This window comes from Triticum urartu, chromosome 4 (assembly GCF_003073215.2).
Source record: "Triticum urartu cultivar G1812 chromosome 4, Tu2.1, whole genome shotgun sequence".
NCBI lineage: Eukaryota > Viridiplantae > Streptophyta > Magnoliopsida > Poales > Poaceae > Triticum > Triticum urartu.
In genome coordinates, this window is record NC_053025.1 from 355,723,993 (window position 1) to 355,796,081 (window position 72,089).

The following is a 72,089-nucleotide window of genomic DNA, read 5'->3' on the forward strand; positions in this document are numbered from 1 at the left end:
CTCCTTCTATGTATAAATAGACATCTCCCCCAAAAAATCCCGGAGGAAACCCTAGCAAACTCTTCCCCGTGCCGCCGGACACGTCCGCTCGCCGCCACGTCGCCTCTTCCAATAACGCGCTGCCACGTCACCACCGCCGCCGAGCCAGCCAATCCTCGGCCGCCACGCGTCCCCGAGCCTGCGCCCACTTCCCCGCAAATCGCGCTGGCCAGCCGGGGCCCGAGGGAAGCCTTCTCCGGCCCGAGCCGCCGCGCCTCCCGGCTCGCGCCTGCTCACTGCCTGGCCCGCACGTGCACCTCCCGCGCCGCCTCGCTGTCTCCCTCGCCGCCGGCGCGCCTTCACCGTCGCTCCGGCGAGACGCCACACAGGTGCGCCGCCTGAGCTTCTTCGGCGACCTCGCCCACGCCACCTCGCCGGTCTTCGCCGCCGTACACTGCCGGTGCCGCCCTCCGACGATCCGGATCCGGCAAGTACCGCAATGCCAGCGAGCTTCTCCAACTCCGGCCACCCCACCTCCATTTCCGGTGAACCTCCCAGTCAACCTCGATCCACGTGCGATCTGGATCTGGCTACAGTAAACCCTAGGGTTGACCTCGTTTCTCCCCTAAGTCCCTAGTATTTTTAGCATTTTTCATTGCATCATAACTTTGCATCTGTGGCTCCGTTTTGGGCGTGTAGCATATCAAATTGTTCGTCTGGATGTGTACTTCATTTCATTCCATTGCACCATGTTCACTTGAGTTCATATTGATGCCCTAAATGTTGTTGCAAAAGTGCTATGTAATGTTAGTGTCTACCTCTTATCAGAATATGGACATTTGTCATTTTTGACATGTTTAATGTGTGTCTGCTATGAACTTGAGCCCTACATGTGTTTTGAGCCCTACATATGTTTTGGGCTATGCCATGCCAGGTCAAAGAACTCGCAAGTTGATCACCAAAACATACATCAAGTGGATCACGTGAATATCCCATTCTCACCACAGTTAAGCACATGCAAGACATACATCAAGTGTTCTCAAATCCTTAAAGACTCAATCCGATAAGATAACATCAAAGGGAAAACTCAATTCATCACAAGGAGATAGAGGGGGAGAGACATCATAAGATCCAACTATAATAGAAAAGCCTACGGTACATCAAGATCATGCCATATCAAGAACACGAGAGAGAGAGAAAGAGATCAAACACATAGCTACGGGTACATACCCTCAGCCCCGAGGGTGAACTACTCCCTCCTCGTCATGGAGAGCGTCGGGATGATGAAGATGGCCATGGATCCCCCTCCGGCAGGGTGCCGGAACAAGGTCCCAAATGGTTTTTGGTGGCTACAGAGGCTTGTGGCGGCGGAACTCATGATCTAGGTTATTTTCTGGAGGTTTCTGTATTTATAGGAATTTTTCGCATCGGTCTCACGTCAGGGGGGTCTCCGAGTCGTCCACGAGGGTGTAGGGCGCGCCCTACCCCCTGGGCTCGCCCTCCTATCTCATGGACGGCTCGGGACTCTTCTGGCCCAACTATTTTACTCCGAGGGCTTCTTTTGGTCCATAAAAAATTATCAAAAATTGGCACGTCAATTGGACTCCATTTGGTATTCCTTTTCTATAAAACTCAAAAACTAAGAAAAAATAGAAACTGGCACTGGGTTCTAGGTTAATAGGTTAGTCCCAAAAATCATATAAAATAGCATATAAAACATCCTAGATGGATAATATAATAGCATGGAATAATCAAAAATTATAGATACGTTGGAGTCGTATCAGTGGGCACGGGTTGAGAGTGCTCTGAGCCTCCTTCCTCGGCACGTGCTGGGAGGGGTGCTTCCATTCCACCCCAGCACCTTCGGAGAGCGCTGCTAGACAGTATGCAGACACCACCGGCGGGCGCTTCTTCTTCGGCTGGGAGAGGTCGGGGGAGGACGAAGAGGGGTGCTAGAGGTGGATGTGGCGGCGGGAGAGGTAGGAAGGCTGCTACGCCTTCCTCGCCGCCACCCCCAGCTGATTCACTCGACCACAGGACTGCTTCATCTGAGGTGGACCTGTGTGACGTGGACCCGTCTCGGACTCCGGTCCATAAGCCTCGGGCCGACGAGCCTCGGGTCGCCGAGCCTTCGTCCCACAAGACTTCGATGTTGGAGTGTTCGTCCCACGTGACTCCAGAGGCTAGTGGCCATGCTGATGGTGGCGAGGACAACTTTTCTGAGGATAGCTATAGCGAGGGCGAGCTAGTTGAGGGGGTTGATTGCGCCTGTGCCGACGACCCGCGATCCGAGGTGGTTGATTGCGCCTAATGCGGAGAAGTGCATTTACTCTTTTTTAACCTTTTGCCTTCAGGTTTCTTCAAATTAATCTCTAATGTTTTGGCCTTTTCATACTGCAGGGGTTGGAAACATGCCCCTAGTGTCCGCTGGCCCAACTAGGTCCTTGGTGTGCTTTGCCAGCAAAATTTCCCGGGGTGGGTCACATTGCCCAGTGAGGGTCAGTTTCCACAACTAGCACTGAGCTGGGAGTTGTACTTGGCTGCCGCAGCCCCGCCGGAGGAGAGGGTCGACGGTGTCTTGTGCGAGACGGTGGCCGCCATTGTGATCCGGATGTTTTGGTAATTTCTCCTTTACATAATTAAAAATCAACAATACCTAGTGATTGTACTAATCAGTGTTGTCTTGTTTGGTTAAAGACCTTCTACAGGTGTCTTGAGGAACAGGAGGAGGCCGCGGCTATGGTTGTCGAAGGCGAGTGCAAGCGCCTACTTCAAAACTTATGGCACAAGGCTCGGGTGCAGGTTGTTTGAGACTACTACGCCTCGACTGGTATAAGAGGTCCAAGAAAAAGTGTCGCGTCAAGTTTCTGAGCAAGGAGAAGTACATGAATGTAATTATCTATTCTTAAGGCTGTGTACTTAGTTTTCTTGATTTGATTCATAGGCGGGATTCGGAGTCGGATCGATTTTCCTCAGACGGAATCGAGTCATAAGATCAAGTCATGGAATCGAGGATTCTACTAGATTTACTCAAATAAGATATTTTGTATGCACACAAGAAATTTATATTGCTTCTATAGAGTTTTGAAAATAAATATGGAGTAAAGAACATACACATCAATGCTAGTTGTATTCCACTTCTTTTTATGGCTAACCTACCATCTAGCTCGCTTGTATGGAACATATATGAGAGGGAAATATATATAACATTTAAACCTTCAATGCACTAAATTTACTTAGGTTCTTTTTAGAGTGCCTGAATAGTAGATCACTTGTCTATCTGACCTGCAGTGCTAAACCTTGAAGGGTCTTGCTCTCCTTCTCTGATCAATCTTGAAGCATCCTCCTTTTCACGCCAATTCCATCTGTTGAAAAGCTTGATCCTCAGTTTTGATCTAGGGTTTCTAAGAGCTAGATCAAAGGTGTCGGTGGCTGTGTGTTTGGGCTTGAGAGGGGAATAAAGGTCCATGAGGTATATTAAAAGGGGTTTGGATGATGGCATACTATTCTGCTACAACTAAATAAATTGCTTAGATAAATTAGTAGAATCAGATATAGTCCATAGCATAGTCGGGATTGTATAGTTTTGTACAGGATTCTATGATTTGGATCGCGACTCAACACGGATCCTACCTGATCTGGATTCATAGTGGGATTTGGATCGACATGCTTCCGTAGGGTCGTGAAGTCGTAGGATTCTAGCAGTCGAGTCAGTATTCTGACTACCTTGCTGAGATGGTGTGCGGATAGGATGGACTGTTGGGAGGCGTTGGTGGATGAGTGGTGCTCTCCCCAATGGCTAGTCGTCCACAACAAGGCCAAGGATAAGAGTACCCAAATGCAAGGTGTGCCACACCATCAAGGGAGCTCCAACCTGTTTGAGTACGGGGATAACTGGGTATGTGGTTTGCTTCATGATTCATGCAATTTCATTCTTGATGCTAGCTTGAGCCATTAACTAATATTTTGTTCCTCTCTTTTAGGCGTGACACAACATGAAGGAGGTGCCATGGGTGTTCGACCTCTATGCCATGGCACATACTGCCTCGTACAAGAAGTCCAAGGCATTCTCCGAGTCTGACCTCGATCATCTAGAGAGCTTCACCAAAATCTCCTCCCACCACAAGCTCATGAGGTACAAAGATGAGGGGAAGAGGAGGAAAGGGGAGGACTTTAACCTGAACCAGAGTTCTTTTGATCCAGAGCTGGTGATGATATCTGGTGGCGGGAGGTCCCATGGCTTAGTAGCCATTGGGGATGGACTGATACGTTGTCCTAGAACTCTCCCGAAGATCAAGAAGCGCCAGACAAGGTCCGATCCTGAGTTAAGGCCTCGTGCATGGCCAATGGAGCTCGCCATTGAGGCTAGGGCCAAGGAGCTTCTGGCGGAGGCAAATAGGCAATCGGCAGAGAGGGAGAGGGACATGGAGGAGAGGACGGCTAGGCTGTTGGAGGAGGAGAGGAACCGGAACGACGCGTCTCACCGGGCCCTATACGAGCTCCTCATGGTAAGTTTCTCCTGCATAATAGCCAAATCATGCATGTAATGTTTGTTTCATTACTAACTAATATGACTGACTCGTGAAAACAAAATGTGCAGTCTGTGTGCCAGAGCAACGGTCAGACCCCTCTGCCGATGCCCCAGATTTGTATAACACCCACAGTGAGTTTCATTTGAATGGTCAATAGTTACTAGTACTCACATTTGAGTTGCATCATGCTAACGAGACATTGCAAATGATCTTTGGTACAGCATGCCTCCCGACAAGCGTCGACCGATCCTTCTCCGTCTGCCACTAGCGCAACCTCAACCGGTCCTTCACCTCCGTGATGATGGTAAGTTTTCCCATGTGTTTTGCTTAAAAAGTGCATACTTAGCATAAGAAATGACCTATTTAGCTCCAAAATGACCTATACTTAGCTTATTTTTCCGAGAAAATGGCATAATAACCTTACTTAGCTCCAAAATGGCGTATTTTACCTAGGATAGCTATAAAATGACCTATACTTAGCATTTTTTCCTCCAAAATGACTTAATATGCTTAGATAGCTAAAAATGGCATAACTAACTAGGATAGCTCAATAATAATCTATACTTAGCTTAGCTAGTTCATTTATGACATAATTAGCTTACTTGGGTAAAAAATGGCATAATAACCTTGGTTTAGCTCCAAACTCTCATATAATTAGTTTATTTTCCTCCAAAATGATAAAATGACCTTACCAAGCTCCAAAATGACCGATTTTAACTAGGATAGCTCTAAAATGACCTACACTTATCATTTTGTCCTCCAAAATGAATAAGTATGCTCAGTTAGCTCAAAAATGGCATAACTACCTAGGTTAGCTCAAAAAAGACCTATACATAGCTTCTTTAGTTCATTTATGACATACTTAGCATACTTAGGTAAAAAATGGCATAATAACCTTGGTTTAGCTCCAAACTATCATATCATTAGTTTATTTTCCTCCAAAATGACAAAATAACCTTACCTAGCTCCAAAATGACCAATTTTAACTAGGATAGCTCTAAAATGACCTACACTTACCATTTTGTCCTCCAAAATGAATAAATATGCTTAGTTAGCTCAAAATGGCATAACTACCTAGGTTAGCTCAAAAATGACCTACACTTAGCTTCTTTAGTTCATTTATGACATGCTTAGCATACTTAGGTAAAAAATGGCATAATAACCTTGGTTTAGCTCCAAACTATCATATCATTAATTTATTATCCTCCAAAATGACAAAATAACCTTACCTAGCTCCAAAATGACCAATTTTAACTAGGATAGCTCTAAAATGACCTACACTTACCATTTTGTCCTCCAAAATGAATAAATATGCTTAGTTAGCTCAAAAATGGCATAACTACCTAGGTTAGCTCAAAAATGACCTATACTTAGCTTCCTTAGTTCATTTATGACATACTTAGCATACTTAGGTCAAAAATGGCATAATAATCTTGGTTGCCTCCAAAATGACATACACTTAGCTTATTTTCCTCGAAAATGACATAATAACCTTACTTAGCTCCAAAATGGCATATTTACCTAGGTTAGCTCTAAAATGACCTACACTTAGCATTTTTTTCCTCCAAAATGACTAAATATGCTTAGTTAGCTAAAATGGCATAATTACCTAGGTTACCTTAGTTAGAAGAATAAGAAGAAGATAAAGAAGAGGAGAAAAAGAAAGAGAAGAAAAATTCTTCTTCCTCTTCTTCTTCTTCTTCTTCTTCTGGTCTTCTTCTTCTTCTAACTTTCTTCTTTACCAATTTGCAGATTTGCTTTAGATCATGGAAGCTTGCGTTGATGGAGTCTACTCTTCTCCTTGTCCTTCCTTTTTGTTTTGACTTTGTAGGAAGAACAATGTGAAACTTGCTACCTATATATGTATGTATGGATGAAACCATTGTATGCTTGTTGTTGGATATATGTTGCCTATATATATATATATATGTTCGGTATGGACTTTTGAGTTGGTATGTATATGTGTTGGATGATCATATCCATATGGAAGGGATATGTATGCTTGTTGAAAGTAATTTCAAATGTATATATATACATCTGTGAAATTGATTGGATTTAAAAAACATAAGAAAAAAAGGGGCAATACAGGCACTTTGCCGTCTGCTGGCAGACGGCAAAGAGGTCTGCCATCAGCCAGCGGACGGCAAAGCTGCCACGTGGCAGCTACCTGTGCAACCTGGGGGCACTAGGCTGGCCTATTTGGTTGCTTTGCCGTCTGCTGGCAGACAAAAAAGACCGTTGCATCTTTATCATTTGCTGGATAGCAAGCCACGTGGCAGCTACCTGGCGGGCACCTGGGCTGGCCTATTTGGGCACTTCGATTTCTGTTGGCAGACGGCAAAGATGCAAAGGTCTTTGTCGTCTGCCAGCGGACGGCAAAGCACGCCGTTAACCCCTTAACGGACCTAACCCTAACCTCTGTCGTCCATGCCCTTTGCCGTCTGCTGGCAGACAGCAAAGACCTTTGCATCGTTGCCGTCTGCCAGTAGATGGACAGGGGTGTAGCAACTCTTGCAACTCTTGGTGCTTCTTCTTCATCGGCTGATGCAGCCGGAATATCTTCAGCCATTTTGGCTTCGGACTCAGACACGTGCATAGTGGGAGTGACTTGGGGCCTTGGTCCTTTGCGAAGCCTGCGTAATGATGGCGATGCTTGTGGAGATGGAGTCTGCTGAGCCTCGAAGTCATCGTCATCTTGCACTGGTGAGGTAGCTTGCGGTTGGGGAGAGCTTGGAGTGTCTTGTCTCTGTGGGTGATCAGCGCACGATGCATCCTAAGAAGTTGGCGTTAGAGGGCGACCAATGCTGATGAGTTTGTTGTGTGTGAGCACAGGCGATGATACCAATTGGTGCTCGATCTGAGGAAGCACTTCATCATCTTTAACACTGTCGTGAGGACCAATGTCTTCAGCTGCAGTGGGGTCAACAGCTGGATTAACTTCAGGATTTTCTTCAGCTTCAGGAGCCTCTGTGGAAGCAGGCTCATGAACTATCAACTGGCACTCACGATGTTCAGATGCAGGAAGAGCCACTGAGATTGGCTCGACATTAAGGGGCTCTGTGGGAGTAGCCCGATCTCTCTTCTTGGTTTTGCATTTCTTGGATGGAGGAGCATTATCAGTAGTGCTCTTGGTTTTGTGCTTTCTGGATTCAGCTTCAGCAGCCCTTGTTTTCTTCAGTTCTGAAGCCACTGTGGGGACCTTAGGCTTCGAGCCTGTCATACTGGCTAGGAAGACAATTGGATGTACTTCATGCCTTGGTGCTTCGGGTTCTGCCACAGCTGGCTTCTTCTTCTTGGCCGCCATTCTGGGGTCGATTCCTGGTCGCCCCAAGGCCTTGCGCTTTTCAACCTCATTGTATCATTGGACACATTTAGAAGCAAGATCCTTCATGTGCTCATGAGAACCTTTGGCTTCTTCGCGTTTGGTTCGGAAAGCTTCCTTAAGCTCATGCATCATGGTCTGGAAGTTCTGAATGTCTTCAACATTGAGCTTGGCCATATGCTTCTTGAACTAAGCTTTTTCATAATCTATCTTGTGCTTCAGTTCAACAATCCTCTGAGCTAGAGCCAGCTCAGCAACAATGGCTCCGTGGAAGGCGACGCTGAGGCCAATCGGAAGCTAAAGATCATCAAAGTTGACATTTGGGCTGTCAAACCACTCATCAATGAATGTGTTGATGATTTCAACATCAAAGAGAGGAAGGTCATTTAAGATCTCTGCCTCTTGCTTGCTCTTGATCAACTGCTCAAGAGCATCATCGCCAAGATCGTCATCGTTGGACAGATCAATGGCGTTATTGCGCAGAATAGCAGCAGCGGTCAGTGCTTGGCTAGTGGGTTGCAAGGGCATCTTCACTTTGGAGGGCTTGGAGATGCGTGACAAATCTTCAGACTGCACACTGAGTTCAGGAGGTGCAGCGGCCAGAGGCTTCGCCCGTGAGACCTTTGGTGCTAGGGAAGCCTTCGAAGCTTGAGGTTTCTTTAGCTTCTTTGGCTTTGGTGGTGCAGGCGCTTCGTCAGAATCAGCGTCGTCTGCAGGTTCATCCACGGTTGTCCCTTGAACCATAATATGAGTGATGAGACCTTCTAAGTTGTAGAAGGGCCCAACAAGATTGGGTTCAGCTTCACGTGTGCCATCGGCAGGAGGAGCAGAGGGGCCTGGATTGAAGTCTAATCCCCGCAACTTCTTGTTTTCTTTGGCTGAGTTCCTGGCAAACTGAAGGTTGCACTTGAACAGATTGTCGTCACGACACCATAGCAGTGATGATGGGTCCGCATCTGCAGGCTGTGGTCCACGGACCATACAAGGATAGAAGCCTTGTTCAATGGCTTCAGCTCTGGACCTGGGTTGAAGATTTTTGTATAGGATTTCTCCCCACAGTCGCTTGATGGCATTCTTCTCAGCATATTCCTGGGTCATGAACCTGTACTTGAACCATTGCTCGGCCCAGTATCTTCGAATCCATTGGATTCGTGTCTTGTGCTGACCATAGCTTTCTTCTGGGTCAGTCTTGTGCAGTTCATAAAGATCTTCGGGCAGGTCCGTTGATGTACCCCCACGGCGCTGTCTGCCGCCCTTTCTTGCAGATTTCTCTTTCGCCATAAAGTTTAGACTGAAAGGCTTCAACACTGTCAAAGTCTACCGTCTACTGGTCAGACAGGAACTGGCTTCAGGAGAATTTGTATGATGCTATAGGAATTCTGCAAATGAATGCAGACTATGACAACCAAGGGATTCTCCCACGGACATGTACCTGTGACAGCATTAAGGTGCAAGGGAACGGGAAGAGGTCATATGCATTCTCAGAAGATTTTGAAGATAAATCAATTTAGAAGACATTGACCTCATAGTGCGAAGACATTCACTCATAGATAGAGAGTTGGTTCCAGATTTGTACGAATCCACGAATAAGTACAAGTGAGGAATCTAACTACTTTGTGAAGCATAAGTGAACATACTAGGCATATTATGAGATGCAGTATGAAATAGATCCAACTTGTGTGAACAAAAACTACTTGTGGTAGAAAGTGATGAATCTATAGGATCAAAGGGGCCGTAAAAAGGAGGTTTTATTTACCACACGAAGAACTGCTAGACGGAGTGGGAGAGGAGGCCGAGCAGTTCGATCGTCCGTGCCCTAACTTGGCGACGGAGGACACCTACGGCGACGGCGGAGAAGACGATGTCCACGGCCGGCGTGAAGACGGCGTCGGTGAGGTCTAGCGGTGGTGCTACGGTTTGTGCGAGAGTGGAAGATGGGTGACTGTAGTGAGGCGTGTATTTATAGGGACAGGGACGGCACAGTGTTATTACACAGGTGCCCCTGGCGATTCACATCTGAAGGACACGTGGCTATCATGCAACACATCGGAGGTTGTTCCACGTTCCCACGCACGCCTGGATTGTCGGGTGGTCATTCCCACTTCTCCGGGTTTCAGGTGAAAGATTTAGTATTGAGAACGGATTAATGTTTGTCTCTGTGTCTTCTGCTGACAAGGATGCAGAGAAGACATTTTGACAGTGTCAATAGAATGCATATGATTTGGATAGATAGACTTAGGAAAGAAGCATAGAGGGGTTAGGGTCCGATCACATTCACTTAGTTCAAAAGATTCAGCAAGAAGCCATAGCTATAAGTGAATGTTGTAGAGGACTGAAACCAAATCAGTAAGTTGAAGATAAACAGGAGAACTTTTTAATCATTGAAGACAAACAAAATGTGAAGACTTTGCAAATTTAACGCCATGAGATAGACACTTCAAAGGGAAGAATTTTGGTGGTGGCGTTACCCACCGAATAGGAAATATTAGACCCAGACATGGCGCACAATTATCGTGGCACTCCGAAGTCAAATTCCACGTTAATATATTCACACTCAGAATGTAAGTCTTCATTGATTGAAGATATACTTTACTTCGTGTGTTGCACATCTATGTTATCAGCATGCTTAAGTGTTAGGATGTGTGCCTAATCACAGGACATTTGAGGATTCCAAGATATTTAGCTCACACCGTAACTTGCAAAACCTCTTCTCATCCAAGGGCTTGGTGAAGATATCTGCCAATTGCTCTTCAGTGTTGATGTGTATGATATCAATATCTTCCTTCATAACATGATCTCTGAGAAAGTGATGACAAATTTCAATGTGCTTTGTATTCGAGTGCTGAACTGGGTTGTTGGCAATCTTGATGGCGCTTTCGTTATAGCAGTAGAGTGGCACTTGCTTCAGATGAATGCCATGGTCCTTGAGTGTTTGCTTCATCCATAGAAGCTGAGCGCAGCAAGATCCAGCAGCAATGTATTCAGATTCAGCAGTGGAGAGGGATACACAATTATGCTTCTTTGAAGACCAACATACAAGTGATCGTCCCAGAAAATGACATGTGCCTGATGTGGACTTGCGATCTACCTTGTCACCAGCATAATGAGCATCCGAGAATCCAACTAAATCAAACTCTGAGCCCTTTGGATACCATAATCCTAGTGTTGGGGTGTGAGCCAAATATCTGAGAATTCTCTTCAAAGCTAAGTGATGTGATTCCTTTGGTGCCGCTTGGAACCGGGCACACATACAAACACTAAGCATGATATCTGGCCTAGATGCACATAAATAAAGCAAGGAACCAATCATGGAGCGGTATACCTTTTGATCGAACTCTTTACCATTGTCGTCGGGACCCAGATGGTGCTTGGCTGGTGACGGTGTCCTGGACTAGGGGGTACTCACCACGTCATCTCCTGATCTTTTAGATTGGGCCGAGGATCCCCATGGCCGTATACTCATGGGCCAGTTCGGACAGCTGCCGCATACAAGGAAGATTCCACAAGACTTGGCGATCAAGACAAGGACTCCTCCCCACCGGTGTATTCGGCTAGGACTCTTGTTATCCTAGGCCTCTGGTGCATTATATAAACCGTGGCCAGGCTAGTCGATAGATCAACCACAACATACAATCATACCATAGGCTAGCTTCTAGGGTTTAGCCTTCTCGATCTCGTGGTAGATCTACTCTTGTACTACCCATATAATTAATATTAATCAAGCAGGACGTAGGGTTTTACCTCCATCAAGACGGCCCGAACCTGAGTAAAACATTGTGTCCCCTGCCTCCTATTACCATCCGGCCTAGACGCACAGTTCGGGACCCCCTACCCGAGATCCACTGGTTTTGACACCGACATTGGTGCTTTCATTGGGAGTTCCGCTGTGTGTTCGGCAAAAGGTTGATGGCTCGCCTGCAGATCAACTGCGACTTCAGCATCTTCGTCACCAGCTCGACTGGTCACATTCGTTTGACCAAGGAATGCGCCCTACCTCCGATCGTCATGTTCGGATGAGGGCCTTTATAAACATCAACTCCGATCTCTATCAAGATCATGGAGGAATCATCCAGGGAGCTCGGGGGCTCAACGTCAACAATGCCCTCGGGCGACCGTGCTGTTTTTCTGGACAGCAAACTTGTGTCCGCCGCCACCGCCTCCTCAAGTGTCTTTTTAACGATCGCTTTGGTGGAATTGTGCGAAATTGAGTCTACAACAACCCTGGAAAATTCCGTCGAGTTCTGATGGAGGAATCTCTGGCAATCCACGATATACCGGAGCCCTGTCAAATCTGGACGGGAATAAAGATGAGTTTAGGGAATGGTGTCCAGCTTCTAGCTCAGACGTCCTTTGGAAGATCCAACCGTTGATCGTCTGCATAATTCCTATATCTACCACCTCTCAAAATTCCAGCTCGATCCGACCGTCCAAACTCCGGGAACCTTCCGATTAGTGCATCACTTTTCGGATCTATTTTCTGCGCGAAAACGAATTCGACCCGAGTTCGTCTTTTTTATGAACGGGATTTCGGACATCCCTTTTGAAGGAAATTTTGTATGGGGTATTGTGTTTTGTTCCCGAACACATCCCACTAACTTTAAGATCTTTTGAACATGATCTTCAACATCATGCTGGTGTCAAACCAGTCCGGCAATATTGCTCCCCGGCTGCCGACCTGCGCTAGACACGCCGCCACTTTGTTGAGCCGAGCTCAACTTCTTCGGATCATCATCTCGGCAAGCCGAACAAGAGCCCGGCATCGCGAAGGATAAATCATCACCAACATCGCCGCCCCACGGATTACACGGAGCGGGCATACCAGCATCGCCGCACGGTTGCTTCATCAAGCCGGCATCGACCACGTCACGACCTGCATCGGCAGGGCCGCACTATTGCTTCTTCAAGCTGGTGTCCATCACGCCGACCTACTTTGACTCATCGGCCGACATCGAGGCTTAGACATCTCGGCTGGACCGGGGGCTTCGCCATCTCTTCATCAACCTACTCCGGACACTTCGGCGTCACTAGCCGACCAGCTCCGTCACGTTAGCTGGACCGAGGGCTTTGCCTCGGCGAGCCAACCTTTACCAGCATTGCCATGCCGTCATTTTATCGCCCATCAGGCAATGGGTGTGCGGATCGAGTCCTAATTTTGGGAATCACCTTCCTTCGGATTGCTACAACAAAATAACCAGGTGCTATTAATCCCAGTATTTTTTGCTTGTTTGGGTTCATTTTTCCCAAGGAATTATTACTCTGGTTTGTCCATCATATGTACACAGGTCTATCAAATGGTGGCCGCATTAACGACAGTCGCATGGTGGTTCGATCAGTTTTCATACATAGTCCGGCGAACGCCGCATCCGGAGCTCGGACCGACCTATGAATTCAAGCTTTGCCACGCCTTTACCGCATCACGCCGATGCCCTGCATCGACATTGACTTCGGCGCCAGGCCATATTTCTTTTATTACTCACTTTGCATAAATTATTTATTATGCAATGATTTTTTTAATTATCTTATTACTATTATCTCTGATTTGCACTATTTTTTGTGCACAGGAAAATGATCCGGGGACCTCGGCGTCACTCTGCCAGTCTGCATTGACCATGCTATGTCACCACTTCGGCGTGTCGAGCTCTCCGCTCCGCCACCTCGGGACCGGCTTGGGGGATGGAACCTTGTCCCGCATCAAGCTCGGACCGCGTCGTCAATACCGAACACATTAACCAGCTAAGTCGCTTTCATGCTCAAAGCTTTAATTTCTAACTTGTGTTCGGTTCGACCAAGCATTATACTTTTTTGGAGAAAAGTTGTTTGTGAAAAATTTTCCGTGTCCAAACTTTGTTTGTGACGCATAAATTCAAATACCCAATTCATTTGGGGGCTTACTTCATGAAGCTTTTCCTCTTGCATATGATTATACTTGTACGACTTCATTCCTTGTTCGTGTATTACGCCACAATATGCACCATATTGACTTAAGCAATTTGCAAGCTGGGTTGCCTCGCTCCTGTGTTTACCCCTACGTTCCCGATTGTTCATCTAGGGAGTAAAGGGAGCACCTCTGCGATTGTCACGATCGGGTCATCCGAGCCAGACCTCAGACTGGGTGAAGCCGAAAGCTAGCGCTCTTATAGTTTTCAATGATGGTCGGCACACAATGGAACTCATGAGTACAAAAAATATATTGCACAAGTCTCATAATAACAATGAGCACCGAAGAAAGGTATCGGTGGGGGTACTATTTTCTTCGAAGATGCTTCTTACACTTCGCAGTAATATAGCATAACTTCCCTGAGCGCGCTTTGTCTGTTACAGCCTTATGGCCTGATTGCCTGGTTATTGGAAACACCGTCGATATTCTCGACAGATGGATTACATAACACTTTTCGGTCCTTGACCGAAGAGGGAGAAGCCGACGGTCAGTTAAGACGCGTTTAAAGTTCGGTTGAACATAGATATGATATAAGTACTTAGGTACATGCAATCATTCTTTTACCCAAGTCACTTGGGGGCACTTAAATTTATATGAGCCATTATTCTTCTTAGTCGTTGCAAAGTTTTATTATTATTATTATCTATCACTCGTTTTTTCGACACGAGCGTGTGGTCACTAGCCGGGGAGCCTAATTTCTCTCTCAAAGCCGCTAGAGTTTAGTTTGCTAAACTGGCCTAATGAGAAGTACTCCGCCCTCGGGATAGGAGGTTGAAGCCGTAGGCTGACCCGCTTGAAGTCTTGAGATAGGATGCATCATGTTAAAGCACGACAGAAGCACTTCTTTTGCTTAGGCCAATTTTCGGATTGGCACCGAACACTTGATCTTGTTCGGACGTCAAGTTTTTACTGACGTTTTTTTGGTTTTCCAAGCTTATGGCACTTCTAAACTATTTGTGTGTTTTCAGCACAAGTCTTGCAGTGCAACGCTGGACACCTTTAGAGATTCGGCAAAAACATTCTCGGATATTGCTATATATGCATCGGTTTCGAATTGTGTCTTCGGTCAATAGTTGGGTTGCCCGGCTCTTGCGCTTGCCTCCTACGTTCCGCTTTGTTCGGCTAGGTGTGCAAAGGGAGAACCACTGCGATTGAGGTTCTAGCTCACATGGTTAAGCACCTCAGTGGAGAAAGCCGAAAACTGACTGTCACAATAAGCGTAAACTACTTAGCGATCCGATGATGGTGTTAAATGACGGGCCATTCATAACAATGGCGAAAGTGTTTACGGCTTGACCTCAACTGTCGCCGAACACTACCAGGGGCTAAAACTGGACCCCCAAACTAAATCCTCGATATTTTGCTCTTACATTGTAGCTGAGGTTTCATGATCATGCTTAGCATGACAACCCAAAGAAAGGAACCGATAGCGGGACTATTTTCTTTGGAAGACATTTCTTCTGTTAAACAGTAATATAACATATCTCTCTGCGTACCTTTGTTTATAAAACCGTATGGCCAGATTGCCTTGTTTGTCGTAAATCTTGCCCTCATAAAGGCTTTATAAAGTAAGACAAACACTCCTCGGCTACTGGCCGAGGAGGTGGAAGCTGATGGTCGGTCAACAAAGTTTTGTACAATGCGGATCCGAGCATTAAATGACGTAAAGTACTTGGATACATAGAGTCATTACACATAATTTGTGATTTTACTATGGATATCAATCCTTAATTCGGCCACCCATGCCCGCATTAAGGCTCGGGGGCTACTGGGCTTCGGGCTTATTATTTACAAATATTAAAGGGGCACATCGATCCCCTGATCTGGTGTTGCCACCCAACCAGTGTCTCGGGGCCTACTGCATTGCCTGTCCAATGCAGAAAATTTTATGTGCAATATAGTTTCCGAGGAGATTTTGATCCTCAGGTTGGTCGGCCGCACCCAACCTGAGTCTCGAGGACTGAGCACGGCGCTTTTAGTGTCCCGAAGTATTCTGCCGAGCTAGGACTTGATCCTCAGGCCGATTTTGCAAATCAACCTGAGTCTCAGCGGCTACTGGGATCATCGGTCTTACATCATCCTTCAGGTGCATCTCGGGTTTTAGATTGATACCCACCTTGAGGGCTACTGGCTATATATCTTGGCAGAGAATAAATTGCACCAATCAAAAATATTGACAAAAATCGGCCCACATTCGGGTGGTGCCCCACCTCGGAAGCAGTCCGGCATAAAGCTCGGGCGCTAGTGGCTGGCTCCATAGAGGGCATTTCCGGCATTAAGCTCGGCTAAACTCCTTCAAACTTCTTTGAACCAAGGTGATTTACAACACCTCGGATACAGTCCGGCGTTGGAGCTCGGATACAGTCCGGCGTTGGAGCTCGGATACAGTCCGGCGTTGGAGCTTGGATACAGTCCGGCGTTGGAGCTCAGATACATAGTCCAGCGTTGGAGCTCGGATACAATCCGGCGTTAGAGCTCGAAAGCGGTCTGGCTTTGGTGCTTGGCTGCAAAAGATACCTCGAATGCAGTCCGGCGTTGGATCTCGGACGCAAGAGGACGCTGCCGCCCAAGAACAATTTCAAACCTAAGGTGTGGCATAAAAATAACAAGGCATTGATAAAGGCCGGAAACTTACAGGGGCTCCTCGGATACCCGACGTGTAAACTCGTCGAATGCATTTCGGCGATCCTCAAGATCGAAGATGAGAAGATTTGTTGAACCAGTTTTCAAGACCGATGACCGAAGATGAAGAACGGTTCGGAAGAATCGAGGAGCGTCCCTAACTTGAAGACCGGTTCAGGCGGTACTGACGGTGTCCTGGACTAGGGGGTACTCACCACGTCATCTCTCGATCTGTTAGATTGGGCCGAGGATCCCCATGACTGTATACTCATGGGCCAGTTCGGACAGCTGCCGCATACAAGGAAGATTCCACAAGACTTGGAGATCAAGACAAGGACTCCTCCCCACCGGCGTATTCGGCTAGGACTCTTGTTATCCTAGGCCTCTGGTGCATTATATAAACCGAGGCCAGGCTAGTCGATAGATCAACCACAACATACAATCATACCATAGGCTAGCTTCTAGGGTTTAGCCTCCTCGATCTCGTGGTAGATCTACTCTTGTAGTACCCATATCATCAATATTAATCAAGCAGGACGTAGGGTTTTACCTCCATCAAGAGGGCCCGAACCTGGATAAAACATTGTGTCCCCTGCCTCCTGTTACCATCCGGCCTAGACGCATAGTTCGGGAACCCCCTACCCGAGATCCTCCGGTTTTGACACCGATAGCTGGCATTGGCGTCGTGTAGCCTTTGCAGTCTTGCATTCCAAATTTCTTCAGGTAATCTTTGAGGTATTTCTCTTGAGATATAAAGATGCTATTGCGTTGCTGACGTATTTGAAGACCAAGGAAGAACTTCATCTCACCCATCATGGACATCTGATATTGCTCTTGCATCATATATCCAAATTCTTCACTGTATTTCTGATTGGTGCAGCCGAAGATAATGTCATCCACATATATTTGGCACACAAACAGTTCACCATCATATGTCTTCGTGAAGAGAGTGGGATCGAGAGAACCAGGTTTGAAGCCTTTGCTCTTCAGGAAGTCTTTGAGTGTGTCATACCAAGCCCGAGGGCTTGTTTGAGGCCATACAGTGCCTTGTTGAGCTTGTACACCATGTCAGGATGTTTGGGATCTTCAAAACCAGGCGGTTGTGCAACATACACTTCTTCTTCAATCTTGCCATTGAGAAAAGCGCCCTTCACATCCATTTGATACAGACGAATGTTATGATGATTTGCATAGGCCAGCAGTATGCGTATGGCTTCAAGCCTAGCCACAGGAGCAAATGTTTCATCGAAGTCAATCCCTTCAACTTGAGTGTATCCTTGAGCAACGAGACGAGATTTGTTTCTGACAACTTGACCATGCTCATCTTGCTTGTTGCAATATATCCATTTAGTGCCTATTATATTGTGCTTACGAGGATCGGGACGCTTAACCAGTTCCCATACATTATTCAGCTCAAACTGCTGGAGCTCTTCTTGCATGGCTTGAATCCATTCAGGTTCCATGAAGTCTTCGTCAACTTTCTTGGGTTCAGATATTGAGACGAATGCGAAGTGCCCACAGAAGTTAGCTAGCTGTGTTGCCCTTGAACGAGTGAGTGGACCTGGTGCATTGATGCTATCAATTATCCTATCAATCTGTACTTCATTTGCAACACGAGGATGGATAGGACGAAGATTTTGCTCTTGCTGATCATTGTCATCGTCAGAAGGATTGTCTTCAGGCTGACCATTGTCTTCAGGTTGATCAGGTGCAGAGATGATAAGTTCCTCTTCAGGCTAAGCTTCAGATGGTATGATTTCTCCAGTTCCCATAAGTTTGATTGATTCACTGGATGGAACTTCATCTAGCACATTTGGCAGGTGCTCTCTTTGCGAGCCGTTAGTCTCATCGAACCGCACATCCACAGTTTTAACCACTTTATAGTGAAAGAGGTTGAAGACTCTGTAGGAGTGCGAATCCTTTCCATATCCAAGCATAAAACCTTCATGTGCTTTCGGTGCAAATTTTGAAGTGTGATGTGGATCCTTGATCCAGCACCTGGCACCAAATACTCTGAAGTAACTGACATTTGGCTTCTTGCCAGTAAGGAGCTCATAGCATGTCTTGTTCAGAAGCTTGTGAAGATAAACGCGGTTGATGATATGGCATGCAGTATCAATGGCTTCAGGCCAAAACTTTCTTGGAGTCTTGTATTCATCAAGCATCGTCCGGGCCATCTCAATAAGTGTTATGTTCTTGCGTTCCACGACGCCATTCTGCTGCGGCGTGTACGGAGCTGAGAATTCATGTGTGATGCCCAAAGTATCAAGATAAGTATCTAGGCCAGTGTTCTTGAATTCAGTGCCATTGTCACTTCTGATGTGCTTGATCTTGACGCCATAGTTGTTCATGGCTCGATTGGTGAAGCGTCTGAAGACATCCTGCACTTCAGTCTTGTAGAGGATTATATGCACCCACGTATATCTTGAATAATCATCAAAAATGACAAAGCCATAGAGACAAGCAGTAGTAGTAAGAGTTGAGTAATGAGTGGGACCGAAAAGGTCCATGTGGAGCAGTTCGAAGGGTTGAGTCATTATCATGATTGTCTTCGAGGGATGCCTGGCCCTCTTCATATTTCCTGCTTCACAGGCACCACATCAGTGATCCTTCTTGAACTTGACGCCCTCGATGCCTATGACATGCTTCTTCCTTGCAAGAGTGTGCAAGTTCCTCATGCCAGCATGCCCTAGCCTCCGATGCCAGAGCCAGCATTCCGAAGCTTTTGCTAGAAGACATACGGCAAGTTGTGGTCCTGCTGAGAAATCTACCACGTACAAATCATCTTTCCGATACCCTTCAAAGACTAGAGACTTGTCAGATTCCATTAGAACAAGGCAACGATATTTTCCAAACATCACAATCATGTTCAAATCGCAAAGCATTGAGACAGACATTAAGTTGAAACCAAGGGATTCAAGAAGCATGACTTTATCCATGTGTTTATCCCTTGAGATTGCAACTCTACCTAGACCCAATACCTTGCTTTTACCAATGTCAGCAAATGTGATGTGACTTTTGTCTGATGGACGTAAGGTTGAGTCCATGAGAAGACTTCGCTTGCCAGTCATGTGATTAGTACACCCACTATCAATAATCCATTCTGAAGCAGCTGGTGTCGTACCCTACAGTGCAGTTAGGGGGATAGGCTTCACGAAGAGAATTGTGAAGCATAAACATTTGACAAGCAAGTGGATTATGAAATCTTAGATCGAGGTTAGGACTGATAGGGCAAGTAGCAAGCGACTCAGGAAAAAAATACATAATAAGACCATTTGGGCATTTGATCTTGTGCCCTACAAGATGTTTAAGGTCCCCAGCAATAGCTTCAGACGAATTTGATTGTCGGCTGGAGACCTTTCCCTGCAAAAGAGAGTTAAGCTTTCTTAGCCACCCACATCTTCAAGGGTGGCTTCGAAGCAATGAGTCTAAGTGCAGCATCTGAGAACTTTGGCTTTGGAGCCCTAGCAAAAAGTCTTGCAGGTGGACAATAGTACTCACAAGAATAAGCGGAGTAGTTCTTGGTCTTATGAACATGGCGGTTTGATGAAACGCGCTCATATTCATAGGCCTGAGTATGGCTTCCCTACAAAACATTTGCGTTAGTGCGACTCGGGTGAGTCCTTTGTCTGTATGAAGCCTTTGGACCATATGAAGCCTGTGGTCTGGGGTTTGTCTTCTTCACTTGTGGTGTCATGACGACATTCACATGAAGATTCTCCAACAACCTTTTCGGCACCCAGACTTTCTTCATAGGTGGCCCATTCCTGCAGTTAGTACCAATATACCTGGCAAACACTTCACCATTCTGATTCTTAAATAGTTTATAGTTTGCATCAAAGGATTCATCAACAACAATGGGATTAGCACAATTAAAGCCTGACAGGGTGGATGGATCCACTGAGGGTTCCTTAGCAGCAACCCATGTGGTTTTGGGGTACTGCTCAGGTTTCCAGTAAGAGCCATCAGCATTCATTTTCCTTTCGAACCCAAGACCCTCTTTCCTAGGGTTTCGGTTCAGGATCTGCCTTTTGAGAACATCGCATAGTGTCTGATGCCCTTTGAGACTTTTGTACATCCCTGTTTCAAGCAATGTCTTCAACCTAGCATTTTCATCAGCAATAGCAGTGGTATCCTCAGCAGAGAGGTTAGTTACCACATCAACAGTTGAAGATATTGCAATAGTAGCAGCAGTAGAACATCCAGCAACAGAAGTAGCGTTGTCACGCTCAATGCATTTAAGACATGGTGGTTCAAATCCTTCCTGAGGGAAACAGATCTGTTTGGCGCGAAGTGACTCGTTTTCCTTTTGAAGATCTTCATGAGCCGCTCTCAATTTCTCAAGATCTTGCTTCCTTTGAAGATAATCATAGGAAAGCTTTTCATGAGTTGTTGAGAGCGTTTCATGACGACTTTCAAGTTCCTCATACTTAACATGAAGATTTTTTATGTCTTCAATTAAGGACTGAGATCGAGTCATTTCAGCGTCTAACAGGTCATCGCTTTTGTCTAATAGTCTTTGAATATGTTCCATAGCTTTCTGTTGTTCAGTTGCAATTTTAGCAAGTGTTTTGTAGCTGGGTTTGGAACCACAATCAGAGACATCTTCACTGGATGTTTGATAGTGATTAGTGCGTGTGTTTACCTTGGCACTGCGTGCCATGAAGCAGTAGGTGGGAGCGGAGTAGTCCTTGTCATTTGCATCGGTGTCGGTGATGAAGTCATTGTCTTCAGTGTTGAAGATGGACTTGGCAACGTATGCTGTAGCCAGACTCGCAACACCAGAATCGGACTCCTCCTCAGACTCCACCTCCGCCGCCTCAGAAGCGGACTCCTCCTCTGAATCCATTTCCTTGCCAACAAACGCATGAGCCTTGCCAGATGAGCTCTTCTTGTGTGATGAAGACTTTGAGGAAGACTTGGAAGAAGATTTTGAGTATTTCTTCTTCTTATCGTCATAGTAATACTCCTTGCTCTTCTTCTTGTTGTTCTCATTGTCCCACTACGCACACTCAGAGATGTAGTGGCCAGGTTTCTTGCACTTGTGGCATGTTCTCTTCTTGTAGTCATGAGCAGAAGCTTCATCATTTCTTGAGCTTGATCGTGAAGACTTTCTGAAGCCTTTCTTCTTGCTGAATTTTTGGAACTTCTTCACAAGCATAGCAAGCTCCTTTCCAATGTCTTCTGGATCATCAGAACTGCTGTCAGATTCTTCTTCAGAAGAGGAGACAGCTTTTGCCTTCAAGGCATGAGTTTTCCCATAGTTGGGACCGTAGATGTCTCTTTTCTCAGAAAGCTGAAACTCATGTGTGTTGAGCCTCTCAAGTATGTCAGACGGATCGAGTGTCTTGAAGTCAGGACGTTCTTGAATCATCAGGGCTAGGGTGTCAAACGAGCTGTCAAGTGTTCTCAGGAGTGTCTTGACGACTTCATGCTTGGTGATCTCAGTAGCGCTGAGGGCTTGACGCTCATTTGTGATGTCAGTGAGTCGATCAAACATGAGCTGGACATTCTCATTGTAATTTCTCTTGAAGTGGTTGAAGAGGTTGCAAAGGACACTGATTCTTTGATCTCTCTGGGTTGAGACGCCTTTGTTGACCTTGGAGAGCCAGTCCCAGACTAGCTTAGATGTTTTCAAAGCACTCACACGGCCATACTATCCTTTGGTCAGATGACCACAGATGATGTTCTTGGTAGTGGAGTCCAGTTGAACGAACTTCTTGACATTAGCAGCGGTGACACCTTCACCAGCCTTGGGAACGCCATTCTTGACGACATACCATAGGTCGACATCAATGGCTTCAAGATGCATGTGCATCTTATTCTTCCAGTAGGGATATTCAGTTCCATCAAAGACTGGGAACGCAGTGGAGACTTTGATTATCCCTGCAGTCGACATAGCTAAAACTCCAGGTGGTTAAACCGAATCACACAGAACAAGGGAGTACCTTGCTCTAATACCAATTGAAAGTGCTAGTGATCGACTAGAGGGGGGTGAATAGGCGATTTTTATGAAAGTCTTCAAAGCATGGAAATTTTGAAGACAAACAATAGAAATAAACCTATTACCATGCAGCAGAAGATAGACTACACTAAGCAAGCCATAGTCAAGTATTCAATGAAGTGAAAGCACAATGACTAATAGCAGCTAGGCAGTATAGATCAGGTAGGAAGATAGTGTGAAGCCAATCAGAACAAGCAGTCACTCAGTGAAGACAAAAGATAATGCAATCATACAATGACTTCACCAGGGCCAACCGTAAGTAAAGGAAGGGGAAGGATGAAACCCGTGACTCGTTGAAGACAATGATTTGTTGGACCAGTTCCAGTTGCTGTGACAACTGTACGTCTGGTTAGGGAGGCTGAGATTCAAGTCAGAAGAATGCTTCTTCACCTTATTCCCCTTGAGCTAAGGACACCCAGTCCTCGCCCAATCACTCTGGTAAGTCTTCAAGGTAGAATTCCAAATATTCACAGACTTCGTTCACCAGTGATCCACAATGACTCTTGGATGCTCAGAACACGACGCCTAACCGGCTGGAGGATTCACAGTCCTCAAGTGTAATAAGTCTTCAGATCACACAGACAGGAAGACTTAAGTGATGCCTAACACTCTTTGGCTCTGGGTGTTTAGTGCTTTATCCTCGCAAGGAATTCTCTCTCAAAGGCTTCGAGGTGGGTTGCTCTCAAATGACAAAAGCCGTGCACTAACTCTGAACAGCCAACCGTTTATGGTTGTAGGGGGTGGGCTATTTATAGCCACTAGGCAACCCGACCTGATTTGTCCGAAATGACCCTAGGTCACTAAGGAACTGGCACGTGTTCCAACGGTCAGATTTCAAACACACACGGCAACTTTACTTGGGCTACAAGAAAAGATGACTTATCCAACTCTGAATAAGATTTTCTCTCATAGTCTTCACTCGAAGACATAGGATTTTTGGTTAAGCATCACTTCAGTCATTCTGACTGGTTCTCTTGGACCCCACTTAACAGTACGGTGGTTCCTATGACTCAACAAAGAAGAAAAAGAACGACGAAACAACTAAGTCTTCGCGCTCCATAGTCTTCACGCGATGTCTTCTCTTGTCATAGTCTTCAATGTGAATGTCTTCACATCCCACCTTTGACTTCAATGTTTTCATACATTTTTAGGGGTTATCTCTGGTAGGAAAACCGAATCAATGAGGGACTTCTACCTGTGTTATCCTGCAATTCTCACAAACACATTAGTCCCTCAACCAGGTTTGTCGTCAATACTCCAAAACCAACTAGGGGTGGCACTAGATGCACTTACACTAGGTATGATGATATCGACGATCGAATCTCGGGCAAGTAACATACCGATGACAAAGGGAATGACGTATGTTGTTATGCAGCTTGACCAATAAAGATCTTCATAGAATATGTAGGAACCAATATGAGCATCCAGGTTCTGCTATTGGTTATTGATCGGAGATGTGTCTTAGTCATGTCTACATAGTTCTCGACCCATAGGGTCCGAACGCTTAACATTCGATGACGATTTGTATTATGAGTTATGTGTTTTGGTGACCGAAGTTTGTTCGGAGTCCCGGATGAGATCACGGACATGACGAGGAGTCTCGAAATGGTTGAGAGGTAAAGATTCATATATTGCAAGGTTATATACGGACACCGGAATGGTATTTAAGAGGTTCGGGGATTTTTTGGAGTACCAGGAGGTTACCAAACCCCCCGGGAAAGTCAATGGGCCTAATGAGCCATAGTGGAGAGGAGGAGGCAGCCACATGAGGTAGCGCCGCCCCCCCCACCAAGCCCAATCCGAATTGGACAACGGTTGAGAGCGCGGCCCCCCTTTCCTTCTGCCTCTCCTCTCTTTCCCCTTTCCCCCTCTTCGTTGGAAGGAAGGGGGGCCGAATCCTACTAGGAGTGGAGTCCTAGTAGGACTCCCCCCCCCCCTTGGCATGCCCCTCCTAGGATGGCCGCCTCCTCCCCTCTCCTTTATAACGGGGGCGGGGGGCAAACCAAAGGCACAACAGTTGTTCTCTTAGCCGTGTGCGGTGCCCCCCTCCACAGTTTACTCCTCCGGTCATAGCATCATAGTGCTTACACTACAAAAAAAAGACACATCTGTGACATTTTGGGCCGAACAAAAAATTTTTCTGTCATACTTATGACACTTCTATGACGGTAATTGTGACAAAACCCGGTATCAGGATAGATGTGGTGGGCTCCTACTTCTATGAAAAAAATCATGACAGAAAATGGGCTTTTCGTCCTGGGCGAGCCGGAGACGCAGCTGCATGACATTCTTTGGGACGTTCATGACGGAAAAAACTATGGTAGAAGCGAGGGCGAGGAAAATATCGGGGTGTTCCCGGTTACGGTGGATGGTCGGGGCCGAGCGATGCATGGAGGTTTGCGCGTTTCTCTTGTACACGCACGCGCGTGGGTGCGAGGCGTTGGGCTCTAACTGAACCCGAGAAAGGCATTCGCCTACTGAACCCGAGCGATTGCACTGCAGGCTACGCGTTACTGAACCCGAGCGATCGATCGATGGCTGTTAACTGAACCCGATCGAGCGATTCCTTCGCTACTGCTGCTAACTAAAGCCAATCGATGTTGCCTCTGGATGAACAGTGAGTGTTGCTGGGGGGTTGGATGAGCAGTTCCCGATGGGGGTGGATGAACAGGACCCTGTGGTGTTGCCTATGGATTTACAGGACCCCGATCGATCGAGCTGGTTGGGGCTGGATGAATAGGACCCCGTGGAGGGCTGGATGAACAGGACCACCGCGTGGAGGGCTGGATGAACAGTAGATGGTGGAGGGTTGGATGAATAGTAGCCCATGGAGGGGTGGTTGAATAGGAGCCCGTGGAGAGGGCTGGTTGAACAGTAACTAGTGGAGTAGCGGGCGGTGGAGGCTGGATGAACAGGAGCCCGTGGATAAACAGTCACAGGTGGAGGCTGGAGGAGGTCGACGGTGGATGAACAGTAGCCCGTGGAGGCTCGAGGGGGTCGACTGTGTTGATAAACAGTATCCCGTGGAGTCCCGTTTTGCGGTACGCCACACCCCTCCCGATCAACAGGACCCCCGTTTTGACCGTAGCGCTCCAGCACAAGTCTGTTTCCTCCGTTTTGCGGTACGCCACACCCCTCCCGATGAACAGGACCCCCGTTTCGACTGTAGGAGGTCTGTTTCCTCCATTTTGCGGTACACCAGACCCCTCCCGATGAACAGGATCCCGTTCTGAACGTCGCTGGTCAAACACAAGGTCGTTTCCTCCGTTCTACGGTATGCCAGGCGCCGTTTCCATCGGCTGTTCTGTCCAAGCCCTCTCGATGAACACGATGACGCATTCCGTTCAGACCCGGCCGGTTGGTTCCCCATGAACACGACGACGATGCAGTTTCTCCGTTCCGACACAACCATGTACACGAGCCCTGGTCGTACGTATGCGCGAGTAGGCATTCGAGACCCTCCCGTATGTACGTACGTGGCCGTATTTTCTTTCTTGCACACTGGCCGCTGTATGTACGTGTACATGCTATATGCGCGCCTCCACAACGACACATGCGCGCTCTACATCGACCAGTATGTACGTGCACATTCGCGACCAAAATGACAACGCTATATACGCTTCGACCAGGTGGGTCCCGACTGTTAGGCACTTCCTTGCGTGCGAAGATATAGATGGTGGGTCCCAGCAGTCAGGGGGGCAAATCGTTTTTTTTTGCCCGGTCGCACTTCCTTGCATGCGAAGATGTAGCTGGTGGGTCCCAGCAGCCAGGGGGAAATGTTTTTTCGTGAAATACGGTGGCCCGTCCGATGGGTCCCCGCTGTCAGGTGCAGGAATAATTATTTTCCGCATAATAAGGAGGCACTTCCTTGCTGCGGCCGTGGACCCAGCTGTCATCCTCTCCACGTACAGTCCACGTCCGATGGAAGCCGTTACTTGTCCATGTTGACCATGCCGTGCCGAGAGCACCAGGGCGGTGGACGACAGCGAGGCCTATGAAGGGGACGACGCGGAGCCGGGAAAGAAGCGGCAGTGGATGCCCACGCGTAGAGTATGAGGGTTCACTGGTTCGCTGCGGTGTGAGGCTGCCGTCGTCGTAGAATAACAGGGGGTGTGGGTGAGTAGAGGGATGGCCTGGCCAGCGGTGGGAGTAGTAGGGCGCGGTGAGGCCTCCGCCGCATCGCAACTGGCCACAGGAGGCAGGAGCACGAGGCATGACCGGTGCTGGTTTGGGCGGTTGGAGCAAGAAGACCAGAGGTTGAAGAAGCACTACAGCCGTTGGATGGACATCGTACGGCCACTGGAGCTAGAATCGTGCATATTGACTAAGTTGACAAAGCCCTCCGTCCCCATCAACTTAGTAGGCCCACAAGTCAGCCTGCCACTATACTGGGTCCCATCTAGGAGGGGGGTATTCATTTTTTTGTGCGTAATAAGGAGGCACTTTCTTGCGTGCGAAGATATAGCTGGTGGGTCTGAGCTGTCAGCGGAGGTAACGTTTTTTTTACGAAACACAAAGGCCCTTTTGGTGGGTCCCAGATGTCAGGTGGAGGAATCGTTATTTTGCATGTAATAAGGAGGCATTTCCTTGCGTGTGGCCGTGGACCCAGCTGTCAGCCTCTCCACGTACAGTCCACTTCAGATGCATGTCGGTCGTTGACCACGTGGACCAGGCCGCGCCGAGAGCACCAGGGCGGTGGATGACAGCGAGGCCTAGGAAGGGAACGACACGGAGCCAGGGAAGACTCGGTAGTTGTTTCCCACGCGGAGGGGAGTACGACTATACGAGGGTTTACTGGTTCATCTGCCGTCGCCGGAGAATAACCACAGGTGTGGGTGAGTAGAGGTATGGCTAGGCCAGCGATGGGAGTACGGTGGGGTGGTGAGGCCTGCGCGGCAGCACTGCCGGCCGCTGGGAGGAGGGAGCAGGTAGTCCCGCCGGCGCTTGTTTGAGTGGCTGGAGCAGGAAGAGAGGAGATTGAAGAAGCACGACAGCCGTTGGATGGACATCCAACAGTCACTGCTTGTGCGTCAACCTTTTTTTAGGAAAGCCTCAAATCTATGGAAAACATCAGACAGCCCATCTGCCATTATTTCTAATAATTTACAGCCTATTTGCTAATTCTTAAGGTTTTTTGGATCCCATATTATTTTTGTTAGCATTACAACCCATATTGTGGCCATGGTTAAAAAATTATACAAAATTTTGCATATTTTGGTGTGGTCCGAACTGTTTTTAATCCCGAAATTTCGAGTCACATTCAAACTGATTTTAAAAATAAATGTATATCAATATAAAATCCAAAAAATTGTCGACGCATAAAAATCAATGCCATTTAAAATCTCGAAATGAAAAAAAGAAATTTGAAACTAATTGCCGGTTTGATGTGTTTTAAAAATGTACAGCCCATTTCTCATTACTGATAGGCCATTTTCTCGGCCAGCCGAATGAAGCTCTCCTTGTCTTGAAAGATTTGCAGCCCAACAGGCCTGACAAAGCGACTTACTTGGCAAATCACAAAAAACTGGGTTGTGGCCGTGGACCCAGTTGTCAGCCTCTCCACGTACAGTACTCTTCCGACGGAAGTCAGTCGTTGACCACATTGACCATGCCACGCCGAGAGCACCAAGGCGATGGACGACGGCAAGGCCTAAGAAGGGGACGACGCGGAGCCGGGGAAGACGCGGCAGTGGATGCCCACGCGGAGAGGAGTATGAGGGTTCACTGGTTCGGCTGCGGTGTAAGGCTGCCATCGCCGTAGAATAACAGGGGGTGTGGGTGAGTGGAGGGATGGCCTGGCCAGGTGCGGGAGTAGTATGGGGCGGTGAGGCCTCCGTAGCAGCACAGCGGGCCACGGGAGGCAGGAGCAGGCGGCACGACCGGCGCTGCTTTGGGCGGCTGGAGCAAGAACCAGAGGTTGAAGAAGCACTATGGCCGTTGGATGGATATCGTACGGTCGCTGGAGCTAGAATCATTCATATTGACTAAGTTCACAAAGCCCTCCGTCCCCGTCAACTTAGTTGGCCCACAAGTCAGCCACCCACTATGGTGGGTCTCAGCTAGCAGGGGGTATTCATTTTTTTGTGCGTAATAAGGAGGCACTTCCTTGCGTGCGAAGATATAGCTGGTGGGTCCGACCTGTCAGCGGGGGGGCATTTTTTCGTGAAATACAGAAGCCCTTCCCGTGGGTCCTAGCTGTCAGGTGGAGGAATCATTATTTTGTGCGTAACAGGGAGGCATTTCCTTGCGTGCGGCCTTGGAACCAGCTGTCAGCCTCTCCACGTACAGTCCACTTCCGATGGATGTCGTTCATTGACCATGTTGACCAGGCCGTGCCGAGAGCACCAGGGCAGTGGACGACGGCGAGGCCTAGGAAGGGAACGACATGGAGCCAGGGAAGACTCGGTAGTTGTTTCCCACGCGGAGGAGTACGAGGGTTTACCGGTTCGTCTGTCGTCCCCGAAGAATAACAGCAGGAGTGGGTGAGTAGAGGGATGACTAGGCCAGCGATGGGAGTACGGTGGGGCAGTGAGGCCTGCGCTGCAGCATAGCCGGCCGCAGGAGGAGGGAGCAAGCACTCTCGCCGGCACTTATTTGAGCGGCTGGAGCAAGAAGAGCAGAGATTGAAGAAGCACGACAGCCGTTGGATGGACATCCAACAGTCACTGCTCTCGTGTGCATTATTTCTAATAATGTACAGCCCATTTGCTAATTCTTAAGAATTTTTTTGGAGCCGGTCTTGTTTTTGTTAGCATTACACCCCATATTGTGGCCACGGTTAAAAAGTATACGCATATTTCGATGCGGTCAACTATTTTTAATCCCGAAATATTGATTCAAATTCAAACTATTTTCAAAAATAATTTATATAAATATAAAATACAAATAATTGTCCACGCATAAAAATCAATGGAATTTAAAATATTGTAATGAAAAAAATTGAAACTAATTCTCAGTTTGATGTGTTTTAAAAATGTACAACCCATTTCTGGGCAAACCGAATGAAACTCTCCTCATCTTGAAAGACTTGCAGCCCAGCAGGGCTGATAAAGCAAGTAGGCCTCGTTTGGGTATTTCTTTAAAAAATAGAGCTGGGCTAGTCATTTTGAGCAAGAAAAAAAACACAATTGGGCTCATGATGTGGTAAACATAAATAAAACCCTGGCTAGATGGGCCACAGCCCCCTTACAGGCCCATTGTTACCCTGATCCGTCGCTAAAACTAGTATAAATAACAACTGCTTGTTCCTCAAAAAAAACTGCGCGACCTGCTGGGTCCCTGGTGTCAGCCGCTCGTAGTGTAATTCTCTCATTTATTGACTATGATGACAATGGCGTGAGCCCCAGATGTCCAACCATTAGGAGGAACCATATTTTTGGGCTTGTAATATAGAGGCACTTGCTTGCGTACTGCCATGACGCTGGTGGGTCCCTACTGTCATCCTCTCCACATACAGTCATCTCCTTGTTCCTCTCGGTTGTTGACGACGTTGACAACGCAAGAGGGCGGCGCACCGCGCACGGCGAGCGAACCAAGGCCGCAAGGCGGAGGACGATGGTGAGGCCTCGGACGGAACAAACAAGAGCCGTGGAAGATGCGCCAGTCCAGTCGTAGGCGGAGGGGAGTACGAGGGTTGACTGGTTCAGGTGCGGGTGCGGGTGCGTGTTGGGGATGACGTCGCCGGAGAATAACAGGACGTGTGGGGGAATAGAGGGAGGGACTGGCCAACGTTGGAGGGTACGTATGGTAGGGCAACGAAGGTGCAGCCAGCCATGGGAGGCGGGAGCAGGCGGAGCCGATGGGGTGGTTTGGTTTGGGTGGATGGAGGAAGAAGAAGACAAGAGATAGAAGATACACGACAGATGTTGGATGTCAATCCAACGGCTAGTAGGCAGAATCATTTGTTGACTGGCTAGTAAGTCGACACCACCTTGGACAGGCTATTTCCTCGCGGGTCCCAAATATCAGAATCCAAATCTGTCACGGTCATGCAGCCTTTCCTATGAAAATTTACATCCCATTTGATGTGCTAGTTCGAAATAAGTTTGTGGGTGCTGGTGGGGGCTAATCACTTGGCTTCTGTAATGCATAGCGAGCTCAATCAGCCGGCGAGAGTGATGTTATTTCCCTTGGTTGGGATTTGTTAGTTGTTATAATATTTCACTCTAAATTAAATGACTGGCAAGCCATTTGCCTTGCTTCAAAGAAAATATGACAGTCACAGCCGAGTTGAAAAGGGCAAGAACATCTAACTCCATCTTACAAACTGTACAAAAGCACGAGGGTTAATTGTTCATCAGGTTTACAAAAAAACCCAGGTTGAAAAGGGCAACAACATCTAACTCCAGCATTGTTTTCGGCAGTCACAGTTAAATGGATCGGTTAGGTCCATAGAATGAACATCATGGGTCGTAAAATTTACTGGATTATGACCACAATATGTTGTAAATAGAAGCCCGGCATATTCAGAAGCTCTTTTGCCCACCTAAAACTCCATTTTTTGCTCTTCCACATACCCATCCGTCAAAACCATGTTGTTGATAAACTTAAGCCTGATGGACAATAGTAACCTTGCATTCAGCAGGAAGAAATGGGACAAATCTAGTGTTTTCATGGTTGGCTACATATTGTTCTAGCGTTATTTTCTTCAATCGAATCTCATGAGAAGTGAGAAAATCCCGATGCTTACGAATCCACCGATTGGTTATAACTTTATTACCCCGTCCTATTGCCTAAATAGACATGAAGATTGAAAGTAGTTAAGGTCTAAAAAAAGAGTGTCGAAAGAGTAGCAGCTGAACGGTTAATTCTAGTACACTATATGCGGGCTTCCAATGTGCGTGAAATTATGACCTTTATATACAACTTCTCCAGACATGGAAAGCATTGCAGCAAGCCAATAATCTTATTCAGATCAAAACTATTCATTTGGATATATAAGATCTTGACAGAATCCAGCACCATTGATAGGCCATCCATGGAGAAACTCTTCATTGAGCATAGAACATAGTATTAGTGCAAAATGTGTACTCCAAGATGACATATAACTTATGCGCAGAAATTTAAAATGCAGCTTATGGTTACAAAGTGTAGATGGTAATATAAAGTACCTGAAGAACTATGGAGCCAAACACCATATTGAAATGAGCACACAGATCATGTATTACACCCAAGGTCTCTAGTTTAGGCGCAGAGAGGACGGTTATTTGCAATGGTGAATAACTAGAATCAAGGATCAACATTTGAAGTGAAGGGGCATCTTAGATGATGAGCTGCCTTCCGTCAAAAGAAATTCCAATTCTTACAAGGTTAGGCGACTTTATTTGGAGACAACCGATTCTAACTGTGAAAACAAGCACCAAGCACTCCAGGGCAGGGCAACTGGAGTAGATGATGCTACACAATGAGGCCTCCGATATATGAACCCACACAAGTGAAAGTTTCTTGAGAAATGGGAGTCGAAGGTTTAGTACCAGATTGTCTGGTAGGTCGCACAGCGCAATGGTGGCGGTGTGGAGAGAGGAGGAAACCCGCGAGATGGACATCGGTGCTGAGGGCACAGGTAGATGGCGTTCGGTATCTGGTAGGTGATTTCCAAGGGAATAGTAGAACTCAAGCAGCTATAGTTCTATGAATTCAGGGGATTTCAGCTAGGCATCCACCATGCAGGGCAAGGTATGCTTGCTCAGGTAGCATGACAGGATGCAGAGGCTTTGAACGGAGCCCTCGTGGGAGGAGATGATGGCTCTGGGGATTTCAATATCATTGAAGAGAGATAGATGACGACAGTCGAGATTAAGGGGCATGGCGCGCCATAGAGGGCGCCACCGAATTGAGAGGACTTGGGTGCGGCAGCACTCCTTGGTGGGGAGAAGCGAGATGATCTCTCCAAGGATGGCGTCCGGGAGATCGCTGATGCAGTCCACCCGAGATTCTACGGGTTCCTGGGATCCATTGGGGGCGGGATCGCCGCTTCTCCCCGCACTGCCGGGTGCGGGATCTACAACAGGCGTCACCGCTGGTGGGAGCCTCATCTTCTTAGCGCTAGGGTCAGCCGACTCCATTTTCCTCGAGGACGTCGCGTCGCGCTCACGGATTTGAGCAGAGTAACGAATGACAAGCCTAGTTGTAATGCGAGTGAAGAAGAAGGGGAACTGGGGTTTTTCTGTAGTAGTAGTGAGGAAGAAGGGGAGCTGGGGTTTTTCTGTATGAGTGAGGTGAGGAATTTGGGGGTACGAGTGGAGCGAGCTAACGTGAGGTGCGTGGGAGTGAGGAGGAAGAAGAACACCTAGGTTTTTTGGGGGGGGCGTGTGCTGGGTGTGGGTAGCGCCTCTCATTCAGTAAATATATGGACTTTTTGAATTGATTTTACTATTTACTAGGGTGGATGGGCTGTTTTGTCTTGGGCCCAGAGAAACAATTACTACTAGTACAGTGGAGACACTCTACAACTACCCAGAAAAACAATTACTACTAGTACAGTGGATACAATACCACTTCTGGCTCCTCCTAGATCATCGAAACGTCTCCCTCTACTGAATTTCATTATACTTTTGTTCACTGACATACGGGCCATGCAGCGCGCGGGCCCAAATGCCATCCGCCAAATTAGAAGGCAGTATGTAGGCGGAGAGTGACCCTGGTCGTAGCGCGGCAGTAATGAGCCGTCGTATCACAAAACCCCACCTCCCCGCAGTCTAAGTTTGACGGATGAAGCAACCATCATTTCACTCTTCGCTGAATCCCCTTCTCCCTCACCGTCTTCAAGAAAGGCAACACTCGCATCTGCCACTGTTCTTCTCTACCAATGAAGGGAAGGTAAGCGGATCCGTGATGTTGGTATATTTTCGTTCAGAGAAAAAAAAGAACTTTTGCAAAGCAGTAACCGATCCTCACTCTCTTTTTTGTTTCATTGTCATTGCGATTGTGTTTTCGTTTCAGTGGTCTCCTAGTATTCATCAGTTTCATAATGGACCAAGGAGAACCAGGCAAAGATCTGCCGATATTGGAGCAGACGTGGGAGGCTGATCCCCACGAGACAGAGAGCTACAAGAAGATGGAGGCAGCCACCGAGCCGACCCCAGATACGCTCACGGCCACTACTGAGATGGTCAACGCCCCGTTTGAGGTTACAGTCCCCGTGGCACTGCAGGACCAGTTTTCCCCCTTCGAGGATGTGTCCCCCCCCCCCCTCGCTGAGCTGCCCAAGGTGATTTTCTTCTTTGCCGATCTCGATTGTGGTTTTTCATCTAAGTATGTGGTGATGAATAATGCAAAATTTTATTAGCTTCGATGCCATGCTATACATAGTGGAAATAACTTGTGTTTCTTATATTGGAAAGTAATTCAGAATTTGTTTCTGTTTCAATTTGAGCCCTGATGCAGACAAGGTTTGTGTGGTTGTATATGTCACTCGCTATGAGGCGGGTGACCTGAATATATGCACTGGGAAAACAGATTTTTTAGGCTATTGGATCCTGGAAGCCATTTGCACTTATACCAATGAAGAGTTCAAAGCTACTCCTTCATTTGTGAGGCATATTGTTCTTGTCAAGCTTACGCAGGAAGATGACGTGCCATGCCTCCACAAACAAGTTTATGAGTGGCAAGGCCACAAGGTTGTCTTCATGAAGGTTCACAGGATTCAGCTACTACCGGACGTCCTCGATGATGTTCATGGCAAGGTCCGACTTGTGTCCAGCCCAAATTAGATCGAGGCATGAAATAGTTGCCCCAACTAGTGTTTAATAGTAGTTTGGATTGTGTCTAATTATCCGAACCTTGCCTATTATCGAGCCCTTTGGGGCTAGTACTCTGTTTGAATCCGTCTATGGGAACAGCTGCTACTTTTGTGTGCCCGTGAATCATGTGAGAACTATCGTAATTGTTGCTGAAACAGATGCGTCCTCACTAGTTTTTTCATGAATATGGCATGGTAAGACATAAGTTGTCATGGTTTATCATACGAGCAGTGTGTGTTTTGATGAAATAGAGTACTCGTTCGAGAACTATGCGCCGATGTATACATAAGTACTTGTAAACACTATTGGTGCTACCCCACTTGTAAGCAGTTGTGCAAAACACAACACATTGGCTCAGCTCGCTTCAACACTAGGCTATCGTCCAGCTAACAATCAACAATCTGTTGTCTGACATAAAAGCAACTATGTATTTTGTTACAGTGGTTCATGCAGTTAACTGAGGCCACAATGTAAATTCCAAATGTTCACACGCTAGTCCAACGTTCATGTGGAACACTCACATTAAACTCGGCTTCATAAAAAACTTGAAAAGCATAAGTTAGGCAATTTTATACATCTCAATGATTCATAGAACATAACAAACATATACTAGTTCACAGCAAAAGACAAAGTTGTGAGAAGGTTTACAAATCAGGAAAAAAACAAGCAAGGCTTATCTGAGCAAAAGGCCTCTCGGCAGGCTTAAATTTCCTGGAGTTCACTCTGGTTTTTTCTTGTTGCCACCATCCAGGGTTAGGTTCTCTCATTACGGAATAACCAATTATAATTGTTGTTCTCAGCTGGAATGCTGAACTGAACCATGTAGTGTACTGACCAGCTGAAAGTCTTGTGCATTCCACTAAATTTAAGCACCGCTATTTGCAGAAATAAGCAGACCACAATGCCTCTTGTCCGTGAACCTGTCCAAAAAAACACCGTGCAGCCGTGCCAGCTAGTCCTCGGTCCATGGATGAACTGGTAGAAAAGTGCATTCCAAACTAGGATTCAGTTGTTTTCGCTCGTCCCTACACTGCAATCAGGAAGTAAAACATACAAATCAACTTCTTTTATATTGTGTTGGTCATTCTACCGAGTAACTACCAATGTAGGAATACCTGGAAGACTGGTGGTTAGACGACGGCAATGAGGGATAGCCATCTCATTTTGCGCAGTTCTACTAAAAGTGAGGTGTGTGCTTTTGATTGCGCGGATAGAAACGATACGGATACAGATATCACGAAACGATATGGAGACAGACATCCCTGTTTGCGCAAATACAAAATACAGTTATTTAAATAGTGACAGATATTTTGCAGTGGCGTATGATTAACAGCAGCATCTATTGTGTTATAATTGGCACTAGATTGACAGTATGAAAGTGTCCTTAAGTAAGTAGCATCACATCACATCAACACTGCCACTAGATTAACATGCAGAACAATAGTATTAGTTTTATTGTCATGAGAGTAGCACATGGTCAGTAAATGTGCAATCAAATTTGTGCAGTTCCACTGGGATGAAGCAATGTTAGCGGTGTGAGATTTAAGTGTAACTGCAAAAACACAATTCATGGGAAATAAAGCAAGACGGAAGCACTTCTTAAAATGGTGGTGGCATTGCTTCAATTTATCGACGGCACTAGACCATTACTTATAGTGACATTAGGTGGCATTGCTTAATGCTTCATGTGATTTTACATTAACGATAGCGATATGGGCGTAGGGACAGCAGGGGCATAAAGTGGTGATGCAGATGTGGTTGCCGAGAGCGGCAAACACTCAAGCAACATGTCCACATTTGTCCCATTTTTTATCTCCTTGACGATATTTTCCTATGTGAGCACAGGAAATCTAGACCTGCTCATTCTCATTTGCGTTGTCCCCCAACACCCGTCACTTTCTTTCCTTTTTCAACCAAGAGATAGGTCCACTTCCCCCACCATTCGCCATCCACCATGGTTTCTTCATCTTTTCAACCAAGAGACCGGTTGGATAGCCAGTATCTACTACTTTCCCCCATTTCCTCTTAGAACCAAGTCCTAGATTCATGCTACAGCTTTCCCACTTTCTTCCCTGTTTGAACCAACTCTTAGAGTCGACTGTGTGTACTAGCTTTTCCTCTAATAATAGTAAAAGTCTAGGTGGCTTTGGAACAGCGGAGGGAAGTAGAAAAAGATCCACACGAAGCCAAGTGGGGAGCTAGGGCAGTAGAGCAAGGCGGGTTTCGAAGGAATATATACCTGAGGGTCATCGGCATGTGGCAAAGACAGCGTCGGGAGGCCGCATCTTGGCCACAATACCACAGGGAGGAAGAAGGGGTCGGAGTCCCTCCCGAGCCGGTGCTCTCTCAAAGAGAACGGCACGGCCGCCAATCGAGACGCGCGGGCAGCCGTTGGTCTCCTCCCTCGCCGCCGATGACAGCGTGAACGATGCACCTACACCCCTGCCCCGGGTCGAGGTTGTCCGGCCGGATTTGTGACCAGCCATGAGCTGAGAGAGAGTGTGGCCACCTATGTCTTGCTTAGATCTGGAGAGGATGAGAGAGTGAACGAGAGGAACCCTAGTAAAGCAAGCACTAAGGCTCCTACTTATATATATAGTGGAGTGATTTTGTTGTACTAGCTTCAAAAAAATGTGCTCCTACGTGTACCTGCGAGTGGGTGTGAGAGAACTAGTGCGTGCATGCACCGCTTCTCTTCGTGAGAGTACAATATACTATGCCCAAAGAACGTTCGCCACAACAGTAATGGTATAAGTGTGTGACGTGTGAGCTAAAATAAAATGTGCGCGACGTATTTTGTTTTTTAGAAGTTCTGAGGGTAGGGTGTGAAGAGCACATATGTGTGTGACGTCTACCTGCAGATAGATGGTGGGTGCGAGAGGACTCGGGAGAGTCGTGACTCGTGAGGGTGCGTGTGCGTGAGAGAGAAGGGGGCACGTATCAATGCAATGCATGTGTCCGTAAATCATTATCTGGCAAACGTTCGCCACAAGCCTTTTCCTGACGAACGATGTAATAACTGTTAGATCGGCATCCGACAGTGTCAGTTTTGCCATGTCATTTAACAGAACAGCCACTCCTCCTACACACAAATCTTCCACGTGGGTGTTAGCAACTGTCGTATGCTCCCTCTGTTCCAAAATGCAATGCATATATCTTTATTGAAAATTCGAACCTCGCAAATGTTTACCGAGTTTTCGTGTACCAAATTGCACATGTAGAATACCCTGTATATATCATTTCATTCATCTTCGAGAGGTAACTATAAAGATGGGGGAGGAGTCTACAAAGAAAGACCATCGTACCACCTGCTACAATTTCAAGCATCCTTTGGTGTCGAGGAATATCATAGGAACTCTATATGATATGAATTTTATAGGATTTTTTCCTTTAGAGCCAATTGGTTCATAGGAATAGATTCATATACTCCACATTTCAAAGGAAAATAAACATGGTATCATTTCGATAGCTTTAGAGCCACTTGGTTCATATGAATGGATTCCTATACTCCCATAATTTCAAAGGAAAATAAACATTAGCGTATATTCAATAGAAAATTTCCTATGATATGAACCAAATTACATCTCTTTTCTAATCCCTCCTCATAGGAATTGAGATACATGTCATCTCTAGATTCAATAGAAAAGTTCCTATGATGTGAACCAAATGACATCTCTTTTCCAGTCCCTACTCATAGGAATTGAGATACTCCATGTCATCTCTTTCCCTACAACTTCCATGTATACATCTTCTATTCCTAAATAGCTAGTACAACCCACTAGTAGCTTTTTTCCAAGACATGCAACTATGGCACAAGAACTATATAGTGTGCGAATAACTTTGAAAGATGGTCGCTGGATGAAGCTAATCCGACAGTGCAGAGATGGCAAATCTGAGCACTACTGGCCGTTGGATATCATCAACATTCCACCAGATCTCCCACATGTACAATTTAGAAGACTCCATGGTTGAACTTAAGCATAGTGCACAAACCTCAAAACACAAGCACTTCTCCTTTGTTCTAGAATCTTCTATATCATAATTGATTTTTTTTTCTAAATGAATTGCCATTATTTGTTTTTTACTTTATGCTTTACAATGCACAACCCCATGAATCTTAACATTTTTGTAAAACTAATTGATTTTGAATGAGATGAACTATAAGAACTAAACGAACATCTACATCATGCATATATGACTCAAAGCTTTACATGCTATAGTGTGTATTTATTCATAATTTGGTTTCGAAATCTCATGCGTTCAATGCATGTGTACCTTACTAGTTTTGAGTAGAGTAGAAAATTTCACGTGGCCCGGGTATATCAAAATGCTGGGCCCATGCATCATTGCTTTTCGGTCGAACCTATGTCCACAATTTTTTGTACGTACTATATCTCCACTGGTCCCCGAACCCAAAATGTTACCTCGTTCCCCTAAAACCAAGCGGCCCAAACATATGTAAGGCGTCGACTCGAACTCAATCCCTCTCCCGTTTACTACGACATGGCCCCGCGCGCCGTAGTAGTACTCCTACAAACCCTACCGCCACACGCATCATCGGTTTTCTTCAAGAGGACGAGGGAGAAGCCGATTTGTAGTGGAGGCGCTTTCAAAAAAATGATCTGTAGTGGAGACCCCTACCTTAGGGTGCCCTAGGTAGCTGCCGCACGCATCATTGGCTTTCTCTTTTCTTTATGCTCTTGCGCCCTAGAGTGAAATGATGGTCGATTCGTCCGTCCAGCTTAATGCGGGAAAGGTGGGGCTTTGTGATTTGATCACTCATCGCTCATTTTCTACTACTGCGGCACTACAAACGGGGTGCCTCCAATTCCAACCGCTGCTCCGAACTGTAATTTGGTGCATCGCACGTGGAACAAGATGGTGGATGAGCCACATGTCGGCCAAAGGGATCCTATTAAGTGTGTCGCCATTTCGTGTGCGGACTGGCCTGCTTGAGTTGCAACGCCAACACGACAGGTGCAGCCTACCACTTGGTTTTGCTCCTTGGTGAATCCCGACTATATTGATCTAAAATGATACATACTGAACTACCCTCTCCGTCTCGTCTTTTTAGGCGTCTCGGTTTATAGGGCGTGCACGTAGTTCTAGGTCATCCATTTAACTAACTAAATATGAGTTACTATGTCACAAAAAGTATATCATTGGATTATTAAGCAGATGTAGTTTCTAAACATATAATGTTCATCACATATATAGCCGGCTAAATTCTCAACCTAGAACGACGTGCATGCCATGTAAACCGATACAGAGGAAGTATAGTAGTACAAATGAGGTGATTTTACCGAGCGATCGGCGGGAGAGCATGGCCTGTCATGCGTTCCCACATGTCATAATGTACCAAGGCGATGCGCGTGTCCCTCTTGAGGCAGAAGCAATACTACATGGTTTGAGATGATGGCGAACCGAAGTGTGAAATAATGGTTGCTTCGTCCATCTGGGAAGGTGCGGCATTGTGATTTGACGTCTCATTGCTCATTACTACTACTGCTAGGGTGATACAACTGGGGTGCGTCCCCCTGCTGTTCTGCACTGTTATTTGGTGCTTGACACGTCGACCCGGTTGTTATATGTCCCACATGTCGGCGACAGGAAGTACAGAATTCATGAAAGCGAGCGTCGACGGAGGAGTACAATACACGGCTTGGGTTTTTGCTGCTTCGCGCGATCCATCGATACAAACCCGGACTAAAAAAAGGCAAGGGCGGGTCTTTTCCCGCGCGGCGGGCAGGGGAGTTTGGCATAGTCTGTTTGAGGCAAGGAGGCAGGAAGGGAAACAAGCAAATAAAGGTTGAGCGACTTAGTTTTGGGAAAATCTGATTTTACGGAGTACGTACCCACTAGGGTTTATAGGGCTCATCTAAAAAAACATTTGTTTTTCCGTTTTATAAGTCTCAATTCTACTACTAGTAGTAGTACCATCACATGTTGGATTTCGAGGTGCGTTAGATCACCCGATGCAAGCAGTGTCAAGAGAAAACTCACCAATGCATGTAGAAGTTCATGGAAATGTAGTGGTCATTCATGCATTCGTTCTAATTAATGCCTCGGTAAACATAACTTCTTGAGAAAAACGAGCGTACTAATTACTTGTGCAAACTAGGAGTACGAAATTAATTTGACCACTCACCATCTACCTTGGTTGGAGAGATTTTGAAATTGAGCCATAAACTGGAAAGGAGGGAGTAGTAATTGTTGTCTCGATTACTATTTGTAGCCTTGTATAGATGCAAAATGTATTTTTTTTATAGTGGCCTTGTATAAGTAAATGGAGGGAGTACTAAAGGACATATATATTCCAAACAATATGATAATCTCTCTAACCAAGGTAGTAGGGACGAGGAGTAAACGGAGGGAGTAGTAAAATTTTCTCCTCGTCCTGCGAGCCACCGCGCGCGTGGGCGAGGGAGCGGGCGTAAGGCATACAGTACTACTACTGGTAAGCAAGCTTCACCTCATCCTGCGAGCCACCGCACCTGTGGGAAGGGGAGACGGCATACTAAGCAAGCTTCTCCTCATTCTGCAAGTTGACGGGACACATCAAAAGTACTCCAGTGAATAGAGCCTTGCCTCTAAGGTAGGCCCCACATGGTTTGCCTCTTTTTCAACATAACGCGTCAAGTCACAATTTGTTTGTTCACCCGTGGTAGACGGTCCTCCCTCCACCAAGTGGACAACCAGTACATGGTCAAATTACCATGTGGGCTGCCTTTTCGTACAGAAATGAGCTCCACCATGTACCCGTGCGGGTGTGGTTGGGAAAGAGACGGGAGTACGTGTGTCGTGCGTGCACCTCTTCTCTTCGTGCACGTCCCTCACCTACTTGGATGTGTGTGAGAGATACAAACCTAGACAAATGGCTAGTGTGGAATAACTACACTTCGTAAGCCATTATAAGAGTGGACAAAATGGTGAAGGAGGAGATAGGGGACCGGCGGAGGTGTGCGATTCTTGGCCGGTGTTTGGCCTCGTTTAAATAGGAGATTAAATAGACGGCAGACGGGGGAGCTGGGCCGGCATTGCATTTAATGCTGGACGTGTGTCCCGAGTGGGTTTCTCAGTGAAGGAAATATGCCCTAGAGGCAATAATAAAGTTATTATTTATTTCCTTATATCATGATAAATGTTTATTATTCATGCTAGAATTGTATTAACCGGAAACATAATACATGTGTGAATACATAGACAAACAGAGTGTCACTAGTATGCCTCTACTTGACTAGCTCGTTGATCAAAGATGGTTATGTTTCCTAACCATAGACATGAGTTGTCATTTGATTAACGGGATCACATCATTAGGAGAATGATGTGATTGACTTGACCCATTATGTTAGCTTAGCACTTGATCGTTTAGTTTGTTGCTATTGCTTTCTTCATGACTTATACATGTTCCTATGACTATGAGATTATGCAATTCCCATTTACCGGAGGAACACTTTGTGTGCTACCAAACATCACAACCTAACTGGGTGATTATAAAGGTGCTCTACAGGTTTCTCCGAAGGTACTTGTTGGGTTGGCGTATTTCGAGATTAGGATTTGTCACTCCGATTGTCGGAGAGGTATCTCTGGGCCCACTTGGTAATGCACATCACTTAAAGCCTTGCAAGCATTGCAACTAATGTGTTAGTTGCAGAATGATGTATTACGGAACGAGTAAAGAGACTTTCCCATAACGAGATTGAACTAGGTATTGAGATACCGACGATCGAATCTCGGGCAAGTAACATACCGATGACAAAGGGAACAACGTATGTTGTTATGCGGTTTGACCGGTAAAGATCTTCATAGAATATGTAGGAGCCAATATGAGCATCCAGGTTCCACTATTGGTTATTGACCGAAGACGTGTCTCGGTCATGTCTACATAGTTCTCAAACCCGTAGGGTCCGCACGCTTAAAGTTCGATGACGGTTATATTATGAGTTTATGTGTTTTGATGTACCGAAGGAGTTCGGAGTCCCGGATGACATCGGACACATGACGAGGAGTCTTGAAATGGTCGAGACGTATAGATCGATATATTGGACAACTATATTCGGACATCGGAAAGGTTCCGAGTGATTCGGGTATTTTCGGGAGTACCGGGGAGTTACGGGAATTCGTATTGGGCCTTAATGGCCATACGGGAAAGAAGAGAAAGGCCTCAAAGGGTGGCCGCACCCCTCCCCATGGGCTGGTCCGAATTGGACTAGGGAGGGGGGCGCCCCCTTCCTTCCTTCTCCTTTTCCCTTCCCTTTCCTTCCCTCCTACTCCTACTACTTGGAAGGGCTCCTAGTTCTACTAGGAAAGGGGGAATCCTACTCCCGGTGGGAGTAGGACTCCCCTAGGGCGCGCCATAGAGAGGGCCATCCCTCCCCCTCCTCCACTCCTTTATATACGGGGGCAGGGGGCACCCCAAAGACACAACAATTGATCTCTTGATCTCTTAGCCGTGTGCGGTGCCCCCCTCCACCATAATCCACCTCGATCGTATCGTAGCGGTGCTTAGGAGAAGCCCTGCGTCAGTAGAACATCATCATCGTCACCATGCCGTCGTGCTGACGAAACTCTCCCTCAACACTTGGCTGGATCGGAGTTCGAGGGACATCATCGAGTTGAACGTGTGCAGAACTCGGAGGTGTCGTGCGTTCGGTACTTGATCGGTCGGATCATGAAGACGTACGACTACATCAACCGCGTTGTGCTAACGCTTCCATTTTCAGTCTACGAGGGTACGTGGACAACACTCTCCCCTCTCGTTGCTATGCATCACCATGATCTTGCGTGTGCGTAGGAAATTTTTGAAATTACTACGTTCCCCAACAGTGGCATCCGAGCCAGGTTTTATGCGTAGATGTTATATGCACGAGTAGAACACAAGTGAGTTGTGGGTGATACAAGTCATATTGCTTACCAGCATGTCATACTTTGGTTTGGCGGTATTGTTGGATGAAGCGGCCTGGACCGACATTACGCGTACGCTTACACGAGACTGGTTTTACCGCCGTGCTATGCACACAAGTGACTAGCGGGTGTCAGTTTCTCCAACTTTAGTTGAACCGAGTGTGGCTACGCCCGGTCCTTGCGAAGGTTAAAACAGCACCAACTTGACAAACTATTGTTGTGGTTTTGATGCGTAGGTAAGAACGGTTCTTGCTAAGCCCGTAGCAGCCACGTAAAACTTGCAACAACAAAGTAGAGGACGTCTAACTTGTTTTTGCAGGGCATGTTGTGATGTGATATGGTCAAAACGTGATGCTATATTTTATTGTATGAGATGATCATGTTTTGTAACCGAGTTATCGGCAACTGGCAGGAGCCATATGGTTGTCGCTTTATTATATGCAATGCAATCGCCCTGTAATGCTTTACTTTATCACTAAGCGGTAGCGATAGTCGTAGAAGCATAAGATTGGCGAGACGACAATGATGCTAAGATGAAGATCAAGGTGTCACGCCGGTGACGATGGTGATCATGACGGTGCTTCGGAGATGGAGATCACAAGCACAAGATGATGATGGCCATATCATATCACTTATATTGATTGCATGTGATGTTTATCTTTTATGCATCTTATCTTGATTTGATTGATGGTAGCATTATAAGAAGGTCTCTCACTAAATTTCAAGATAGAAGTGTTCTCCCTGAGTATGCACCGTTGCCAAAGTACGTCGCGCCCAGACACCACGTGATGATCGGGTGTGATAAGCTCTACGTCCATCTACAACGGGTGCAAGCTAGTTTTGCACACACAGAATACTCAGGTTAAACTTGACGAGCCTAGCATATGCAGATATGGCCTCGGAACACTGAGACCGAAAGGTCGAGCGTGAATCATATAGTAGATATGATCAACATAGTGATGTTCACCATTGAAAACTACTCCATTTCACGTGATGATCAGTTATGGTTTAGTTGATTTGGATCACGTGATCACTTAGATGATTAGAGGGATGTCTATCTAAGTGGGAGTTCTTAAGTAATATGATTAATTGAACTTTAATTTATCATGAACTTAGTCCTGGTAGTATTAACATATCTATGTTGTAGAACAATAGCTCGCGTTTAGCTCCCCTGTTTTATTTTTGATATGTTCCTAGAGAAAACTGAGTTGAAAGATGTTAGTAGCAATGATGCAGATTGGATCCGTGATCTGAGGACTATCCTCATTGCTGCACAGAAGAATTATGTCCTTGATGCACCGCTAGGTGACACACCTATTGCAAGAGCAGATGCAGACGTTATGACGTTTGGCTAGCTCAATATGATGACTACTTGATAGTTTAGTGCACCATGCTTAACGGCTTAGAATCGGGACTTCAAAGACGTTTTGAATGTCATGGACCATATGAGATGTTCCAGGAGTTGAAGTTAATATTTCAAGAAAATACCCGATTTGAGAGATATGATGTCTCCAACAAGTTTTATAGCTAAAAGATGGAGGAGAATAGCTCAAGAAGTGAGCATGTGCTCAGATTGTTTGGGTACTACAATCGCTCGAATCAAGTGGAAGTTAATCTTCTAGATAAAATAGTGATTGACAGAATTCCCTAGTCACCATCACCAAGTTAGTAGAACTTCGTGATGAACTATAGTTTGCAAGGGATGACGAAAACAATTCCCAAGCTCTTCATGATGCTGAAATCAACGAATGTAGAAGTCAAGAAAAGCATCAAGTGTTGATGGTTGAAAAGACCACTAGTTTCAAGAAAAGGGCAAAGGGAAGAAGGGGAACTTCAAGAAGAACGGCAAACAAGTTGCTGCTCAAGTGAAGAAACCCAAGTCTGGACCTAAGCCTGAGACTAAGTGCTTCTACTGCAAAGGGACTGGTCACTAGAAGCGGAACTACCCCAAGTATTTGGTGGATAAGAAGGATGGCAAAGTGAACAAAGCTATATTTGATATACATGTTATTGATGTGTACTTTACTAGTGTTTATAGCAACCCCTCGGTATTTGATACTGGTTCAGTTGCTAAGAGTAGTAACTCGAAATGGGAGTTGCAAAATAAATAGAGACTAGTTAAGGGTGAAGTGACGATGTGTGTTGGAAGTGGTTCCAAGATTCATATGATCATCATCGCACACTCCCTATACTTTCGGGATTAGTGTTGAACCTAAATAAATGTTATTTGGTGTTTGCGTTGAGCATAAATATGATTGGATCATGTTTATTGCAATACGGTTATACATGTGAGTTAGAGAATAATTGTTGTTCTGTTTACATGAATAAAACCTTCTATGGTCATACACCCAATGAAAATGGTTTGTTGGATCTCGATCGTGGTGATACACATTTTCATAATATTGAAGCCAAAAGATGCAAAGTTGATAATGATAGTGCAACTTATTTGTGGCACTACTGTTTAGGTCATATTGGTGTAAAGGGCATGAAGAAAATCCATGCTGATGGGCTTTTGGAAACACTTGATTATGAATCAGTTGATGCTTGCAAACCATGCCTCATGGGCAAGATGACTAAGACTCCATTCTCCGGAACAATGGAGCGAGCAACAGATTTGTTGGAAATCATAAATACTGATGTATGTGATCCGATGAATATTGAGGCTCGCGGCAGGTATCATTATTTTCTGATCTTCACAGATGATTTGAGCAGATATGAGTATATCTACTTGATGAAACACAAGTCTGAAATATTTGAAAAGTTCAAAGAATTTCAGAGTGAAGTGGAGAATCATCGTAACAAAAATAAAAGTTTCTACGATATGATCGCAGAAGTAAAATATTTGAGTTACGAGTTTGGCCTTCAGTTAAAACAATGTGAAATAGTTTCACTACTCACGCCACCTGGAACACCACAGTGTAATCATGTGTCCGAACGTCATAACCGTGCTTTATTAGATATGGTGCGATCTATGATGTCTCTTACCGATCTACCACTATCAAATTGGGGTTATGCATTAGAGACGGCTACATTCACGTTAAATAGGGCACCATCTAAATCCGTGGAGATGACACCGTATGAACTGTGGTTTGGCGATAAACCTAAGCTATCGTTTCTTAAAGTTTGGGACTGCGATGCTTATGTGAAAAAGTTTCAACATGATAAGCTCGAACCCAAACCGGAGAAGTAAATCTTCATAGGATACCCAAAAGAAACTGTTGGGTACACCTTCTATCACAGATCCGAAGGCAAGATATTCGTTGCTGAGAATGGATCCTTTCTAGAGAAGGAGTTTCTCTCGAAAGAAGTGAGTGGGAGGAAAGTAGAAATTGATGAGGTAATTGTACCTGCTCCCTTATTGGAAAGTAATTCATCACAGAAATCTGTTCCTGTGACTACTACACCAATTAGTGAGGAAGCTAATGATGATGATCATGTAACTTCAGATCAAGTTACTACCGAACCTCGTAGGTAAACTAGAGTGAGATCCGCACCAGAGTGGTACGGTAATCCTGTTCTGGAGGTCATGTTACTTGACCATGACGAACCTACGAACTATGAGGAAGCAATGATGAGCCCAGATTCCGCGAAATTGCTTGAGGCCATGAAATCTGAGATGAGATCCATGTATAAGAACAAAGTATGGACTTTGATTGACTTGCCCAAAGATCGGCGAGCCATTGAGATTAAATGGATCTTCAAGAGGAAGACGGACGCTGATAGTAGTGTTATTATCTACAAAGCTAGAATTGTCGCAAAAAGGTTTTCGACAAGTTCAAGGTGTTGACCACGATGAGAATTTCTCACTCGTATCTATGCTTAAGTCTGTCCGAATCATGTTAGCTATTGCCGCATTTTATGAAATATGGCAAATGGATAAACAAAACTGCATTCCTTAATAGGATTTATTAAAGAAGAGTTGTATATGATGCAACCAGAAGGTTTTGTCGATCCTAAAGGTACGAACAAAATATGCAAGCTCCAGCAATCCATCTATGGACTGGTCCAAGCATCTCGGAGTTGGAATATACGCTTTGATAAGTTGATCAAAGCATATAGTTTTATATAGACTTGCGATGAAGCCTGTATTTACAAGAAAGTGAGTGGGAGCACTACAGCATTTCTGATAAGTATATGTATGACATATTGTTGATCAGAGATGATGTAGAATTATTCTCCAAAGCATAAAGGAATGTTTGAAAGGAGTTTTTTCAAAGAAAGACCTCGGTAAAGCTGCTTACATATTGAGCCTCAAGATCTATAGAGATAGATCAAGACGCTTGATAAGTTTTTCAATGAGTACATACCTTGACAAGATTTTGAAGTAGTTCAAAATGCAACAGTCAAGGAAGGAGTTCTTGCCTGTGTTAAAAGGTGTGAAGTTGAGTAAGACTCAAAAACCGACCACGGCAGAAGATAGAGAGAGAATGAAAGTCATTCCCTATGCCTCAGCCATAGGTTCTATAAAGTATGCTATGCTGTGTACCAGACCTATTGTATACCCTGCCCTGAGTTTGGCAAAGGAGTACAATAGTGATCTAGGATTAGATCATTGGACATTGGTCAAAATTATCCTTACTGGAATAAGGATATGTTTCTCGATTATGGAAGTGGCAAAAGGTTCGTCGTAAAGGGTTATGTCGATGCAAATTTGACATTGATCCAGATGACTCAAAGTCTCAATCTGGATATATATTGAAAGTGGGAGCAATTAGCTAGAGTAGCTCAGTGCAGAGCATTGTTGACATAGAAATTTGCAAAATACTTACGGATCTGAATGTGGCAGACCCGATGACTAAACTTCTCTCACAAGCAAAACATGATCACACCTTAGTACTCTTTGGGTGTTAATCACATAGCGATGTGAACTAGATTATTGACTCTAGTAAACCCTTTGGGTGTTGGTCACATGTCGATGTGAACTATGGGTGTTAATCACATGGTGATGTGAACTATTGGTATTAAATCACATGGCGATGTGAACTAGATTATTGACTCTAGTGCAAGTGGGAGACTGAAGGAAATATGCCCTAGAGGCAATAATAAAGTTATTATTTATTTCCTTATATCATGATAAATGTTTATTATTCATGCTAGAATTTTATTAACCGGAAACATAATACATGTGTGAATACATAGACAAACAGAGTGTCACTAGTATGCCTCTACTTGAATAGCTCGTTGATCAAAGATGCTTATGTTTCCTAACCATAGACATGAGTTGTCATTTGATTAACGGGATCACATCATTAGGAGAATGATGTGATTGACTTGACCCATTCCGTTAGCTTAGCACTTGATCGTTTAGTTTGTTGCTATTGCTTTCTTCATGACTTATACATGTTCCTATGACTATGAGATTATGCAACTCTCGTTTACCGGAGGAACACTTTGTGTGCTACCAAACGTCACAACGTAACTGGGTGATTATAAAGGTGCTCTACAGGTGTCTCCGAAGGTACTTGTTGGGTTGGCGTATTTCGAGATTAGGATTTGTCACTCCGATTGTCGGAGATGTATCTCTGGGCCCACTCGGTAATGCACATCACTTAAAGCCTTGCAAGCATTGCACCTAATGTGTTAGTTGCAGAATGATGTATTACGGAACGAGTAAAGAGACTTGCCCGTAACGAGATTGAACTAGGTATTGAGAGACCGATGATCGAATCTCGGGCAAGTAACATACCGATGACAAAGGGAACAATGTATGTTGTTATGCGGTTTGATCGATAAAGTTCTTCGTAGAATATGTAGGAGCCAATATGAGCATCCAGGTTCCGCTATTGGTTATTGACTGGAGACGTGTCTCGGTCATGTCTACATAGTTCTCGAACCCGTAGGGTCCGCACGCTTAAATTTCGATGACGGTTATATTATGAGTTTATGTGTTTTGATGTACCGAAGGAGTTCGGAGTCCCGGATGAGATCGGACACATGACGAGGAGTCTCGAAATGGTCGAGACGTAAATATCAATATATTGGACAACTATATTCAGACATCGGAAAGGTTCCTAGTGATTCGGGTATTTTCGGGAGTACCGGGGAGTTACGGGAATTCGTATTGGGCCTTAATGGCCATACGAGAAAGGAGAGAAAGGCCTCAAAGGGTGGCCGCACCCCTCCCCATGGGCTGGTCCGAGTTGGACTAGGGAGGGGGCGCCCCCTTCCTTCCTTCTCCTTTTCCCTTCCCTTTCCTTCCCTCCTACTCGTACTACTTGGAAGGGCTCCTAGTTCTACTAGGACAGGGGAATCCTACTCCCGGTGGGAGTAGGACTCCCCTAGGGCGCGCCATAGAGAGGGTCGTCCCTCCCCCTCCTCCACTCCTTTATATACGGGGGCAGGGGGCACCCCAAAGACACAACAATTGATCTCTTGATCTCTTAGCCGTGTGCGGTGTCCCCCTCCTCCATAATCCACCTAGATCGTATCGTAGCGGTGCTTAGGAGAAGCCCTGCGTCGGTAGAACATCATCATCGTCACCACGTCTTCGTGCTGACGAAACTATCCCTCAACACTTGGCTGGATCGGAGTTCGAGGGACGTCATCGAGTTGAACATGTGCAGAACTCGGAGGTGTCATGCGTTCGGTACTTGATCGATCGGATCGTGAAGACGTACGACTACATCAACCGCGTTGTGCTAACGCTTCCATTTTCGGTCTACGAGGGTACGTGGAAAACACTCTCCCCTCTCGTTGCTATGCATCACCATGATCTTGCATGTGCGTAGGAAATTTTTGAAATTACTACGTTCCCCAACACTCGGCTTCCACACGGGCGGGTTTCATGGAGGCGTTTGAATGCGGCAAGGAGGCGTGTTCAACCGAGCATGCAGCGAGTGGTGCCCTCGACTCTGACGTAGGACACCGCGCCGTTATTCCACTGACGTGTGGGCTCTTTGGGTACATGGCCTGCATGTCAGTGACCCAACGCAGGCAGCGCACAACAGAGGAACCTTTGGTGGGCCAGGGCGGTCAGAAGCGGGCATTTCATAAACCGATGATTGTTCATTGAGTGTGACATCATCCTTTTCATGTAGATAAGCCTACTATGTTGATAGCCCGTTCGATACGTTGTGATTCATAAAGACCGCTGCAAACATCAATGTTCTGCTTATCACAGATAAGATTGATTAATACCCGTAACAATCCATGTCCTTAACAAAGGGTGCATGCACGAATAGGTTGAGCATGTGTGTTGCGTCGTGTGCTGTGTGCATGCAGGTGTGCGAGTGTTGCATGCGTGCAAGGGTACATTTCAGTGTTGCATGCATGTGTGTGTACGTGCATGTGTTTGTGAATGCATGTGTACGTGTCAGTGTTGCACGCCTGCATGTGTGCGTGTGTTCGTTATGTGTACATGTCAGTGTTGCACGCCTGCATGCGTGCATGTCTTGCATGCGTGCATGTGTACGTGCGGGGTGAGGCTACACGTCAGTCGACTAACTTTTTCATCTGTGGTCATTAGATTTTCCAGTCGTTGGATACGAAATCAAGGGCCTGCAGTTTATCATCAAACTCCCCCCCCCTGAGCCGCCAGCCACCACCAGCCGAACCGCCGGCCCCCGCCGCCCGCGGCGCCACGCCGCCCCGCCCGCCCTGAAACCACTCCCCACCGCCGGTCCACCGCTGCATCGGCCATCCCTCTAGGGCCCCCCCCCCCGCGTCGAGCTTTTTCTCCGGCGATCCCCACCCCACCGCCCAATCAACGCCCCCCCCCCACCGCCGATGACTGCCAACCAGAGGTCTCACGACTTCGAGTACCCACCGACCACTAATTTATTACCATTTCTGTCCTTCATATACGCGCTGATGGGTGGGCCCTACGGTAATGTGCGCTGCTGAATGTGGACCGTTTGACCGGTCAATTAATCATGTCATCAACAAATTACGGAGTTGTATGGTGAGCCAGTGAACGTATGATCACCCTAAAATGTATTTTATTAACATAGTACAGACTCAAACTACCATTTCTTTCTTTCATATACGGGCTGACAGGTGGGCCCCATGGTTACGCGCCCCAATGGTGCAACACTAGTTGCACCACGTGGAACGTTTGACTGGTCAATTGATTGTGTCATCAACAAAATACGGAGTTGTACGGGTGATCCAATGACCGTATAATCATGACATGTATTTTTTTAACATGGTACAGATGCAAGGGCTCATATATACGCGCAAGCACTCACCGCTATAAGCACACACACGCAGACCCTACCCCTATGAGCACCTTCGAGAGAGTGAGCCAACATATGATCTTGAGATTTTACGAAGTCACCATAGGTGCCTCGTAGTCGAGTGGAACGTCTCCTCCCACTCAACACACATTACCGGAAAATACTGAAATTAACCCAGGAATGCGAGCACCGGGACTTTAACCCTGGTGGGCTCGAGAAACCACTGTCCTCCTAACCATCCAACCACATGTTGGTTAGCACGACAAAATCTCTACTCCTAATGTCTCAGTTGGTAGTCTGCATTCCGGGTTTATTTTTGTCCCACCTGCTATGGTCTTTTTTGGTACCTGCTCCCACCTCCCGCTCAGCCACGATGAACCAAGAAAAAGCCTCAGGGCCGAGTCCCACACCCGCCCCCATGTGCCTAACCTCACGTCGCACCCATATGACACGAACTAACCGGCGAAAATTAACCAGCAAAAAATAACCGGCGAAAATTAACCAGCGAAAATTAACCAGCGAAAAAAATATCTCGATGTCGCTCGGTCCTCTCTAGGGTTCGCCGCCCGCCGCCGTCCCCGGACGCCCTGCTCCGCTGTTGCTCCGTCCGCCTGCCTCGCCCCTGATCCCCCAAGCGAGCCACCGTCCTCCTCTCCAACCCCGGCCTCCACTCCATCGCGCACCGTCGGCTCCCAGGCCGCGGATCCACCCGAGTAGCTGAGGCAGCGGTCAGATCCGCCCGCCCTCCTTCACTCCCTATTCGCGCTGGAAACCCTAGCCGCCCAACCATGCCGAACGACCGCAGGCACGAGGAATCTGCTGCTCCAGGGATGCCGCACGCCATCGCCGCCACCACGAATCCCCGGGGATGCTGCCGCCACCGCCGCGGATCCCCAAGGGCGTGGTCTCTTTGCCCTGATTGGAGGAGACCGTGCTGGCCTTGCATTGTTTGGAGGACGAACATAGGTATTTCGAGGCCCATGTACATCAATCCCAACCTCCGCTTTCCCCATTTCCCATCGAGGGCCGCCGCCACAGCTTCGTCATCGTCCGTGGATTCAATCGGCCTTCCCCCTTTCTCTATTGACATACTTCTAGGAGCTGCAATGCTTAAATTACCACGGATCTTAGACTGGTGTCAAGATGCTATTGACAAGATTTTGAATTGCATCAAACGGTTTTAGGTTTTTTCTTCAATTTCAGTTACGATGTTAATCTTCTGCTTATAATCAAGTTTAAATATCAGGCATGCGTACTGTTGTTTTCTGCTGTGTCATTTGTTCACATTCATTCACATGAACATTACAGATTCAGCTACACATGAATTTGTGTTAGATCAATTGCAATTTTAATTATTTTGGCCTGGGATACCACTTAAACATTTTTGAAAAGTATAAGATATTCATTGTTATTACTCCAGTAAGATATCCCCCTTTGTTAATATTGCCCTATTCCTTTTCCTTTTTTCAGGAAAGTGGAAGGAGTGATGAAGAACTAAAACATAGTTACAGTGGGCGTTTTTTATAGGGGCCTTGCACTTTTGACATTAACATAATTTTAGTACTAAATCAGGTGTCCCTGGTTTTGTTAGCATCAGGACATGTTGGCCTCATTGTCCATGGTTACACTCATCTTCAAACGGCACAACTTGTTTTGCTGCACATCTTCTCTTACCATATGATGAAAACAGGTATTCTATGTTCCATCCCTCTCTTATTTCACACTGCATTAACAATGTTTTTTCAGTATGTGGATTTGCCTAACTTTGCCTTATTGATTATTGATTTTGTTACTGATGTGTACACAAACCCTGCCTAATTAATTTAGTCTACTATATCTAACCATATGAAATCTGAAAGTTGATTCGGACTACTTGTGTAACGCCTCAATGCGGCTATATCTCATACGTGTCGAGGCATGACTTAGAGGCATAACCGCATTGAAAGCAATGTCGCAAGTTAGGCAATCTTCACAACATCCCATGTAATATATAGATAATAAAAGGGGAGATACATAGTTGGCTTACACTCGCCACGTCAATCAAAGTACATAAATAGCATTACATCAACCAATCACTCATGGCCCGACTACGGCGCCAAAATAAAAGACAAACCCAACATGCGACATGGTCCCGATTGCCCCAACTGGGCACCACTACTGATCATCAGGGAAAGACACATAGTAACGGCGGGAGTCCTCGTCGAACTCCCACTTGAGCTCAAGCGCGTCATCTGGAACGGAGTCATCAGGTCCTGCATCTAGTTTGGAAGTAATCTGTGAGCCACAGGGACTCAGCAATCTCGCACCCTCGCGATCAAGACTATTTAAGCTTATAGGTAAGGCAAGATAAATATGTGGAGCTGCAGCAAGCGACTAGCATATATGGTGGCTAACCTGTTCGCAAAAGAGAGCGAGAAGAGAAAGGCAAAGCGCGAACGAGTAACTAGAGAGCAACCTGCGGCAAGCATTACTCCAACACCGTGTTCACTTCCCGGACTCCGCCGAGAAGAGACCATCACGGTAACTCACACAGTTGATTCATTTTAATTAAATTAAGGTTCAAGTTATCTACAACTGGACATTAACAAATTCCCATCTGCCCATAACCGCGAGCATGGCTTTTGAAAGTTCAAATCCCTGCAGGGGAGTCCCAACTTAGCCCATGACAAGCTCTCACGGTCAACGAAGGAATAGACCTTCTCCCGAGACATTTCGATCAGACTCAGTATCTCGGTTCTAGAAGACACTTCGACAAGTTAAAACAAATCCAGCAACACCGCCCGAATGTGCCGACAAATCCCGATAGGAGCTGCACATATCTCGTTCTCAGGGCACAATCGGATAAGCAATCCGTACAACTAAAACCAGCCCTCGGGTTTCCCTGAGCTGGCGCTGCAAGGGGCTCTAGGTTGGACCAACACTCAGAGGAGCACTGGCCCGGGGGGGTTTAAAATAAGATGACCCTCGGGCTCCGGAAACCCAAGGGAAAAGAGGCTAGGTGGCAAATGGTAAAACCAAGGTTGGGCTTTGCTGGAAAAGATTTAATCAAGGCGAACTATCAAGGGGTTCCCTGTGACGCCCCAAGACCGGAGCTTCAGATGCCTTCCATGTTTCCGAGTGTTGTCGGGTGATTCGTTCTGGTTCGTTGCATCATGTGCATTGCATCATGTCATCATATCATCATGTCATAAGTCTTTTTGCATCTCAAGTAAATAAATTGTGTGGATCTTTGATCCATTTAAATTGAGGGATATTCACAATGGTGATTTCTCTTTACTACATATTCAAAGTCTCCAATATTATTAAGGAGCTATAATAAAATATTCCATTAATGGGAATGCACCATTACACACTTATATTTTAATTTCATGCCTTCCCTACCCTCACTTCTTATTCAAATCATTTGATTTTAAATCAAATGAGTTTGAATTTAAATCTTTCAGTCATGGCTTTTTCTATTTTCTTGGAATAAGCACATTTTTGTGAGTCCGGGAAAAATATCCGCGTGTCCAACTTCTTCCCCTAACCCCCTCTTTCTTTTTCTTTCTCTTTATTTGTTTTCTGCTAAAGAAAATAAGAGAAGGGAGGAGAGAGGAGCCAGCCCAGTCAGCCTCCAAGCCGGCCCATCCCCGCGGCGCACCTAAGCCCTACCAGCGCCCCTCCTAAACCCTAGCATGATTCCCCGATCCACTCCCTCTCCCTCTCGTCCTCCCCCCGCCGCCACACGCACATCTCACAGGAGAGGAGCGCCCGTGCCCGAGACCTTCTGCGCCCAATCCCCTCGGCCTCCACCTCGCCATCCTGTCGCCGCGTCAGGTCGCCGCCGGTGACCACAACCCGCGCCGCACCCTTGTCCCGTTCCCCTCTGCCTCCTCCCGAGCGCCCCTCCTTCCAGCAAGCGCACCCGCCGGCGTCGAACACCACCACCAGGAGCCCCGCTGCCCCTTTGCTCCTGTTTCCTCTCCTGCGCCTCCGCCAGCGTGGAGCCGTGCCAAGACGCCGCCGCTGCTCTGCTTCTTGACGAGCAAAGGACGAGGCGCCCGCTCGCCCGCGTCTCGCGTTGACCGCGGCCGTCGCCCCGCATCGCCCCGCATCGCCAGCAGCAAGCCGCCGCCGTTGCCTCTGTTTTGAGCCCTTGAGCTGCTGTTGTCGCGCCCTGCTTCATCTGAAGCTCCAGCGCCAAGTCCCTCGCCAAGCCGCCGCCGTTTGCCCTGCCGCCGGCCTGCCTCCTTGTTCGGATCCGGCCGAGCTCTCCCCGTCGCCGGTTGCCTCGCCGACCCACCGCTTCTCGCGCCTGCCATCCCGTTCCTTGCCTTGCTGCTGCAGCCGCCTCCTTGCCATGGCCATCGCCGAGTTCCCCCAGGACCCGTGGAGCATGTGCGGGAGAACCAAGTCCGAAGACTATCGTGGCTGCGATCTCGCCCAGTAACACTACGGTTCGTCAAGACCATCTCGGATTTTCGCCAACTTCCACTACCGTCGCCCCTCAAAACGCAAAGTACCCCCCAACAGACTCGACAAGAACCACATGCACGATTACGCCCGGCGATGCGACAAGTACATCTACCGACGACCCCGAACATCTACGATCGTGAACGACTACACCGCTTGACCTGAACCGCTCCGATAACGCACGCTTCAAAGGTATAACCCCGAAACGACTGCCCGTGGACGAATGCATATGTTGTATGAAATGCTCGCGGTTGCACCGTGTCCGACGTGTTTCTTGCATGTTCCCCATTGCCATGCCGTCGTCTCGTGGGAACCCGGTTACCGGGATCACCCCACCTTCTATCGCATGTCACGCTCCCGACACTTTTCCTTTTGCATCGGTATCTCCGTGAGCTATCAGAACCGGAATGTTGTCGTGGTACCATTTCCGCTGTCATTGTCGTGGCACCCCTTTCGTTTCCGCCACGATGACAAATGCTTACCTTTTCTTAAAATTGCATAAAACTTGCACATGTCATTCACATCATGATAATAATATTTAAATGTTAAAATTGTTGTTGCACCAAATTGATAATTGCATATGGGGATTTACCGGATTTGTTGTTTGTTATATCCGTCCCCATTTAAATTGTTTAGTTGGTATAGTTTTGTTATGCTTCACCTCTTGCCATGTTAAACAACATTTAATATTGTTGAGTACCTAAAAGGGAGAGAACTAAATAATCGATGTGGTGTTTCGTCAATATGCAACTCGTTGCATATTATGCTCCACTTAATTTGTAGGGTTGCTTGTGCACTCTACCATGCCATGCCTCTTAAACCGGACATGCATCATACTTGTTTGCGCATCGTGCCATGCTTATGTGATGTTTGTTCACCATGATTGTTTGCTTCTTTCCAGTGTTGCTTCTTCGGGTTGGTTCCGATAACGTCATGTTGTGAGTATTTGTTCGACTACGTCCATTTGTCTTCTTCATGGACTCGTTCTTCTTCTTTGCGGGATCTCAGGCAAGATGATCATACCCTTGAAATCACTTCTATCTTTACTTGCTAGATGCTCGCTCTTTTGCTATGCCTATGTTGAGATACCTACCATTTGCTTATCATGCCTCCTATATTGTTGAACCAAGCTTCTAACCCACCTTGTCCTAGAAAACCGTTTTTTGGCTATGTTACCGCTTTGCTCAGCCCCTCTTATAGCGTTGTTAGTTGCAGGTGAAGATTGAAGTTTGTTCCTCGTTGGAACATGGAGATGTTGTTCCTTGTTGGAACATGTTTACTTGTCGGGATATCACATTATATCTTATTTAATTAATGCATCTATATACTTGGTAAAGGGTGGAAGGCTCGGCCTTATGCCTGGTGTTTTGTTCCACTCTTGCCGCCCTAGTTTCCGTCATATCGGTGTTATGTTCCCGGATTTTGCGTCCCTTACGCGGTTGGGCTATTATGGGAGCCCCTTGACAGTTCACCTTAAGTAAAGCTCTTCCAGCAATGCCCAACATTGGTTTTACCATTCGCCACCTAGCCTCTTTTTCCCTTGGGTTTCGTGGACTCAAGGGTCATCTTTATTTTAACCCCCCCCCCCCCGGGCCAGTGCTCCTCTGAGTGTTGGTCCGAACTGAGCTGCCTGCGGGGCCACCTCGGGGAAACTTGAGGGTTGGTTTTACTCGTAGCTAGTCTCATCTGAGTGTGCCCTGAGAATGAGATATGTGCAGCTCCTATCGGGATTTGTTGGCACATTCGGGCGGTGTTGCTGGTTTAGTTTTACCCTATCGAAATGTCTTGTTGTACCGGGATACCGAGTCTGATCGGAACATCTCGGGAGGAGGTCTATTCCTTCGTTGATCGTGAGAGCTTGTCATGGGCTAAGTTGGGACACCCCTGCAGGGATTTGAACTTTCGAAAGCCGTGCCCGCGGTTATGGGCAGATGGGAATTTGTTAATGTCCGGTTGTAGATAACTTGAACCTTAACTTAATTAAAATGGGTCAACTGCGTGTGTAACCGTGATGGTCTCTTTCCGGTGGTGTCCGGGAAGTGAACACGGTGTTGGAGTTATGTTTGCCGTAGGTTGTTTTAGGATCACTTCTTGATCATAGTTCTTCATTCGTGCTTTGCCTTCTCTTCTCGCTCTCTGTTGCGAATATGTTAGCCACCATATATGCTAGTCGCTTGCTGCAGCTCCACCTCATACCTGTTACCTTACCCATAAGCTTAAATAGTCTTAATCGCGAGGGTGCGAGATTGCTGAGTCCCCGTGGCTCACAGATACTTCCAAAACCAGTTTGCGGGTGCCGATGAGACCGTGCAGTTGACGCAACCAAGCTCAGTAGGAGCTCGATGGAGATCTTGTCATTTGTGTTGTTTCGTTCTAGTTGGTCAGTAGTGGAGCCCAGCTGGGGTCGATCGGGGACCTTTGTCGCATTTGGGGTTCTTCTTTTATTTTGGCTCCGTAGTCGGGCCTTGATTGTATTTGGATGATGTAATGCTTTACTCATGTATTGTGTGAAGTGGCGATTGTAAGCCAACTATGTATCTTTTCCCCTATTGTATTATATGGGTTGTTTGCGAAGATTACCTCACTTGCGACATTGCTTTCAATGCGGTTATGCCTCTAAGTCATGCTTCGACACGTGGGAGATATAGCCGCATCGAGGGCATTACAAGTTGGTAATCAGAGCCTTCCCTGACCTTAGGAGCCCCATTGCTTGATCGTTTTTAGCGGCCGAGTTGTGTCTAGAAAAAAAATTGAGTCTTCTAGGAATTATATATCGGAGAGTTTAGGAATTCTTTTTACTTCCCAGTCTCCTCATCGCTCTGGTAAGGCATCCTGACGTAGAGTTTTGACTCTTCTCTTCTCAAATTTCACTAAAAAAAATTTAGGATCACGCGGGTATCTTGGAATCGTTCCGATGGTTTTATGACGAGAACATTGTCTTGGTGCCTCCTGTCAGGGGTTTTGTGGAAGTGTCCTGGGGAGTTGAGCTCTGAGGTGTTGTTGTCATAATTTTATCGTTGCAGTTCTGGAATACCTGAGTTTAGTTTCGCCGACATCGAAAATCTCTTTTATGCAGTTCGTTGGTGAGATAACCTCGACGCCACCTAGTACTGGGGCGGGAGTTCGGGAGTATCGCCATAACTTGTATAACGGATGCTTTTCGAAGGTTGAGGTAGATGGTTTCCGAAGGTTTCTTGGTTATGTGTTGAAGGATGGATACAGCTGGATGTAGGATTTGCTAGTTTGGGTGAGATATTATGCTTCCCCTGTATCCCCAACACCTGATTGCATAACCGGGAAAATTTCAGGAGTTTATAAGTGGGAATTCAAGTAGCTCTTAGGATATCTTTCCGATGGATATAAGATATGAAATTGGGGTTCGACGTCTAGTGGTCCGCCTATTCACGGTCGGTTTTATAGTGGTCTCGTTGTGTCTTAAAGAGTCCTTGGCTATGCCGACTCGGGGACGCTTTGTATGTCATGTGCACTGCCTTGTACATGATGGTGCTGTACGATCGAGCCCGTGTAGGCCCCACCATGAAAACTTCGAACGAAATCTCTATCATATGTTTGTTCCGGTTTATTCTGCAAGCCAATCCTTTGTTTTGTTTTGTGGTATTCGAGTTGCTTCGAAGTCAAATGTTGATTCCATACCTTTCCTAAGCGGTGTTCTCATGTTCCTATGTGAATACCAATCCTTCATGATCATCGAGATGGTCATGTCAATCCGTTTCAACCGGCGTGTTTTCTCTTCAAGTGGATCCGATCATTTCAACATCAGCAAGATCAATTATCATTTCTTCTCAACGGTGTTCATTTCATTCATCCCAAGCTGCCTTTGTTTTTCCCCCCCCCCCCCCCTTTTTCTTCGAGGACTCGGATTTCTTTATCAAGTATCCATTTTATTATGGAAGTCTCTCCATTCTTCTTCCTTCATGTTCTTACCCGGTGATTCTCATGAAGATTTTAACGGAGCTTCAAGTTCGTCACTCTTCACTCATTTTCTTCTCTGGTGGATTCAATTCAAGCTTTCGGTGTTGATCATATTCTTTTCCGTATTTCAAGGCTTTCTCATGCCGGTGCAATTCTTAATCATTCACCTCTTGCTATTCTATTGTTCCGGAGTGCTCAAGATATCTCGATGATTCGTGTTTTCCACTCTGCTTTCGTTCAACCTATTTCGAGGTTGTTATCCCATTCAAGCCTTTTAATTCAACTGGTGCAACCTCTCTTTTAAATCATTTCAACGGTGTTTTCTTTTCAGTGGGCCCTAACCCACAGGTCTGTTCCCAGGATCTTACCTGCCTCTTCTTATTTTCCCGGAGCTATCCTAAATTCCTTTTGAAGTTTGACGTAACAATGAGTTATCATCAGTCAAATGCCATCTCCTAGATCTTTCACAATTCTTTTCGCCATTGGCTCAACCTCTTCGTTTTGATTCTTCCGGAATTTCTAAATAATTCATGGTGGTGTTTCTCGTCGTCATTCTCGGAGATTTGAAGACCGAAGAAAAGTTTTACCTCCATATTTTGCTCCACTCTCCTCAAGATTCGTGATTCTAGCTTGTTGCCATCCTCTCATAATTGTTCGATTGTGAGAATTCTTTTTATCCATCCGGAGCAATTCAGGAGCCTTTTCAGTTTGTTCATCCGGAGTCCATCAATGCAGGTTTATTCATTCCCAGCTTTAAGTTATCGTTCTCCTAATCTTATCGGTGCATCAATCAAATATCCTCTAATCGGCTCGTGATCTCTTCGTTCTCATGTATCTAAATCCTCGCAAGCATCTTCGTTCATTTTATATTTCTTCCCGGTGTTTCTTTATGTTTTATTCGTTCTTTTTCAATTCTTATGGTGGTTCGTTCAAGAGTTTTCCTCCTTCGTGTATCATATCCCTTCATGTATCATATCTATGCATTCGTGCTTTTCAAATTCTACCGGTGGTGCATTGAAGACCTTCCCAAGTTTGCGCTATATCTATCTTAATCCTTTCGACGAGAATAAGTAGTATGCCAAATCCATTGCTTGGCATCAATTTAATTGGTGAAGGATAAGCATAATGTAATTCTTATTCTTGTTTCATCGAGTGAATTTAATTCTTTATTCCGGAGGCTCATCAAATTCTTGATTTTCTTTTGTTCATCTTTTCTTTCCCGGAGTTCCAAGTTCTCTCAATTATATCATCACGGAGATCCATCTAAATCATTACAAGGTTTTACCTTGTGTTTTCAACTTCCCTTTCTTCTCGTTATCCTTTGGTTACCGGAGTTCTTCATGGAGGTTCTACTTGTTGGTTCATAGAGGATTAATATTCCTTCTCGAAACGTTCATCAACTTTCTTTTCAGAGGAGCTCAAGTTTTGTTCATCTTGCAATCCGGAGTTCAATCTTTCTTCCCTATCATTGGAGGTGGTATTATGTCATTCTTGATAATTTGAGTTCAAGTTTTCATGATTCACATGTTGCCATGTATGAGATATTTTAAATCCATCAATTCTTCATTGGAATTATCGTGGGTTATATTTCACCTAAAGCCTTCCCTGAGGATTGTTGCTATTTATGGTGCTTATAAATGATCCAAGATCTTCTTTATCCTCCCGGTGGAAATATCTTTCTTGCCAATTTGTTCATACCAATCCAATTCTTTTCCCGCGAGTGGCAGGTTGTCACCTCTTAATTTGAGATGTATTCCATAAAACCATATCAAGCTTATTCCTTTCGTTGTTGGTTTTCCAACAACACCATTCTAGATTTTGTTGTAAGCATGCTACCTCGAGATCTTGTTGCCCTTCGTTCATCCCATTCCATTCTTAGTTTTGTTCCGGAGGCATTGCGTGTTGTTTTCTTCAACCCATCATCTTGGTTGTCAAGATCATGTTCAGTTCCTTCCATTTTCACTCGAAGTGCTGCCCAAATTATACCATTCTTTTCCCCTCTATCTTGTTTTAACCGGAGTGTCATACGAATTTGTTCTTCCTTGTTCCTCTTCCCTACCGGAGTGCTTTCAACTTTGTTTACCTTCGTTGTATTCTTTTCTTAAATTTGTTCAACCTCTCAAGGTTCTTTGGTTTCACTCGTTTGTCAAAGGAGCAACTTAGTTTTACCTCTTCTCTTCTCTTCCGTTTATCCCCCCGGTGCCATTCTCGATCTCGGGACGAGATCCTCTCGTAGTGGTGGAGTGTTGTGACGCCCCAAGACCGGAGCTTCAGATGCCTTCCATGTTTCCGAGTGTTGTCAGGTGATTCATTCTGGTTCGTTGCATCATGTGCATTGCATCATGTCATCATATCATCATGTCATAAGTCTTTTTGCATCTCAAGTAAATAAATTCTGTGGATCTTTGATCCATTTAAATCGAGGGATATTCACAATGGTGATTTCTCTTTACAACATATTCAAAGTCTCCAATATTATTAAGGAGCTATAATAAAATATTCCATTAATGGGAATGCACTACACACTTATATTTTAATTTCATGCCTTCCCTACCCTCACTTCTTATTCAAATCATTTGATTTTAAATCAAATGAGTTTGAATTTAAATCTTTCAATCATGGCTTTTTCTATTTTCTTGGAATAAGCACATTTTTGTGAGTCCGGGAAAATTATCCGCGTGTCCAACTTCTTCCCCTAACCCCCTCTTTCTTTTTCTTTCTCTTTATTTGTTTTCTGCTAAAGAAAATAAGAGAAGGGAGGAGAGACGAGCCAGCCCAGTCAGCCTCCAAGCCGGCCCATCCCCGCGGCCCACCTAAGCCCTACCAGCGCCCCTCCTAAACCCTAGAATGATTCCCCGATCCACTCCCTGTCCCTCTCGTCCTCCCCCTGCCGCCACACACACATCTCACAGGAGAGGAGCGCCCGCGCCCGAGACCTTCTGCGCCCGATCCCCTCGGCCTCCACCTCGCCATCCCGTCGCCGAGTCAGGTCGCCGCCGGTGACCACAACCCGCGCCGCGCCCTCGTCCCGTTCCCCTCTGCCTCCTCCTGAGCGCCCCTCCTTCCAGCAAGCGTGCCCGCCGGTGTCGACCACCACCACCAGGAACCCCGCCGCCCCTCTGCTCCTGTTTCCTCTCCTGCGCCTCCGCCGGCGTGGAGCCGCGCCAAGACGCCGCCGTTGCTCTGCTTCTTGACGAGCAGACGATGAGGCGCCCGCTCGCCCGCGTCTCGCGTTGACCGCGGCCGTCGCCCCGCATCGCCAGCAGCAAGCCACCGTCGTTGCCTCTGTTTCGAGCCCTTGTGCTGCTGCTGTCGCGCCCTGCTTCGTCTGAAGCTCCAGCGCCAAGTCCCTCGCCAAGCCGCCGCCGTTTGCCCTGCCGCCGGCCTGCCTCCTTGTTCGGATCCGGCCGAGCTCTTCCCGTCGCCGGTTGCCTCGCTGACCCGCCGCTTCTCGTGCCTGCCATCCCGTTCCTTGCCTTGCTGCTGCAGCCGCCTCCTTGCCATGGCCATCGCCGAGTTCCCCCAGGACCCGTGGAGCATGTGCGGGAGAACCAAGTCCGAAGACTATCGTGGCTGCGATCTCGCCCAGTAACACTACGGTTCGTCAAGACCATCTCGGATTTTCGCCAAGTTCCACTACCGTCGCCCCTCAAAACGCAAAGTACCCCCCAACAGACTCGACAAGAACCACATGCACGATTACGCCCGGCGATGCGACAAGTACATCTACCAACGACCCCAAACATCTACGATCATGAACGACTACACCGCTTGACCCGAACCGCTCCGATAACGCACGCTTCGAAGGTATAACCCCGAAATGACCGCCCGTGGACGAATGCATATGTTGTATGAAATGCTCGCGGTTGCACTGTGTCCAGCGTGTTTCTTGCATGTTCCCCATTGCCATGCCGTCGTCTCGTGGGAACCCGGTTACCGGGATCACCCCACCTTCTATCGCATGTCAAGCTCCCGTTACTTTTCCTTTTGCATCGGTATCTCAGTGAGCAATCGGAACCGGAATGTTGTCGTGGTACCATTTCCGCTGTCATTTTCGTGGCGCCCCTTTCGTTTCCGCCACGATTACAAATGCTTACCTTTTCTTAAAATTGCATAAAACTTGCACATGTCATTCGCATCATGATAATAACATTTAAATGTTAAAATTGTTGTTGCACGAAATTGATAATTGCATATGGGGATTTACCGGATTTGTTGTTTGTTATATCCGGCCCCATTTAAATTGTTTAGTTGGTATAGTTTTGTTATGCTTCACCTCTTGCCATGTTAAACAACATTTAATATTGTTGAGTACCTAAAAGGGAGAGAACTAAATAATCGATGTGGTGTTTCGTCAATATGCAACTCGTTGCATATTGTGCTCCACTTAATTTGTAGGGTTGCTTGTGCACTTTACCATGCCATGCCTCTTAAACCGGACATGCATCATACTTGTTTGCGCATCGTGCCATGCTTATGTGATGTTTGTTCACCATGATTGTTTGCTTCTTTCCGGTGTTGCTTCTTCGGGTTGGTTCCGATAACGTCATGTTGTGAGTATTCGTTCGACTACGTCCATTTGTCTTCTTCATGGACTCGTTCTTCTTCTTTGCGGGATCTCAGGCAAGATGATCATACCCTTGAAATCACTTCTATCTTTACTTGCTAGATGCTCGCTCTTTTGCTATGCCTATGCTGCGATACCTACCATTTGCTTATCATGCCTCCTATATTGTTGAACCAAACTTCTAACCCACCTTGTCCTAGCAAACCGTTGTTTGGCTATGTTACCGCTTTGCTCAGCCCCTCTTATAGCGTTGTTAGTTGCAGGTGAAGATTGAAGTTTGTTCCTCGTTGGAACATGGAGATGTTGTTCCTTGTTGGAACATGTTTACTTGTCGGGATATCACATTATATCTTATTTAATTAATGCATCTATATATTTGGTAAAGGGTGGAAGGCTCGGCCTTATGCCTGGTGTTTTGTTCCACTCTTGCCGCCCTAGTTTCCGTCATATCGGTGTTATGTTCCCGGATTTTGCGTCCCTTACGCGGTTGGGCTATTATGGGAGCCCCTTGACAGTTCACCTTAAGTAAAGCTCTTCCAGCAATGCCCAACATTGGTTTTACCATTCGCCACCTAGCCTCTTTTTCCCTTGGGTTTCGCGGACTCAAGGGTCATCTTTATTTTAACCCCCCCCCCCCGGGCCAGTGCTCCTCTGAGTGTTGGTCCGAACTGAGCTGCCTGCAGGGCCACCTCGGGGAAACTTGAGGGTTGGTTTTACTCGTAGCTAGTCTCATCTGAGTGTGCCCTGAGAACGAGATATGTGTAGCTCCTATCGGGATTTGTCGGCACATTCGGGCGGTGTTGCAGGTTTAGTTTAACCCTGTCGAAATGTCTTGTTGTACCGGGATACCGAGTCTGATCGGAACGTCTCGGGAGGAGGTCTATTCCTTCATTGACCGTGAGAGCTTGTCATGGGCTAAGTTGGGACACCCCTGCAGGGATTTGAACTTTCGAAAGTCGTGCCCGCGGTTATGGGCAGATGGGAATTTGTTAATGTCCGGTTGTAGATAACTTGAACCTTAACTTAATTAAAATGGGTCAACTGCGTGTGTAACCGTGATGGTCTCTTTCCGGCGGTGTCCGGGAAGTGAACACGGTGTTGGAGTTATGTTTGTCGTAGGTTGTTTTAGGATCACTACTTGATCATAGTTCTTCGTTCGTGCTTTGCCTTCTCTTCTCGCTCTCTGTTGCGAATATGTTAGCCACCATATATGCTAGTCACTTGCTGGAGCTCCACCTCATACCTGTTACCTTACCCATAAGCTTAAATAGTCTTGATCGCGAGGGTGCGAGATTGCTGAGTCCCTGTGGCTCACAGATACTTCCAAAACCAGTTTGCAGGTGTCGATGAGACCGTGCAGTTGACGCAACCAAGCTCAGGAGGAGCTCAACGGAGATCTTGTCCTTTGTGTTGTTTTGTTCTAGTTGGTCAGTAGTGGAGCCCAGTTGGGGTCGATCGGGGACCTTTGTCGCATTTGGGGTTCTTCTTTTATTTTGCCTCATTAGTCGGGCCTTGATTGTATTTGGATGATGTAATGCTTTACTCATGTATTGTGTGAAGTGGCGATTGTAAGCCAACTATGTATCTTTTCCCCTATTGTGTTATATGGGTTGTTTGCGAAGATTACCTCACTTGCGGCATTGCTTTGAATGCGGTTATGCCTCTAAGTTGTGCTTCGACACGTGGGAGATATATCCGCATCGAGGGCGTTACATTCACATTATAACCCAACCGCGTAAGGAACGCAAAATCCGGGAACATAACACCGATATGACGGAAACTAGGGCGGCAAGAGTGGAACAAAACACTAGGCGAGAGGCTGAGCCTTCCACCCTTTACCAAGTATATAGATGCATTAAGATTACAAGATAATATAATGATATCCCAATAAGTAAATAATATTCCAACAAGGAACGGTCTCCAATCTTCACCTGCAACTAGCAACACTATAAGAGGGGCTGAGCAAAGCGGTAACATAGCCAATCAACGGTTTGCTAGGACATGGTGGGTTAGAGGTTTGACATGGAAATTTTGGAGGCATGATAAGCAAGTGTTAGGCATCGTAGCATAGGCATAGCAAAAGAGCGAGCATCTAGCAAAGCAAAGATAGAAGTGATTTCGAGGGTATGATCATCTTGCCTGCACAGTTGTCAGAGTTGACTGGATCCTCGAAAGCAAACTCAACGGGCTCCTCGTTAGCGAACTCGTCTCCCGGCTCTATCCAAACAAGACAAACAAGCAAACGGAACAAAATCAACCACATGCAAACTCAAACAACATGATGCAAACATGGTATGCTATGCGGGATGCGACATGTGATGCATATGCAAGATTTGACAAGGAATGAATAAACCTGGCCTCAACTTGGAAATCCAAGTGTGCCACTGGAAAGGTGAGGTGAAATCGATTGAAAACGATATAAAGAACGCCGGAATCAGAGTCACGGTTTGGAAATGGCAAGCAATTCAAATATGGCACCGGTCTGCGATATACAGCAAGTAGCCATCTAAATGCAACAAGATGAACATGCTACAGCACCCAAACATGACAACAAAATACATGGCAGGGATCCCTTCATGATGCTTAACAAAAGATGAACACTGAGCTACGGCCAATTCATCCATTAACAGGTTCAAACAAGCATGGCAAAAATGCATTTGGTAAACACATTTCAGACTTTAGTGAAATTAACACTTGTCTGGAATTTCAGATCAGGTAGCACATTTTGGAGCATGAAAACTATATGCTACAGGGCCTGAACATGGCAAAGTAAAGCATGGCATGGAGCTACTCAAAGAGCTTAACAAAAGTCCCTTAGTGACCTTGAGCCAAAAGGGATAAGGAAATACATTTGCAAGCATGTGAACATGGCAAAAACATAATCAGATCACAGACTTGGTGGAAAACTGGAGCATGCAAATCAGGTATCAAGTAGGCATGTTTACGAGCTCGATGCACTCACTACAGAGCAAGTCATGACAATCTAAGCATACACCCATCAAGAATACACATTATACAAGCTAGACATGGCAAGAACAATAGCATAGCATGCACGGATCAACTACAACATCCTCGGCAAAATCGCTAACAAGTAGACAATCTGCCCAGATTCATGAAATAGCAAAAGTGGAGCTCGATTGACTCAAGCTAGGGTGCTCCATAATTGCAAGCAAAGACATGGATGGATAGAGCACTACAAGATTAACAAATCATCCTTACTGATCATCCTCAAAAGAGGCACAGATCACTAGGAAACAACATGAACATATGACATAATGAAATAAACATATCAAGGACTTAGTGGAATTGCTAAGTCCCTGAAATCAGCATTAACGAATGCACCAGTTTGCAAGCTTGTGCTAGTCACCACACATATCACAAAAAATACATGGGTTGCACCTCTGGATAGATGGCAAAACATATAACAAAACTAATGTAGAGCTTAGGGGCATATCATGCACACATTAATCATGGCAAAAATGACAAATATCTAATTGGAGCAGCAGATCTGACAAATATCTCAAATAGCATTCTTCCAACAGCATTTCGGGCATCAAGATTAACTCAAATGAAAATGATGCAATGAGATGAATGATGTACTCTCTGAGATGAACATTTTGATATGCTATCTTCCCAAAACGGAGCTACGGATGCAAAGATACAACACGACGAACATAGCAAACTAGTTAGGGTTTCGGGGCAAAAAGTCAACCGAGATGTTTTGGATCTGAGATCTGCATGCTTCTCGAGGTTCGCCGGAATCGGAGCTCGCCGGAGTTGACGAAGGCGACGGCGGCCGGCGGATCCGTGGGAGGAGGGCGGAGGGCGGCCGGAGCTCCCCGGGCGTGCGGCGGCGAGGCCGCGGCGTCGGACGGCGAGGCACGCGGGGCGGGGCGGCGCGCCGGAGCGGGGCGGCTCGCCGGAGCGGCGGCCGGTGGCCGGGCGAGGCGGCGGCGGGACCTGCCGGCGTCGGGGAAGGCAGGCGCGGGCGGCGAACGGCAAACGGGCGGCGGGGCGCGGCGATGTGGGCCTCGGGGGCCTCCCGCGGGCTCGGGCGGGCCGGCGGCGAAGTGGGGCTGCCCGCGCCACGTGGCGGCGCTGATTTGCTGGGGCGCGGCCGCGGACGTGTCCGGCCGGACCGGACGTGTCCGGCGCGGCGCGAGGTGGTGGATCTAGGGTTTGGAAGGAGGGTATCCGGAATTTCGAGAGGGTGGTCTTTAAATAGGCATAGAGGGAGCTAGGAGTGTCCAAATGAGGTGCGGTTTTCGGCCACGCGATCGTGATCGAACGCTCTAGATGATGGATGGGATTTTGGTGGGTCTTGTCCCAAATTGGAGGGGTGTTGGGCTGCAACACACACGAGGCCTTTTCGGTCCCTCGGTTAACCGTTGGAGCATCAAACGAAGTCCAAATGGTACGAAACTTGACAGGCGGTCTACCGGTGGTAAACCAAGGCCGTTTGGCAAGTATCGGTCCAATCCGGAAATGTTTAATCCCCACACACGAAAGAAAGGTAGAAATGACCACCGGAGGAGAACGGAGCGCCGGAATGCAAAACGAACAACGGGGAAAATGCTTGAATGCATGAGACGAACATGTATGCAAATGCAATGCACATGATGATATGATATGAGATGGATGACAACGACAACAACACACGGAGACAAAAACCCGAACGCGAGAAAATAAAATAACTTAAGGCCGGAAATGGCAAGAGTTGGATTACATATTAGGTAAATCACATCCGGGGTGTTACAACACTCCACCACTACGAAAGGATCTCGTCCCGAGATCTAGGACTGAAAGAACGCCGGGTACTCAGAACGGAGGTGATCCTCGCGTTCCCAGGTAGCTTCACGGTCGGAATGGTGTGACCACTTGACTTTGAGGAATTTGATTGACTTGTTGCGAGTCTTACATTCAGTCTCTTCAAGAATAGCAACGGGGTGCTCATGATAAGAGAGATCTTCTTGGAGCTCAATGTCTTCAAAGTTGGCGGTGCGGTCAGGAGTCTTGAAACACTTTCGGAGCTGAGAAACATGGAACACGTCATGCATATTTGCAAAGTTTGAAGGAAGCTCGAGTTGATAGGCGAGATCGCCTCTCTTGCTGACAATCTTGAAAGGTCCCACGTATCTAGGGGCAAGCTTCCCTTTGATACCGAAGCGACGAGTACCTTTCGTTGGAGAGACGCGGAGGTAAACATGATCTCTGATCTCGAAGGCCAAATCACGGTGCTTACTATCATAGTAGCTCTTCTGGCGGGATTGGGCTGCTTTGAGGTTATCTCGAATGACTTTACACATTTCCTCTGCCTCTATGATTAAGTCATTACCGAGAAGTTGACGTTCACCGGTTTCAGACCAGTTGAGAGGGGTACGGCACTTCCTGCCATACAGAATTTCAAATGGGGCCTTGCTCGAACTTGCTTGAAAACTGTTGTTGTAGGAGAATTCAGCATATGGAAGACAATCCTCCCACTTCATGCCGAAGGAGATCACACAAGCCCTGAGCATATCTTCAAGAATCTGATTGACACGCTCGACATGACCGCTAGTTTGAGGATGGAAAGCTGTGCTGAAGCGGATGTTGGTGCCCATGGCCTTCTGAAAAGAATCCCAAAACTTGGAGGTAAAGATGCTGCCACGGTCTGAAGAGATCACTTGTGGAATACCGTGCAGAGAGACAATTCGAGAGGTATAGAGCTCCGCCAATTGAGCTACAGTGATTGACTCTTTGATAGGCAGAAAGTGAGCCACTTTAGTGAGTTTGTCGATGACAACGAATATAGCATCATTGCCACGTTTGGACTTTGGAAACCCAGTCACGAAGTCCATCTCAATGTGGTCAAACTTCCATTCTGGAATGGCAAGAGGTTGGAGGAGACCAGCTGGCCTTTGGTGTTCTGCCTTCACTCTTCTGTAGACATCACATTCATTCACGAACTGAGCAATCTCGCGCTTCATTCGAGTCCACCAATAAGCCTGCTTGAGGTCCTGATACATCTTCATGCTCCCAGGGTGGATGGAGAGGAGAGAATTGTGAGCCTCGTTCATGATCACTTTACGAAGGTCACCTTTGGGCACAACAATACGATCCTCGAAGAAGAGAGTGTCCTTGTCATCCAGGCGGTAACACTTGTACTTGGGTTGACTCTTGGCAATCCCAATCTTCACCTTTTTCACCATAGCATCAAGAAGCTGGGCTTGGCGAATCTGGTCTTCCAAGGTAGGAGAGACTTGAAGGTTGGCGAGGAAACCTTGAGGAACAACTTGCAGATTAAGTTTGCGGAAAGCTTCACAAAGCTCGGGTTGATAAGGCTTGAGAATCAGACTGTTGCAATAAGCCTTTCTGCTCAACGCGTCAGCAATCACATTTGCCTTGCCTGGTGAAGGAAATATGCCCTAGAGGCAATAATAAAGTTATTATTTATTTCCTTATATCATGATAAATGTTTATTATTCATGCTAGAATTGTATTAACCGGAAACATAATACATGTGTGAATACATAGACAAACAGAGTGTCACTAGTATGCCTCTACTTGACTAGCTCGTTGATCAAAGATGGTTATGTTTCCTAACCATAGACATGAGTTGTCATTTGATTAACGGGATCACATCATTAGGAGAATGATGTGATTGACTTGACCCATTATGTTAGCTTAGCACTTGATCGTTTAGTTTGTTGCTATTGCTTTCTTCATGACTTATACATGTTCCTATGACTATGAGATTATGCAACTCCCATTTACCGGAGGAACACTTTGTGTGCTACCAAACATCACAACGTAACTGGGTGATTATAAAGGTTCTCTACAGGTGTCTCCGAAGGTACTTGTTGGGTTGGCGTATTTCGAGATTAGGATTTGTCACTCCGAATGTCAGAGAGGTATCTCTGGGCCCTCTCGGTAATGCACATCACTTAAGCCTTGCAAGCATTGCAACTAATGAGTTAGTTGCGGGATGATGTATTATGGAACGAGTAAAGAGACTTGCCGGTAACAAGATTGAACTAGGTATTGGATACCGACGATCGAATCTCGGGCAAGTAACATACCGATGACAAAGGGAACAACGTATGTTGTCATGCGGTCTGACCGATAAAAGATCTTCGTAGAATATGTAGGAGCCAATATGAGCATCCAGGTTCCGCTATTGGTTATTGACCGGAGACGTGTCTCGGTCATGTCTACATTGTTCTCGAACCCGTAGGGTCCGCACGCTTAAGGTCACGATGACAGTTATATTATGAGTTTATACATTTTGATGTACCGAAGGTTGTTCGGAGTCCCGTATGTGATCACGGACATGACGAGGAGTCTCGAAATGGTCGAGACATAAAGATTGATATATTGGAAGCCTATGTTTGGATATCGGAAGTGTTCCGGGTGAAATCAGGATTTTACCGGAGTACCGGGAGGTTACCGGAACCCCCTGGGAGCTATATGGGCCTAAGTGGGCCTTAGTGTAAAAGATAAGGGGCAGCCCAAGATGGGTCGCGCGCCCCTCCCCTCCCTTGGTCCGAATAGGACAAGGAGAGGGGGCCGGCCCCCCTCTCTCTTTTCCCCCCTTCGCGAATCCTATTCCAACTAGGATTGGGGGGGATCCTACTCCCAGAGGGAGTAGGACTCCTCCTGGCGCGCCTCTCCTAGGCCGGCCGCACCCCCCCCCCTTGAGCCTTTATATACAGAGGCAGGGGCACCCCAGAACACACAAGTTGATCCACGTGCTCATATTCTTAGCCGTGTGCGGTGCCCCCTTCCACCATAGTCCTCGATAATATTGTAGCGGTGTTTAGGCGAAGCCCTGCTGCAGTAGAGCATCAAGATCGTCACCACGCCGTCGTGCTGACGGAACTCTTCCCCAACACTTTGCTGGATCAGAGTCTGGGGATCGTCATCGAGCTGAACGTGTGCTAGA